This window comes from Pseudophryne corroboree, chromosome 6, assembly GCF_028390025.1.
Source record: "Pseudophryne corroboree isolate aPseCor3 chromosome 6, aPseCor3.hap2, whole genome shotgun sequence".
NCBI classification, from domain to species: domain Eukaryota; kingdom Metazoa; phylum Chordata; class Amphibia; order Anura; family Myobatrachidae; genus Pseudophryne; species Pseudophryne corroboree.
The window spans coordinates 83,979,762-84,051,850 of NC_086449.1; the positions used below are offsets into that span (position 1 = coordinate 83,979,762).

General features: G+C 46.3%; 1 protein-coding gene across 1 annotated transcript; it reads right to left on the minus strand.

Moving 5' to 3' along the window:
- Positions 1–1,885: 1,885 nt before the first annotated feature.
- On the minus strand, positions 1,886–31,731 carry LOC134936371 (sphingosine 1-phosphate receptor 1-like). The gene is made up of 3 exons (XM_063931390.1): positions 31,595–31,731; positions 26,547–26,655; positions 1,886–6,724 (listed from the first exon to the last, which is right to left on the minus strand). Exon 3 carries the CDS (start codon positions 6,363–6,365, stop codon positions 5,214–5,216), a length of 1,152 nt encoding a protein of 383 aa, XP_063787460.1. The 5' UTR covers positions 6,366–6,724; positions 26,547–26,655; positions 31,595–31,731; the 3' UTR covers positions 1,886–5,213.
- Between the last annotated feature and the right edge of the window lie 40,358 nt (positions 31,732–72,089).

Genomic DNA, 72,089 nt, shown 5'->3' on the forward strand with positions numbered 1-72,089 from the left:
AACAACTGACTGGTGGCATATTTAATGGAGCATAACAAGTGACGGGGCATATCTAATGGGGCATAACAACTGACTGGGGGCATATCTACTGGGGGTATAACAACTAACAACTGACTGGGGGTATATCTACTGGGGGCATAACAACTGACTGGCGGTATAACTACTGACTGGGGGCATATCTACTGGGGGGCTGGCTCATTTTTAAGTTGATAATTTTTGTATGGCCCCCGAAGGATTTTATAAATATCCAAATGGCCCTTGGTAGAAACAAGGTTCCCCACCCCTGGTTTAGATCCTGTTTGCAGCCAGCATATGAGTGGTCAATATTGGGCATTGTTTTATCACATTGTAGAACATGCCTGACATGTTCTGTTTGTAGGTTGGTTAATGGCCATCAGTCACTTGAATGTTATACATGCAGCCAGCGGTGCAAGTATGCGGGTACGGGTGGGTACGGCGTACCCTTGAGAATTTCGCCGTGGGTACGCCGTACCCACACCGACGGGCCGCCGCTCTCTACCGCTGATGTGAGGGGAGGAGAGCACAGCCTGCGCCTCTCCTGTCCCTCAGTGTCTTCTTTCAAATCAGCGCTGCCCATGAGCCAATCAGAGCTCGCGGAGCTTTGATTGGCTTACGGATCAGCGCTGAATTGAACTCACCCGCCGGATACTGAGGGGAAGGAGAGGTGCAGGCTGCGCTCTCCTCCCCTCACACAAGTCAGCAGCAGCGGGGAAGGGGAGGGAGGGGGGTGGATTCTGCTGCTTCATAAATACCTGGCACTGTGGGGGGCAATGTATACCTGGCACTGTGGGGGGCAATGTATACCTGGCACTGTGGGGGCCAATGTATATCTGGCACTGTGGGGGGCAATGTATACCTGGCACTGTGGGGGGCAATGTATATCTGGCACTGTGGGGGGCAATGTATACCTGGCACTGTGGGGGGCCAATGTATACCTGGCACTGTGGGGGGCAATGTATATCTGGCACTGTGGGGGGCAATGTATACCTGGCACTGTGGGGGGCAATGTATATCTGGCACCGTTGTGGGCAATGTATATCTGGCACTGTGGGGGGCAATGTATATCTGGCACTGTGGGGGGGCAATGTATATCTGGCACTGTGGGGGGCAATGTATATCTGGCATTGTGGGGGCAATGTATATCTGGCACTGTAGGGCATTCGTGTATCTGGCACTGTGGGGCAACGTGTATCTGGCACTGTGGGGCAACGTGTATCTGGCACTGTGGGGCATTCGTGTATCTGGCACTGTGGGGCAATGTATATCTGGCACTGTGGGGCTCATATGTGTATCTGCCCCTCCCCCATATGTGTATCACGCCCACATTTTCATTGGCCACGCCCTATATGGCATTTGGCCACACCCATCGCGCACACAGTACCTGTAAGACATTTTTTCTACTTGCACCAGTGCATGCAGTTATATCAGGCCCAATAGATCCTACGATATTACACCCTATGTGCACACAGCACAGGACACTAATAGGGCCCGGCCCCATTATGCTAATGTGTTGACTTCAAACCTTTCAGCTATTCATATGGTACACACATGAAGCGGTATATTTAGTAAGGTGGGAGTTTTTTTTTACAACTGGTGATATTGCTTATGGCAACCAATTAGATTCTACTTAACATTTATCTAGCTGTTTCTAAAAGATAATAGACAGAATCTTATTGGTTGCTATGAGCAACATCACCAGTTCTAAAAAAGAAATCCCACCTTAGTAAATTTACCCCGAAGTCTCATCTTTTATGGTGTTGCACAAACCTACCGAGGAAACGTGAATACATGCGTAATTCATGTCAAATATTTTATAAAACAAAAGAAAAGGAAAAGAGAGTAATCAGACGTAGAAAAAATGGCGTGATTGTTGAATTGACCATTTTAATGCTTCGAGCAGAGAAATGGTTAATGTGGACACGTACATGTTTATATATTTACAACAAAATACAAATGCATCAATTTTGCAGTTCTTTCAGTTCATTTCATAAGTCTTAATATTGATAAATTGCCTTAATTTACAGATAATACTTGGCCCTTTCCTATAAATTAATGTTAAATGTCTAAAGTAAGGTTGCTGTACTTAGAAATGGCCTTAACCCTAAATCTCTGACTTCCGTGTTCATCTCTTGACCTGTGTGTGCATGGTGCTGTTACCGGCACCCTCCTCTTCTTCTGTTAGAGAGACAATAATTAATGCGTTTATTTATCATATGCTAGAATATTGATATTTTTTTGTATTGTAAGAATTTATTACAGTAGGGCTTTAGCACCAAATCCTGTGACCCATTGCACTGATCAATACTCATTTTATTGCTGATCATAGTAGAACGATTTGGGTGTAACGTTGTAATGCTGATTCCGAATATGACATCGGTTTTGCTAGGTTGGCTCTAAAGCTTGAGAATTAATAAAAACACAATAAACAACGCAAAACTGCTCAACTGTCAACAGACATTGGCCGATCACTTATATACGGAAGGGGAATATTCTAGAATGAACACAGAGTGGACACCTAGAATATTTGATGTCTCACCTTCCACATTTTGCTAAGCCTGTCCTATTTTGAGTCTGACACAACTTGGCCGGAACCTTCTTTCCATGAAATGGGGCATGTATACGATTGCGTGGAACCACCCTGACTTGTATGCGTGTAAGTAAAGGTGCATACACACGGTGAGATATTGGCTATCTTCGATTTTGACTTTGCGAATTCCGCTGAACTCCCCCAGATCCCAGAAGCACCGATTTTGACTATCTGTACCTTCAATTTTGACTAAGAGCGATTTGGACTTAAGTGCCAATTTTGACTAGACTTTGTACTAGATATAGATAGTACACTAGATAGTCAAGATTTACTTGCCTGCACAGTCCATCTAGTCTTGCGATACTGACCCCGCGGGAGTGCGCCTCGGTATCGCAAGCTGCCTAACACAGTGCGATTTACACTATATAGTCAAAATCGCAAGGATAAATCTCACTGTGTGTACACATCTTTACTCTGTGTGATTTGTGCGTATAGGGAAAGGGTTCCGGTATGAATGGTCGACCATGTTATGGTCGACAGTCATTAGGTCGACCACTATTGGTCGACACTGACATGGTCGACATGGACACTTGGTCGACACATGAAAGGTCGACACATGAAAAGGTTGACATGATTTTTTAAACTTTTTTGGGTGTCGTTTTTTGCGTAAAGTGACTGGGAACCCCAATTAGTGCACCGCGTCCCCTCGCATGGCTCGCTTCGCTCGCCATGCTTCGGGCATGGTGCCTTCGCTCCGCTACCGCTTCGCTCGGCACAGATTACCGCTCCAATCGTAGTCCACGTGGATCGTAAAGTATAGAAAAGTTCACCAAAAGAAAAAAAGTAAAAAAAACTCATGTCGACCTTTTCATGTGGCGACCTGTCATGTGTCGACCATTTTCATGTGTCGACCATGTGTCCATGTCGACCTATAGTGGTCGACCTAATGACTCGACCATAACATGGTCGACCATCTGAACGGATACCTAGGGAAAGGAAGTCTGTTTCTAGCAGATCTACTGCACTTAGCCTCAGGCTGGTGCAAATACTGCTACTAACGGTGACATCTGCTGCGGCGCAGGTTTCTGCCTGCCCACGCACAATCTTCTGTATTAGTTGAACAGATAGTCACATTAGTATGTATTAGTAAAACAGCCTTCCGCTATAGACACTTTGCTTGTGACCCAGAACCAGCCAGACAAGTGCCACCTTCTTACCCATTGCCGCAACCACACAGGATAATATTGGCTGACCCCCTTGGCCATCTATCTGTGGTCATCATATAAAGTGATGTCATCCTCACGCATACATATGTGGTTGTTGTGTTAGGCATTGGTGATAAATGCAGTTTGAATCAATCCATTATTCATTGTAGACATTTTCTATTTACACATAAAGACAAATCTCTGTACAATTTACCCACCAGTCACACTGCGTGAGCTGTACCATTTTCGGTTAGTTTGGAACCGGTAATATGTAGGTCCACAGAAGCTGTGATGGACTATTCTGCATAAGCCATCTATGCCTGATAGACAGATGTTGGTGTGGTGTAGCTATAGTAATACTGGTATGTTTGCATCCATATATAGCTAATGTGGTGTTTCATTCAGTCCCCAGTTGCTTCTGTACTACAATACATGCTAGCTAATCCATCGACCATTTGCCCTTACTTGAGGTCTGTTTGGGGGTAGACCCCTCTCTGTATTAAGATAGGAATAATACACATCTGCCTTTTCTGTTTAGTTGTTCCTAAATGAAAATGTAAATATCCATTTACTGCTGACGTTGCCTGTACAGTGATTGACTGAGGGGCCCAGGGCTGGACTGCCCATATGGCACTTTTGGCAAATACCAGATTAGCTGACGATCTGATGGGCCAATTCAGCCACGCAGAGGGACCAGGGGCTGGTTGAGCAGTTCTGCCTCCCTGTGGTCTATTCGGTGGGCATACAAAAACACGTGCCACAAGGACAGGTCCCCCCGTGACTGGTGGCATACCCCCTTGTGCCGGGATCATGCCTCCTTTTCATGTGCGCGCGCAGTACACTGCGAAGGCCATCCCTGAAGGACACTAATAGGACCTCATGTTGATCTACTGTAGTTGGCTATCTTGGTCCATTTAACCACCCATGACTGTGGATGAATTAGACATAGTTCTGGACATTAAACCGAACTACACGCATTTGTCAACATCTGGTAATACCTCATATAAATTAGCATCTAGTAGCCAACACTTTTTCCTGGCTTTAATAAAATGTAGCTTGCTTTTATAAACTTTTTATAAAAATATGTAGTCAACCTCATGCTAAAGAAAAATAATAACCTAATCTTGTTATTTACGAACATAATTTTTAAATTAGGTTTACATTGTAAGATCTCTCATGAGCAGAGTCCTGCCTATGCTTTGTCTTCGTTCTATGTTATATATGTAGGCTATAGTTTTCCTACTGACCAGCAACATGGAGCACCGTACAATTCAACAACAAAAATATTCTAATTTCCACAGTTGTTCTGAAACACCTTCTATTATTGCTGTTTTGACCGTCACCTTACTTTAAGATCAAGTCCAATTATAGCTTGAGTAGTGGCGCAGCTTCTTTTTATCTTCACAAACACATACACGTGTTTTGTGGTATAGTGATCCATTCGTCCACAATAACAATGATCAGTACTTTTTGGTGGACACGAGAGACTTCACCGGCGTTGGAGTGCCATTTCCTGAAGACGCTGTGGTCTCCAAGCCCTCATGTTTGTGGGATGACTTCTCAGATCTGCTGGTGCTTCTTTCAATGACAGGGAAAAATCCAAACCTACCTTTGGTCTCTCCATCTTCATTTACAAAACAGAAGAAGCAGACCAGCTTCAGAATGGCTCTTCTGATGTCTCTGCTGGTCAGCGTGTAGATAATTGGGTTTAGGAGAGAGTTTATCATAGCCAGGCCGAGGAAATAATCAGCCTTTAAAAGAATGGGGCAAGCATTGATCTCACATGAGACATCAAATAAGAGGAGTACAAAGAGGGGGAGCCAGCACCCAATAAAGGCTCCCACAACAATAGTAACCGTTTTCAACAGTGCCATATACTTTTGGGACTTTCTAAGTGCTCCCTTACGAAGAGTGCCCAGTCTCTGACTATTGATCTTGACAATCCTATATATGCGCAGATAGAGGACTACAATGGAGATAAGGATGGCTAGAAAGATGGTGATACAAAACAATATGTAACCTTTGGAGTACAAGGGTAGGATGGTGGAACAGTACGGGAGGTTTCGGATGCAATTCCATCCCAGTATTGGCAGGACACCCAGTAGAATGGACACCAGCCAACTTGCGCCGATCAGCAAGGCCATGCGGCCCTTTTTGTCTCCGCTGTAGAGCTTCATGCGAACCATTGTGATGTGACGCTCTATAGCAATTGCAAGAAGACTGAATATTGATGCAGTCAATGTGACAAAGACCCCTCCTTCCCTAACAAACCACATGGCAGGGGTGAGGCGGAGAGTGTTTGCACCTGACAACACAATGTTCACCATGTAGGCTATGCCAGCCAGGAGGTCACACAAAGTCAGGTTGCCGAGCAGGTAGAACATTGGCGAATGGAATTTCTTGTTGCGCCATAGGGCCAGAAGTACTACCAGGTTCTCCAGAACAATGAGGACACATACCACCAAAAAGACCAAGGCCTCGGCTTTCAGTCCTCCCTTGTACCTACTAGTGCTGAGTTTCCCCGTGTAGTTGTAATGTAATGCAATAATACTATTGTTCTGGTATTCCCTGTAAAAACGACCAAGGTGATGTTGATGTGTTACTCCATCCATGTTACACAGCTCCTCTTCTTCAAGCTCTCAACTTTAGAACCTGTGCTGGACCTCAAGCATGGACAAAATCATATTCAAGCACAAGTAGAGTTATGGCCGTCGACAGGTGTTTCCAAATAGTGATAAAACACAGATTGCTTCTTTCCAAATCTATGGGTACCCAGACCTAGATGACTGGTCACAAAACTTATTTCTCTGTCAGGTAATGTTGGCTATTTTTTCTTTTGCGGTCTTTCAGCCAATCTCAATGATTACTTTATCCAGCAGGACCTATCCATTGTATGATGCTGCATTTCCACTCTTTCACCAGAAGGTGTCAGCATTTCTTCATCTATCCACCACTCATAGCACTTTGTAACCTGGAAAAATAAAACAAAACATTTTATTTATTTATTTATTTTTCAATGTATAAACTTATTTTACAACCATTATCAATGGTATTCTTAACGAGGGGAACCAGCATAATTTATTTTCCCGGTTTAGGGGTATATTCAATTGATGTCGGATCCTTTCTGACGGAAAGGATCCGACATCTGAGTATTCAATGAACGGTTGGATTTGGCCGTTCACGACAATTCCAATCAGCCTTTTGTTAAAGTTAGATTGACATTGTCGGAACCGAGGCCACGGATTTGGCCGCGTTTCCAACAAAACACGTGGATCGGCGGCTTAATCAGAGGCGGCATTGAATAGGTCGGAACCCCTTCCGACCTAAACAAGTCGGAAACTGCTGTCTTTCCAACAAGACGGCAGTTTCCGACAATAATTGAATACAACCCTTAGTAAAGCTTATAAAACAGACAGGAGGATTTTTTGCCCATAGAAACCAATTAGTTCTGTCTATCACTAGAATGCAGTAGAGAAATGACAGCAGCGGGTATATTTACTAAAGAGCAGGTTTTTAGAATTGCCCATTGCAACTAATCAGATTTTCATACCCTCCAACATTTTACACATAAAACCGGTACAAATTAGGAAAGGGGCGTGGCCACAGGTAAAGGGGGCGTGGCCATGCCCCCTTTCCTATACTTTTATTGTAAATTTTAAGAGTCAAAAATCGGTACAGCCCTTTTTATCAGGTACAGACCATAAAAAGAAGGTACAGTTGGAGGGTATGGATTCTACTTATTATTTATCTAGCACCTTCTGGAAGATAACAGAGCTAGAACCTGACTGGTTGCTATGGGCAACATCTCCACTTCTAAAAACCCACACTTTAGTAAATATACCTCCTACAATCTGATTGGTTGCTATGGGCAACACCACTTTTCTTTTTAAAACCACTCCCAGAAAATGGGGACTGACACGCCCCCCGTTTTCTGGAAATAGAGGCAGCGCTGCCCCTGCCCCGCTCCCAAACAGTATGTCAATCAGCTGGAGGGATCTCGCAGAAGGAAACTGCTCAGTGCGTCACCTGCGCAGATCTCTAAACATTGGAGATACATGTAATGTAAACCATCGGGTTTATGTACATCTCCGAATCAGACCCTTTTTTCTTAAATGGCTAAATAAAATACAACCAATTTCAGGAATAAAAAATGTACAGTTTAATTCTCGTAAAATAATATATTTTTGAGTGTTTTCATTGCTGTGCAGTAAACGCCTCTCCTGCCACAGACCGGACTGCAGCGAACACCACGGAGAGACACAGCGTAGCTCTCATTGCATTAACGCGGAGTAGGCGGATCAAAGCTAATTGCTGGCTTGTATTTTTCCCTTCATGAATGGTTGCACCTTGTAAGTAAATAATCCTCTGACTTCAAAAGTCCAGTGTATGACATTGTATTTATTCTATTTCTATATTGTTAGGAATAGTAAACACAGAAACATAGACTGTGACGGCAGATAAGAACCACTTGGCCCATCTAGTCGGCCCTATACCCTCTGCCCTATACACATGTACATGCAGTCTTGGTGAAAGAATGAAGCCAGATATATCCGATGGAAGAATACACTGTGTAATCTCCATTTTGGTGATGTAGGAATAAATGGTTTGTCTTCAAATATGAAATATGGCAGCCAGAAGACATATTTGGGGAAAGGAACCGTTCCTTCTTCCGGCCTATATGTAGTCATTATGTCAACATTCAGAATATCAAAATGCTGACACTATCTACATGGTCATTATGATGACATTGTTAATACATACTTGTCTACTCTCCCAGAACACCCGGGAGACTCGCAAAAGTTGGGTGGCGCTCCTGGCCACCCAGAAGAGTCTCCTGGATTCAGCCACAACATGCCACCCAGCTACCCACTTAGCGAGCAAAGTGGGCAGTCCAGGCGGCTTATGATGTAATTTGCGCTGAATCGCATCATATTCGCCACACCACCAGTTGTACAATGCCTGCAGTCTCTGCACTGTATAGAGGGGGTCATGGCCACGATGATGCAACTGTGACTGCCACGCCCCCTGTGCAGCCTCATATGTTAAGCCATGCCCACACTGCACCCTATGTCGCATCATGTCAGCCCGAACTGCCACCTGCTGCGCTGAGGTGGCTGCTCTCTCCCAGTGGGGGCAGCCAGAATGTCAGCAACTCTATGCTAATGTCGATTCACAATGTTGACAGTACACGTCAGGGTTAAGACCCCCAGATATCTGAGTTGGATTGTCACAATTTCCTGATCCCCCGACACCTGAGTCGGAGAATTGAGAATATTCAACAAGTTGAAAAATATAAATTTGGGGATTTTTAACATGAAGAACACGATTCCACAACAGATCACCAATCATCGATGGCCGCAGATCGGCGCTTTCTGGTTGCATCAGTGAAACGGTAGGCAGAGCTATGGGTGCGTTTAGGCTGCGGTTATGTGTAGGGTTAGGCTGCGGTTAGGCTGTCGGGATCCTCCCAGTAGGAAAGTTTTAGATTTACGAGAAATACCCATTTTAATTCATCTACCCAGAGGCGGAACTATTGCCAGTGCAACCAGTGCGTTGCACTGGGGCCCGCCTCTGTCCAGGGGCCCAAAGCATGTAATGAGTCAAACTGACTCATTACATGCCGCTTCGTGCTGCGGGCAACCGCTGCCCGCAGCACACAGCCGCCCGGCCAGAGAGGAGAGGAGCAGCGGTACGACTACGGGGGAGAAGGTGGAGGAGGGAGGTGGAGGAGGGAGCCGCAGCAGCGCTTTACTACTGGTTGAAGCGCTGCTGCTGGCCCTCTGCTTCACTATAGGCTGTCTTCCGAGAACAGCCTATAGTGAAGCAGAGGGCCAGCAGCAGCAGCGCCTCAACCAGTAGTAAAGCGCTGCTGCGGCTCCCTCCTCCACCTCCCTCCTCCTTCTCTCCTGCCCGGGAATCGTGACCAGAAGCTGCACCGAGGAGCCTGAGCCAGCGGAGAGGGTAAGTAGAATTCTTTCTTTCTTTTTTTTCTTTTCTTTCTTATCTTTTCTATCTTTCTACATAAAGACTGTCTGCCACAATGTGTAAAAAGGGGGAATTTGCCTGCCGCAATGTGTTAAAAAAAGGGGGAATCTGCCGCAATGTGTAAAAAGGGGGAATCTGCCTGACGCAATTTGTAAAAAGGGGGAATCTGCCTGACGTAATGTGTAAAAAGGGGGAATCTGCCTGCCGCAATGTGTTAAAAAAAGGGGGAATCTGCTTGCCGCAATGTGTAAAAAGGGGGAATCTGCCTGCCGTAATGTGTAAAAAGTGCACGCTGTCTGCCGCTATGTGTAACAAGGGCACGCTGTCTGCCGTTATGTGTAAAAAGGGGGACGCTGTCTGCCGTAATGTGTAAAAAGGGGACGCTGTCTGCCGTTATGTGTAAAAAGTGCACGCTGTCTGCCGCTATGTGTAAAAAGGGCACGCTGTCTGCCGTTATGTGTAAAAAGGGGGACGCTGTCTGCCGTAATGTGTAAAAAGGGGACGCTGTCTGCTGTAATGTGTAAAAAGAGGAATCTGTCCGCCGTAAGGTGTAAAAGGGTCTCTACCTGGTGTAGTGGTGCTACTGTGCGGCGTAATTTGAATAATGGAGAGTACTGTGCACCGTTTTATGAATTGGTATTATTTTGTGGCCACACCCCTTCCCCACAAAGCCACGCCACTATGTATTTTTGCACGCGCCTACGGCGCGCACTGCCCCTGTTTTGGATGCAGGGGTGGGGCTCCGATGCCGTTTCTTGCACACAGTGCTAAAATGTCTAGTTACGGCACTGTTGCTAGGTATCCATTTCTCTGGCCCTGAGCAGGTCCCCCTCACCAGATCCTCTCCAGGGGTGAGGGGGTGGACTTGGATGGGATGGGGGGCCCAAAGCATTATGTCGCACCTGGGCCCACCGCTCACTAGTTCCGCCACTGCATCTACCCCTTATATTAATGACGTACGAGGTTGTATGTTCTCTGTTGGGAGAAAAATGGTATCTGTAAAATGAAAATTCAAATAAATGGATAAAGAATGTAGTGAAAAAAGTATTATAACTTATATATTACACAATTTCCAACATTATTATATCTTTGTAACTCAAGGAAGAAGGGATGGGAGATCTTGAGCACTAGTAGGAAGAGGAAATTTATTCAGGTAGATAATATACGCTGTTGAGTCGTGTGCACAGATATCACTCTCTGCTGTCGTGAGTAAAAGGGGCGATTTATCCGAGTTGCAAAAAGGGAGGATTATCGGCTTTCTAGCCAAGGGTGGCAGTATTTCTGAAACAGCGCAGTCTGTGAACTGTTCGCGTGCTGCTGTGGTGAAGGTGTATTGTGACTGGACAAATGGCAGGATTGCAAATAACCAACGTGGAAACTGCAGAACACCATGTGCCACGTGCCACCATCTGGGGGCAGGGGCGTAACTAAAACTTTGAGGCCCCCATAGCAAAATTTTGAAAGGGCCCCCCACCACCATAGTCACTACAATGCTCCTTAGGGAAGCAGGAGAGCGAGAGAGAGTGAGGGGAGTGAGAGAGAGACAAAGAGGGTGTCAGAGGGCGAGAGAGAGAGAAACAGAGATAATGAGAGGAGAAAGAGAGAGGATGTCAGAAAGAAAGAGAAAGAAAAAGAGGTGAGAGGGGGAGAAAAAGGGTGCCAGGGAGAGAGTGTCAGGGAGAGAGGGAGAGAGTGAGAGTGTCAGGGAGAGAGAGAAAGAGAGAGAGAGAGAGAGAGAGGGCGTCAGGGAGAGAGAGAGACACATACTATCAGGAAGGGAGAGATATTGCCAGGGAGAGAGACAGTGTCAGTGGGAGGGAGAGACAGTGTCAGAGAGAGAGTCAGGACGGGAGTGAGGGAGAGAGAGACAGTTCCAGGGAGAGAGACAGTATTAGGGAGAGAGAGAGGGAAGTAGAAAGACAGTGCCAGGGAGAGAGAGAGAGACAGTGTCAGGGAGAGAGAGAGGGGTAGACGGACAGTATCACAGGTAGAGAAGGAGAGAGGGTGCCAGAGAGAGAGGGAGAGAGTCAGGGAAAGAGACAGTGCCATGAAGAGAGACAGTGTCAGTGCATATGAGAGAGAGGGACAGTGCCAGAGAGAGAGAGAGGGAGAGAAAGACACTGTCATGGAGAGAGGTAGTGTCAGAGAGAGTGAGAGAGTGACAGTGTCAGGGAGAAAGAGGGAGAGACGGTGTCAGAGAGAGAGAGAGTGTCATGAAGGGAGTGATGGAGAGAGTCAGAAAGAGAGAGAGAGTAGCAAGAGAGGAAGTGTCAGGGAGAGAGCGAGCTTAGAGAGAGAGAAGGGGATCGAGTAGGAGATTACCTGCTACAGCAGAGGTCTCTGATGGGGGTGGGTACTTCAAGGCATTAGGCTCTGCCCCATAAATTCCCATGAATCACGGCACCGCCCTGCTGCTGGTGCTCGGATCCTGCCACTTGTCATGTCCTCCACGCGGCTACAGGAATGCTATCGGCGGCAGCCATTCATCCCGTGGATGGGGGTGAAGGGGGATCGGTGGTCCTCGGAGGCAGCCCGTGACTGGGTGCAGGGGGAGCAGCGGTACGTGGAAGCAGCCCAGGCCCCATAGCAGCTGAACCCCCTGCACCCACGGTAGTTACGCCACTGCCTGGGTCTAACAGATGTGTGTCTAAAATGCAGTTCAGCTCGTCTAGCTGCTGTCCGTGCTGCATATGGCGGTTACTCTTGCTATTAGCTGGTGGTCATAATAATGTGACTCAACCGTGTACATACGTATGATAAATCCAACAACAGTACAGTCCCTTATAAATGAGGTAAAAGTATCACAAGTGACGGAGCACCCCTGAGAGTCGATGAATGAAGCCACAGAACGGGGGAGAAAAGAACCTTTGTGGGGGCACTCTCGTAGATAACAGAAAACTTTACTTTTATTCTTTATACTTTAAAATCACTAGAAAGATTTATTGATGAGCAACATAAACAACTGAGTATAGAAATAAACCACCAATGACGGCAAGCAAAAATATATATTACTAATATCATAAAGGTGAAGGTCACCAAATCCAGGTGGGAATCTCACCCCTCACCCTTAGTGCCGAGCAGCAAAAATGAGAGTGAAATAGTTCTATCATGTATGGCAACTGAATTCAGCTAAAAAATAATCATCTAATATGTACTGTACCAGCCCCCAAAAATGTGAACACAATAAATATACTGTATACGTCAACACAAGTAACTTTTGTTTGTATTCGTATATTTGTTGACACCACAATTAAAATAATGTAGGGCCTTTCAAGTGTCAGCATATATGGTATGGAAAAGTACCAGCATATATGGCATGAGGAAGTGAACAACAAGTAATTATTTAGCTTAGTCATACATAGTCATCATATTATGACATAGACACCATAATTGTATAGTTTCTCTCTGCGAGCAGTCACCAGAAAAGCTACTAATCTTCCTCAAAAGGTACCTCTACAAGCTACATATGCATTCACAATGTGATGTATTGGTTTAATAAGTTTGGTCTGTAGTCTGCGTCGCCGCGGTATCATTCAGTATACAAAAAGTCAGTAATTTCCATCTAACATCTCAGCACTAGCTCCCAGCACAGCACTGTGAATAGTAACAGTTTGTACTAAAGGTAATATTAATACAAGTAGCAGTTATAGGATAACAGAGCAGCTATTCCCTTATCACGTGTGTATTCTGTACGGCTACTGCATGCTGTGTGACATAGCATTATACAGCATGTGAGTGTGCCTGGAAACACTCAGGAAACTGAACAAGTCAGTCTAATGGGTATCTGCTTTTGTAATCTGATCCTGATAGACCCTGATATTACAGCACAGGGACCACCATGGATCACCATGTAATGAGAGTGCCCAGAATGGGAGAAATAGTATTAATAGACAAGAATGAAAGTATCACAACTTTTAATACAATGGGGTATGCTGCTGCAGCGTTGGGGTTGAAATGCCGGTGGTCGGATGCTGTCCGTGGCATCCCAATCTCCCCGCAGCCTAACCCTCCCCTGTGATACCTAAACCTAACCCCCCTTCCTGCAGCCTAAACCTAGCCTCCCCCCATCCCCCTGAGGCTTACCACTCCGGCAGCCCGGAAGTAACTCGTTGGGGATCAAAGCTGTCGGGATGCTTGCGCCGTGATTGCGAACTCATTCAGGTTGCCTGCACGGAACATTCCGAGGTCAGGTCGGGAACCTGATCGGATCCCCTGCTGCATAGCACATACTAATAGGGGATGCGTTTAATTTGCTGGCTGTCGGGATCCTGGCATTCAGGATACCGACGCCGGAATCCCGACAGCCGACAATGCCGCCAACCGGAATCCCGTTGCACCATCCCGTCGCTAGGCATCGATGCCCGATGCTGTTGTGCAATGCGTCTTCGTATTGCAGTGCATACGCATGCACAGTTCAGAAACGCACCGCAGCGATCAGGTCTCAATTACCCCCACAGCTACAAACTCAGTGTAACTTCCAGGGGCGTTTAGCTGCTCAGTCATTTTAAAATTCCCAAACAAAGACGTGGATTTTTTTTTTTTTTGCCGAATTTATTCATGTTTAATGTAAGATTTACAGGGAGAAAACCGTCCTCGTACGAATCGATAAAACCTGTGCCAGTCGCTGGAAATGAGGTAGATTGTTTCAGTATACAGAAGTGATCTAGGGGGCAAAGTACCATTAGTGGGTCGTTGGCAGGGCTGGCAACAGAAATCTTGGGGCCCGGTACAGTGATATCTCTGGGGCCCCCTCAGATTTTATATATATATATATATATATATATATATATAAACTTGCTCTGGTGCCCTCAGTATCACACTAAACAGAGGCAGTGTTACTTACATACATCCACACTTCTGCGGCACTCAGGAGAAAAGGGCAGTAAGGCAGGTCTCCTGGTCAACGTTTCAATGATCAGCTCATTTTCGTAAGGACAAAGAACAAACAATAACTCACCATATTTAAAGTGTTCTCCCTCACCATTTTAGCGCCTCCTGATGACATCACCAAGGTGCACCCATCACCATAGTTACATTGTGCAGCTTCAATATGCAACAATAAAGTATATATATATATATATTAAAGTGCAACAGAGTTTGCTGCGCTATATAAGAAACTGTTTTTTTCTATATAAATATATTTCACATATATAAATATGTATACCTCTCCTTCCTCCCTCACAGTCTGTGTCTCCCAGCTCCCTCACCCCATTCCAAAGCCCTCACCAATACACTCTTACCCTGGGGTGAGACTCACTCACACCCCACCAGAAGAGGCTGGCACAGGGAACAGGAATCCTGGCCAGCGGTGCTGCTGCCATGTCCTGTAACTGCCTGTAACAGTGGGGCCCCTCTGATCCTTGGGGTCCTGTACAGGTGTCCCCTTTGACCCCCCCTGTCGCCGGCCCTGGTCGTTGGGTGAGTACCATATCACTGCACATTACAGCAATACAGGACGCATGTCCCTTATTTATCAATCTCAAGATGGCATTAGCTATTGGGGGAGGGCGGCCAAGCTTGCTATTAGGGCTGTAGTAACCTGTGCTTGTTAACTGAACACAAGGGATACCTCTGATATATCCTGCTCCCAGATTTTATTAAATAGCTGTGATCATAAAATCACGCAGAGCTGATTTTCAAGGGTTATAGGCTTAATAAGTAGTCTGTACAGTGGAATACATACGATATACTCACAGCGGCATCCTGCCTGTTAGGGAGCGATGCATAGTTACAGTATACGGAAATAATATGGTTAGGAAGCTAAATACTGTTACGCATATAGAAGTGATATTAATAGGGACCTATACATGGGTCCGTGGCTGGTCTGTAATGCACTCTTTGTTGATCCCACCCCCAGGTATGACTCCAAAATGAAAGGCGGAGTCTCTAGACCATGGAGCTTGCCACCAGTCCTACTAAGCGCCCAGAATGTCCTCATGACGAACCAAGCGGCGGCTTTGTAGACTTCAGGGTGCCGTTCCTAGGACCCTGCATGACAATTACAGATGCCATGGGGCAAGAATGGTGCCGCCTCCTAGTCCCTGGGTAGCAGTACCACTCGCACATCCCTAGTTACGGCCCTGGTTGTACATAGGGCAGAGTGCAGTAAGATGACCCACCCCCTGTATCTAAGCAACAGTGCACTTTTGTTGTCATGTGACCAGGGGAAGCACCCATCATTTCTATCAGGCTGGGATGGAGAAGTGGTAAGTATAGTTTGGGGGGAAGGGGGGGGGGGGTTCACAAGAAACAGTTCTTTCCTTGTCAAAGCAAATTTTCTACATTTCAGATATAATACTGTTATGTCAAGCAAATTTATCCATGTCTAAAAATATATTTCATACATGTTGGTTATTTGTCAATGTATATCATTTAGCTAAAGACAAGCTACAGTAGGCAGTTTTTTTCCCAAAGTGGTGGCTGTGGGGTAAGTTGAGGGTGAAAAAGTGAGTGCAAAATTTCTCAGGAGAATCCAGAGGAGTTCCAGAGGAGAACTGCCAAACACTACCACTTCTGCATTTAAGGGAAATAATGCGGCATTTTGGCCACAAAGGGAGTTATTTGTCAAAGATTGGAGAGAGATAAAGTACAAACCAACCAGCTCCTAGCTGACATTTTTCAAACAGCCTGTAATATGTCAGTTAGGAGGTGATTGGATGATACTTTATCTCTCTCTACTTTATCTCTTCCAAGATTTGATAAATCTCCCCCAACATGATTTGCTGAAGAAGCTACCTCAACCCCAAAAGGCTGGAGGAACGGCAGGGTGGTGCAGTAATGGTTAGTATTGCTAGATGTCATGGGTTTGATACCCACCACGCCCCTAACGGTGTGGAGTTTGTATATTCTCCTCGTGCTTGCGTGGGTTTCCTCGGGTTACTCCGATTTCCTCCCACAATCCAAAAATATACTGGTAGCTTAACTGGCCCCCAACTAGATGGGCCAAGTGGTTCTTATCTGCCATCAAACTTCTATGTTTCTATGTCACACTTCATATTTCTCTGCAACAGCGACGGGTAATATGTAGAATAGTCACTGAAATGCAGAACTGATGATGTATGAATATTGTTTCATTGTTGAATGAGAAACTTTATTTGGTTATTTTTATATTGTTTAAAGTTACCTTTAAGAAAAGAAAAGGAAAGTCACTAGTAAATATTGTTTTGTAATTATGCTCATGTTTAAAACTTGAAAAAGTTATTTGGTACATTTACCACCAGATGGCTCCTTTTAACCATTGACTCAGATCAACATAACCTGGAGCAAGTTGAGCCACAAGAGCGTTTTTTGTGTGTGTTTTTTTTAATAAGTCATATTTTCTCAGCCCTTTGTCATAGATGAATTCTTATCAATTTGATTGACAGGAGACATTGTGACATAAAGGCAGATGTTTCAGCTTTACTTCTGTCTCACTTTTCTTTGCCTAGGGGACAACATCAGTAAAAACAGTCTCATATTACATTCTACCCTACAGTAGTGACATAGAAGTGATATGGTTAGGGAACTACAGTAGGTACTGTTACAGTATGTATACTGTTCTATGGTTAAGGTGAGGACTCCAGTCGCCAGTCCTTTAGGACGCTACAGTGCCTAGTATAAGAAGTGGCTATTATAAAGTGGCAGGCTAAAATCAATAATGGCGGTATACCTGCGTTAAACCAAAGGTAAACAGAAGACAAACCAACATTACTACAGAAGGACTGCGTTACAACCACAGAGCTCAGTCATTATGTGGCCTCTTCACACCTCTGCAATGAGAACTCCAGGACCAGGTTTACCACCCCTCCGGCTGAGAACATCAGGTCTGCCCCCAGGTCTAACCCTCAACATATGCAGGGAGCTATGGGGGGAGAGCACCAGTAGCAGGCTCAGCAGCGACATTTCCATCAAACTTGAGTGTGCTCCCCACATTCTCATACCCACTCATTCTGCTCCCACGAGACCAGGACATTTATAGTTTTATCAGAATAATGTCCTAATTTTCCCCCTTCAATTGGTTGCCTGCAAATGTTTTTTTTTTACCATGTGTTTTTTTTCTCTTCCACCCCACTGTGTGCTGTTCCTGTACTATGGATCTCTACTGTTTACACACCCTGCCAGCGTGACCTACACAGTGCACCCTAGATGGTGGCCTCCGATGGTTCCTCTGAGGGCAGGATGTTCTTCATGTGGATCTTTCCAAACAGGGTTTATCATACTACTACTACTACTACTACTACTACTACTACTACTACTACTACACAAGTGTTAGTTTTCCATGTATGCATTGGGCCTGTGTATGGCTCACCTCCTACAGTGTAACCTTTGTAGTGTGCCCAACATGGCTGCCTCATCTGGTACGCTTGTGGATGGAATGAAAAATACATGGACGTGACTGTTTCATTGGGTCCCTACTCTTAGCATTAGAACGCTGAAATCAACCTATTTTGTGTAATCTCTTCTAGGGAAGACTATTCCACCCAGGGTATTCCTATGCAGTGCACCCAAGATGGCTGCCGCACCTGGTACCTGTGAGGGTGGAATACACAACCCTTGGAAGTTGTTACCCAAAATGCCTACACCAATCCTACTTTATGCTTACTGTGTGCTCAAGGTTTTCTTTTATGTCTGTGTGGCTTGTCAATTGCTGTATTACTTAAATCTTCTGTATTATGAGGTCATTCCGAGTTGATCGCTAGCTGCTGTAGTTCGCTGCGTAGCGATCAGTGAAAAAAAAAAGCTAATCTGCGCATGCACCGCAATGCGCACGCGCGAGGTACGGGTATAAAGAGCATTGTGGTTTTGCACAGGTTCTAACGAAGCTTTCAGTCGCACAGCCGATCGCAAGGAGATTGACAGGAAGAGGGCGTTTCTAGGTGTCAACAGACCGTTTTCTGGGAGTGTTTGGAAAAACACAGGCGTGGCCGGGCGTTTGCTGGGTGGGTATCTGACGTCATTACCGTGTCACTCGTCGCAGCAATCATCGCACAGGATAAGTAACTACAGGGCTGGTCTTGTTTTGCACAAAATGTGTTTGCAGGCGCACTGCTGCACAGGCGTTCGCATTCCTGCAAAGCGAAAATACACTCCCTCGTGGGCGGCGACTATGCGTTTGCACGGCTGCTAAAAACTGCTAGCGAGCGATCAACTCAGAATGACCCCCTATGTGCATTTTTTTTTGATGTCTGTAAAGCGCCTTGAGCCCTCTTGGAGAAAGAGCGCTATATAAATAAAATTATTATTATTATTATTAATGGCAGACAGGAAGGTTGTGTGCCGGTAATGTGTGAGTGTCCCAGAGGGCACTAAAAGGTGTGTACACGCGGTGAGATCCGTGCTATGCCCGATTTTGACTATGCGATTTCCCTTGATCTCCCCCAGAGCCCAGATAGCACAGATTTTGACTATATGAGATTTTGACTAAGTGCCAATTTTGACTATACTTTGTACTAGATCGTACACTAGATAGTCAAGATTGCCTTGCCTGCACAGTCTATCTAGCCTTACGATACCGACCCCATGGAAGCGCGCATCGTGATCGAATCTGCCTAAAGGTGCATACACACGGTGAGATTCGGGCTAAGCCCGATTCTCACTATGCGACAGGGGCTAGGTCGGCATCACAAGTACATAATGACTGTGCCTGCGATACCGACCATGTGCGATTTTGGCTAAGTGTCAGTTTTGACTATCTCTTCTATAGAGATAGTCAAAATTGACTTGCCTGCACAGTCTATCTAGGCTTGCGATTGGCATCGAATGGAGATCGCAAGGTGACTTTCACCTTGCGATGTGCACTAACTTTTCTTACGATTTTGACTATATAGTCAAAATTTTACTGATTTATCTCACCGTGTGTACACACCTTTATGAAGGGTAACATATACCCCTTTTCCACTAGCTCCTTAAAACACGGGTAAATGCGCGGTGGTAAATGCTAGTGGAAAAGGGTCCCCTGCAAATTCCCAGATCAAGTGATCCGAGAATCCTACCCGGGTAGCTTGCCAGGTTGAACACGTGTGTCGATGTGACACGGCTCCCGTTCACAGTGTATGTGAGGGAGGTGCTGGGAGATCATATGCCGCGTCACTAGCAGCGTCACCAACCCGGCAATATGCCGGGTTGGTGAGCACTGAGGGAAAGGCGGCTGTAGCACGGGTCGTAGCCGTATCAGGCGTCACGGCTGCGACCCGTGCTACAGTGGAAAAGGGGTATCAGAGGGGGTATCCGTTCACATGGTCGACCATGTTATGGTCGACAGTCATTAGGTCGACCCCTATTGGTCGACATTGACATGGTTGACATGGACACATGGTCGACACATGGAAATGGTCGACACATGGAAATGGTCAACACATGAAAAGGTCGACATGAGTTTTTTAACTTTTTTTTCTTTTGGGGAACTTTTCCATACTTTACGATCCACGTGGACTATGATCTGTGCCGAGCAAAGCGGTAGCGGAGCGAAGGCACCATGCCCGAAGCATGGCGAGCGAAGCGAGCCATGCGAGGGGACGCGGTGCACTAATTGGGGTTCCCAGTCACTTTACGCAAAAAACGACACCAAAAAAAGTTAAAAAAACTAATGTCGACCTTTTCATGTGTCGACCTTTCATGTGTCGACCATTTTCATGTGCCGACCATGTGTCCATGTCGACCATGTCAATGTTGACCAATAGTGGTCGACCTAATGACTGTCGACCATAACATGGTCGACCATTCATACCGGAACCATCAGAGGGAGATTGCAAATAGATTGTCCTGGCAGAGTTACATTGTGAGCTTTGCATTTGCAACAAGTGTATCTGAGGACGATTAAAGCTAAAATACACATTGGCCTATGTAACAGCTATATATTTCCTAAAAACTTCAGACTTCCTGTCTCGTATTCATCTTTGAATATTATCTTTAACTTAGTTATCTTATTTATCTTAGTTATCTGTTTAATACCTAGCAGCCCTTCAGAGACACAGGGGTAGGATAAGTTTTGATGATTTGTTTATGTACTCTGTAATTGGGCGCTGCAGAACCCTTGTGACGCCATATAAATAAAGGATAATAATAATAATAAGTATCATTTTCTAGAAGATGCTAAATATATGTTAGCTAGGAACTTATTAGTTGCTAGGAGTAACAGCTCTGCTTAGGATCTAATGGTTGCTAGGTATAACGGCTCTGCTTTTATTTTTAGTAAAGGCGCCCCGCCAGCAGGGACTGATAACAGCAACGCTGGGACTGTCAGGCTGGCGGGTGAACCGGGTGCCTATACAGGAGGGAAGTGTGCTGGTCATATGTCCCTTTGTTCTCAAGGGCACCCAGACGGCAATTTTAGGCTCCTGAGCTTCATATAGACACATAAGGGGCTGCCACGTCTTCCAATGTGTCCCACCCACTTCACAAGCTGGCTGGTGGGATACAGGAGAATTGCCCACTTTCCTGGTTGAATGGGCAAGTGTTCTTTTGTAACGCTCAATATAATGCTCTATTACTCACTAGAATGGTGTGTGTGTGTGTGTGTGTGTGTGTGTGTATGTGTGTGTGTGTGTATGGCGGTCACTAAAGCTCTATGCATTATATGGAGCTGACTCCTAGAAACCCTACATTCAATGGAATTTTTGCACCACATATGCTTCTGATTGTCGACGCCTCTGATTTCCTACTTTATTGTATCTTTAGTTGGAGGTTTTTAGTTTCTTCCTTTTGGAACCAGCAGCTCTGTGTTTCAGGTGAATGAGTTTTACTTATTAATAGACAAAATACTATTTGAGCACCTGACAATATGTTGGTAGGTTTGCTAGGTGTATACGCTTATGGTCTGATGAATATAGTAGTGTGGACACTGGACAGGCATATTACCAGTTCTAGGATACTCGGACTGCCAGACGAGACTCTGGTGAACTCCCAGAATGGAAGGCATAAACCTACACAGAGGGGCAGAGATTTCCAGGCAGCACAGTGTCATGGAACAGTGCAGCCCCTCAAAAGTGCCTTGCCGGCACACAGCCCGCCTGTCCTCCATTCATGTCACACATAGGTATAAATGGGCTACTAGATGGTTTTGAGCCATTCATGATTCTTACTAACCAGATTTTGGACGTACTTGGAGCATAGTTGCCTACCCTCCCTCATTCTGCAGGAGACTCCCTAAAATAGCAGCGATCTCCCTCACTCCCTGAATAGTCCAGCAATCTCCCTCATTGCACCTTATCCCCATTATACAGCTATTACATTCTTGGGGGAAAAATAAATCAGAGATACATACATTCAAATGGGATCATCAGTGCCATTTCCCTGCATTGGTTATAAGGCACAATGATCCCTATGGCCACTTACAGTATATAGAACCTCTTGTAAAACACAATACACAAACAAATCCTGCAAAATATCAGTGTCTTTTCTTCAACAAATAGATTTTACTAACTTTGGGGCTCAGTTACATTTGGATGTAAGTTATTTTCATGACACGCCTCTCCGATGTAGCAGTACGCGCCCACGCTGATAGGTGTTACTTTCACAATCTCCCTGAAATGCTTTTTCAAAAGTAGACAAGTATGGAAGTTGCCTGACAGATATAAGACCAGCAACTTCTGGAACAGATTCAATACTGTAACTAAATGTAAGTTATTGTTGCAGGAACATTTGGGGCATCTGTAACCCACGGGCGACTGGGCAAGGGATCTGCAGCTAACCATACAGAGAATCTTTAACAGTTCTCTGGTCAGAGCTTGAAATACCGAGGTTGAACAGGGCACATAGGGTCACTTTACACAAAGAGGTTGAACGGGGCACATAGGGTCACTTGCACAAAACATTGCTGGCATTAATGGGTGTTGTGGGATGCGGTCAATTTACCTACAATCAAAATTCCGACGGTCAAAATACCGACAACCACTGACCGATGGTCAAAATCCCAACAAGGTCAAAATCCCGACATGGTCAAAATATCTACATTTAAAATACCAACAAGGTCATAATACCGACATTTAAAATGTCGACAGGTCAAAAAGTTGACATGAGTTTTTCATAATTTTTTCATTGAAACCGATTTCTTCATACTTTACCATCCCAGTGGATCTGGAGGGGGAATATAATGGAGCCCGAAGCATGGCGAGAGCAGCGAGCCATGCGAGGGGATGCGGTAAACTTATACAGTGTCCATGTCGGCCTATGTCGACATACACACCAAAAAACAATTAAAAACTCTTGTCGACTTTTTGACCTGTCAACATTTTAAATGTCTGTATTTTGACCTTGTCGGTATTTTAAATGTCGGTATTTTGACCTTGTCGGGATTTTGACCATCGGTCAATTGTTGTCGGGATTTTAACCGTCTGGATTTTGATTGTAGGTATTTCATACAGATCTCGGTGTTGTATGTAGAAACCACTGTCACTCTGACGCAGGGGAACCACTTTGCCCCTTGCTAAAGTAGCTAGACTAGGAAGAGGCTACCACCCCGTATCAGCTTCCCATCTCGTGTAACAGTCAGGCTGGGTGGAAGGCAGCCATGTCTCAAATATATTACATTTAGCAGCCTTGGTATAGTTTCAGCCACCCTCACAAATATGTGGCCAATATACCCAGGGTACATTTTCCTGCCTATGGTGAACGTGCCTTGGGATCCAGTCCTAGTGGGAAGAGATGATTCCACCAACGCTGAAGCATAACATGGAAGCGCACGATGTACCTGTATAGAGTGTGTCATGAAGATCGCTCAGCCTCACCTTACTGGCCCTTCTCCATACCAAGAAGCAGCCTAAACCAGCAATACCATAATCTCACTGTGCTAAATGACATCTTGTTCCTGCGCTGCTCTGCAGCATGACACACAGAGGTGCGCCCGTACTGTAATGCCTCCTCTGCGCAAGCCACTGCTCCTCCGCAGGGAATAATTAGCTCTTCGTAAGTGACCTATAGGTGACTGGTGCACTTTAACATTAAAGTCTGTCAACAAAACTTTTTTGTTCCATTTCCTCACAGGCTACAACAATGTTCCTCTATCAGGTGAGTCTGTTTCAGAGACATCTTACAAGGATTGGGTAAAAACTGGACCAGATCCCTGCAGCAATTTCAGCTACTTTGGAGATAGTAGTGCGCATCCCCGTCCAGGGGTGTCTTGTCACAAGGGGTGTATGTGACAGAAGTCACCAGGGGGGACAGGGAGGGAGATTAAAGCATTTCTGTACGATCCAGGGATGTGGTGAAAAAAAAACATGGAACGGTCTGGACCATATGGAGAGGCTGTAATTTCTCTCTCCCCGTCCCCCCGGTGACTGCTGCTGACACCCCCCCCCCCAATAGATGGGACACCCCCTGGACCGGGACGGACGGGGACACACAATCCTACCACCATAATAGCTGATCTAGTTGCAGGGATCCGATCCGGCCCAGCGTTCCGGGGTCTGGACCATTCTGGTTGTTACCAAATCCCCATATTACAGCCATGCAGAAAATACCTGGAATAGAGTTAATGTATAGCGGGGGTTATTCAGAGATGTATGCAGATTTTGCTTCCCCCAGCCAGATCTGCATCGATCTCCTCACATGCTGGGGGCTGCCCAGCTATGTGTGGCGCCGCCTCATGATGCATCCGCAATTTAATTGATGCATCAATTAGAGTGTGACCTCTGCTAACACAACCTGGCTGTGCTGGCAGGTAGTCCGCTGCCATTTTTTCTATTGGAGTGGCTGCGTGTGATGTCACGCAGCCGCCCCAAAAACGCTTGCAACGTGCACCCATTTCAGCCAAAATGCCACCCCCCGGAAGCCAGCCGCTGTCAGTCACCTTGCGGCCACATCCTTCCAGGATGCGACTGTACGGTGTATGGTCGCGCACACGCACCGGCTGTAGACCCTCTGAATGCAGCCGCTAAGTACAGACACGCTGCTGCATTCAGCTCTGAAAATCCCCCTGTGTATGGGACAGCATGTGTCTTACTATAGCATGTGTCTTACTATATACACGGTATTAATAGTGCACTAAATTGTAGTGAAATGGACATCTATCTGCACTTCCCTTTTCTGTCACTCAGCTCTGTAAGCATTAATCAACAGGAAAAGGAAATTCACGGCTGTCCTTCTGACCCCTAAAGATCCCTGTTGTGGATCCCTTTAGAATAGAAAGACATTTACTCTCAGCATCGTTATACAGTGCAGTGTAGTACTTTTATGTTTATAAATTCTTTGGATCATTATATAATGCAGTGTAATTACTATCAGTGTATAATCAGTATTATTATACAGCGCAGTGCGACGCCGATAGTAATCACTATATGGATACTCAGTATCATTATACAGCGCAGTGTGATCATTATCAGTGTATAGCTACTCAGTATCATTATACAGTGCAGTGTGATCATTATCAGTGTATAGATACTCAGTCTCATTATACAGTGCAGTGTGATCATTATCAGTGTATAGGTACTCAGTATCATTATACAGCGCTGTGTGATCATTATCAATGTATCGGTCCCCATAGCAACATTTTGAAGTGGCTCCAATAATTCTAGAAAGGCAGCTCTCCCCACAGCAGGGCCACACAGTACCTGCAGTAGGAATGGCCATCGGTGTGGTTGCAATCGATGGTTACTTTCGATGCCAAAATGACAAGTAACAACTGATGGCTGCCAACTATGCAGTGGATGACCATCAATGATTTCCACAACCAATGGTCATCCCTTTTCTTTCACTGACTGGCTCGTGGGCCAATCAGAACAAGGGGGTGGGGCTTTGTGGGTGTTGGGGGCAGAGCTATGTCCCAGCACCTCGTTAAAAAGAAATAAAAAAAATGAGTTATGCCATTCCATCGATGGAAGGAAACCATTTGGGCCTCCCCTCGATGGCAAAAGTATTCTACATCAGCCATAAACCATTAAAGATTTTGAATCATCGATGATCGCTGTCCATCCCTAGCCTACAGTTCACATTGGCATACCACCCAACACAGGGAGATAGGAAGGAGGGACTCCCTGGTGCCCGGGAAGAAAAGAGGTGTGGTGTATACAAAAGGGTGTGGTATATAAGAAAGGTGCGTGACTTCACACACAAATAGGGACTGTCCCACGAAAATCGGGATGGTTGGGAGGTATGCATTGGCATCTCCTGCTTACTGCCCACAATACCTTGTCCCCTGTTCTTACTGCACTGTTCAGCACTGATGCCAATGTGAGCTGGGTACGGAGGAGATGAGTCTCTAAGCATTTGTGCCCCATATCAATGGCACTCCCTGCTCCCACTATAGTTTCGTCTCTGGGAATCACCTTATGTAACAATGATTGTTGGGGTTATTTTTTCATTTCTTTTTGCACAAGTCTGTTGAATATAACTAAACAAATTAGGTCACACATCAGCCAGTCCTACTGACCAGCAAGTACCAAGCAGGGCATAACTAGGGGTATGTGAGCACTACAGTGCAAGGTCCTGGTGGATCGCTGCCCCAAGGCACCTGTATTTGGTGTGCAGTGGGCCTGAAATGGCACCTTGCAGCCAGTAGTACAGCTGTAGAGCTGCCCAGAGCCTCCAAGGGGCTCTCTGGACCCTTACCCTGTATCCTGCAGGGCCGCCCGGATGTCCTAAGGATGCTGCAGGCCGTGCTCTACTTCCTGATGTTGGTGGCCCCGCCTCCCTTCGCGTAATATATCATGATGTCACTTTTTGGAGGCAGGGCCAATTTTGGGCGGCACTGAGCCATGCTCCAACACTGTTGCTTAGTGACAAGAAATGCGGCCAAATAAGTCACACACACATCGGTGGCCCGAATCACTCCCAATATCGCATTTTAGCAATATGACCGTTAGACGTTTCAGATAACATGACCTGTAGATACTCACTATAATTATACAGAGTGCTTGGAAGTGTTGTTCTATGCAGTAAGATCATGTTTTCAGCAGGTTAACTCATAGGCAACTTGTTTTCTCGGAGTGGAAGCTTGACCGTTTCCTGAAACATGAGGAAAATCTATTATTTACCATGAAACAGGAAAGTTTATCTCCTGCTATTTATATGGTGGTCATCTCTTCACATCCTTTTATAAAAGTAAAATAAACAACAACATATTTGTCCCTTCTAGATAGACAGTAGACAGCGGAGTTTGTGAGACGGGAAGAAGTCTGACCATCCCAGAATAACCCAAAAGTACTGTGCAGTCAACTAGAACCGAGTTATGAAACATACAGTATTTAAAAAATCTATCACTGTTGTAGATATTAAGGGGGGTATCCTATTAGCCACGATAACGTGATTGCGGCTAATGTTATTTCACCTATCTCCCGAAAAATCAGGTTTTTGCACCCTGCACGCTCCTGTTTATCGCACCTCTAAAACGGCGATAACGGGATTTGCGCAATAATTTTAACCGGTGATAAGTATAGGAGAAAATGGGGAAATCTGCCTATGACCCACAAAAAGCAAAACTAATAGAGGAAAACATTATAGAAGTCTATTATTGGTTATAATAAAACTATTTGGTGTACTTAAATTAGGTAAAATGGCTGTTATATCCAGCATGTTTTTTTTAAAGCATTAAAAGATGATAGAAAGCAATTTTTTCAGCAGAATAAGTGCTCTCATTAAATTTGGGGTACATAAAAATGGATATAAGTATATATGTGAGTCATTTTAGGAGACTTTTAAAAAAAGTGAAGACAGACTGTTTACTCCCACCTGCAAGCCGAAAAACACTTGTCCCACTCATAACGCACCCCAATATACTTGTTCCATACTCTGTACCCCAGTTTCCATCACTTTGAAATTTTTTGACCCCAGAACTGACGTCATTATTAGTTAACTAAAAATAATTAAAAACGTCTAAAGTGCCTAAATTCATTCAGGGGGGTGTCCAAGGGGTTCTGAACTGAACCCTGAAATTTTTAGCTCAAAATTGGGATTTTGCACTACTTATCACCAGATCTGAGCTGGTGAAGAGAAATCCACGATAAGTCCTATGGAAACTTATCACCGATAACTTATCGCACTAATAGGATACCGAATTATCGTATTTGCAATAAGTTATCATGAAACCGCGATATTGCGGCTAATAGGATACCCCCTAACACTGGTTAAAATAAGGTAACTGTCACCCTTGTGTGATACATCATTAAAATGTTATCAACTTTTTCTACTTTTCATCCTGAAGGTGTCACTGGCCCTCATTCCGAGTTGTTCGCTCGTTATTTTTCTTCGCATCGGTGCAATTAGTCGCATACTGCGCATGCGCAACGTTCGCAGTGCGCCTGCGCCAAGTAAATTTGCTAAAAAGTTAGGTATTTTACTCACGGCTTAACGAAGAAATTTCTTCGTTCTGGTGATCGGAGTGTGATTGACAGGAAGTGGGTGTTTCTGGGCGGAAACTGACAGTTTTATGGGTGTGTGTGAAAAAACGCAGCCGCTTCTGGGAAAAACGCGGGAGTGGCTGGAGAAACGGGGAAGTGTCTGGGCGAACGCTGGGTGTGTTTGTGACGTCAAACCAGGAACGAAACTGACTGAACTGATTGCAGTGGCAGAGTAAGTCTCGAGCTACTCAGAAACTGCAAAGAAATTTCTAATCGCAATTCTGCTAAACTTTCGTTCGCTATTCTGCTAAGCTAAGATTCACTCCCAGAGGGCGGCGGCTTAGCGTGTGTAATGCTGCTAAAAGCAGCTAACGAGCGAACAACTCGGAATGAGAGCCCCTGTTTCTACAACTGTTAGGGGGAGATGTATTAAATCTTAGCGAGAGGTAAAGTGGAGAGAAATAAAGGGGTCTATTCACAGAGCAGAGGCAAGCCCTGTTTAGCAGTAAGTAGGGCTTTTCTCCTATTTGGGTTATTCATAGAGCGGGTTACCGTGGAGAAGTTTCTGACCTGCTCAATGCTTCCCTGCTCTCTACCTGGCACTAGCTCCGCCCCCTTGATATCCCAGCAGCCCATGCAGCCTGCCCTGAGCTCGGCCGCTGGTGCATGCGCAGAACAGGACTTGGCTGCAGACTCTACTCTTCGCAGATGATCGCAGCTGAAGAGAGAGGACCGTCGGAACACTGAATACCGCATCACTTCGCCAGAAAGGTAAGTATGCATGAAATGTTACTTAACAAAGCGATATATCGTAATGCACTGATGCAATATATAGTGATAAGTAACAATTCTCTTTTCACATTCCTTATGAATAGGCCCCTAAGTACCAACCAATCAGCTTCTGTCATTGCACAGGCTGTGCTAGAAAAAGGAGAGAGGCTGATTGGATGATACTTTATCACTCTCAAAGATTTGATAAATCTCCTCCTTAATTGGTGAAATCTTGCTGTCGTCCAAACGCTCTTTATAAACAGCAATTACAACAGTGACATCTACAGGCTAAAAGCAGGTCCTGCACCTAATAAAAAATAAAACATTGTGTTTAGGAGCAGCAAAATACTAAATGTAATATAAAAGAAAATTCCTAATGAAATCTAAAAATAAAAAGTTTGCTTATAGTAAATTATAAAAACACAATTCAATCACAATGCAGCTGTTTCAAGCAGGTGGAGGAGTGCGCAGACAGAGAAATACTGCCAAGAACGATATAAAAATAAATCACTTACATCTGCTTGATGTTTCCCTTTTATGGAGTCTGCATAATAATAATGGGGCAGATGTATTAAGCCTGGAGAAGTGATAAAGCAGTGATAAGTACAAGGTGATAACACACCAGCCAATCAGCTCCTAACTGTCGATTTACATATTGGAGCTGATTGGCTGGTGCGTTATCACCTTGCACTTATCACTGCTTTATCACTTCTCCAGGCTTAATACATCTGCCAATAGGTGTTGGACCCACAACCAGATGATTGCTCATATAACCACTATTAAAAGGTGTGCAGAATATTATAGAAACGATAACCACAAATTGTACTTTTGTGTTTAAAAAGCATGCAAACTAATTACAAATCGGGAGGAGCTATACACGGTATCTCTGATAAATAATAGCCTATGAGGGAGGTTGCAAATGGCCCATCCTGCCTGTAACTAGGCTGGATCAAATATAACATACACAGAATCCCAATAATACACTTGATAAAGAGCAACATTACATACAGATATGGAATTCTTTACTTAGCAAATTCTATATGCTCCATGTGCCTGGACGGCATTATCATAAGGTGAACCTGAGTGGGCCACTGGAAGGGGCACGGAAAACACTGAATGAATGACATTGATAAAATATGAGGCCATTATGTGCATTGGTTGTAACGCCTCAGGTCTTCACAATAACACAAAGCTACTCTTCAGAATAATGTACATGCACATGCTAATTGAATATGAATTGCCCATTGACCACAATCCTTTACCCTTAAACCATTACCCTGAATGTAAACAGGTCCCATTGAAGTTTCAAACCTACAAAAAAACAGCAATTAAGATGACCACAGGGTTATTGCAAATGAGTGTTCACCTTACATCATTGCAGCATGTTACATCTGCGTAAGGTGTGTTGTTATTATTATTACCACACATCCTGGCAGATGTCTACACACACGCTCATATAAAATACATCGTACATGATAAACACCAGAATTATACACAAGACAATTATTTATGAATATAGGTGCAAACCTGCAGAGCGCCATCACCCACGCCAAGTAACCAGCAATTAAGAGATTGATAAATGCACTATTATATGCTATTTTATTTTATTTACTACTTTACACATTTGCCACTGTGCTGATAGGTTTTGGTATAATGATCATTTATTTCTATAGTCCCAGAATATTACATAGCTTTGTGCAAGCAGAGATTAGGGCAAAAAAGAAAAAAGTAAAAAGAAATCACCTTTGAGAATGCAAATGTAATAGATTTTGGAACTACTTGCAGCCTTTGGGGCCCAGTAAAGGTAACACTATTACAGTATATCACCATTCACTACAACAAACTCTCCTCCAGCTGCCTATATTAGTCAATGGATAGCTGCAACAAATCAAAATTCTGCAGATCTCTAAACAGGTTAATAAACTGGTGAGAACTGGGCATTCTTGTGGAGTACTCAGGGGTAGGCAGAACCGTCATCTTTTTATGGTCTCATATTTAACTGTCATGACTCAGAAACATGAACAAACCAGTGAAATTATTTCAGAAATGAATAAAATAAGTATCCGATCACTTATGCAGAGTATGGAAGGAGCTATACACCCTTAGGTGAGTACGGCACCGTCTAACATAGGAAGAAATAAGTCATCATTTTAGAGCATGGATGGTTTATGTTGTAGATCAATAAATATTGCACTCATAATAATAAATCATTTATCTCTGCTTAAATCTCATTATACAATCACCTTGAATTCTTTTGGAGAAACGCGCTATAGAAATTAATTTTTAAATAAGTGATTATTATTGTTATTCTATTCGTTTGAGCAAACAAGGGCAATTTTATTTTCTGTATTGTTTATAAATCTTAAGAAAGGTAAACACCTTTTTTCAGCCTGTCCCTAGACAAATACATTTAAAATATAATAAAAAAATAACTAATAAATTCCCGCAAGCAATTTACAGACCTTTCCCTGCAGAGCAAATGGGTTTTTACTCCCACTAATCTCTCCATTGTGCTGAACTCTATGGACCAGCCATCAACGGCTGCGTCCTGTCAAAAGGTTGCAAGTGACTATTGCAATATACTGTATATTTGCATTCGGTATCGCCTGCAGAGCTTACACTCTTATAGGTGAGAAACTCTTTACAGTGTGCTCTCTGCACATCTGGATTGTATATCTCACTAGAGGTATTGCACAGGACAGACAGACAAGCAGAATATTTTACATGCATACCTCTCCCTGCAGGCTTTCAGGGAAACATGATGAAAGAAAGAGAAGTTTAAAACATAGTTTTCTAAGCAGTGGAAAGAGGAGAAGTTGTAAAACAAAGAAACTTACGTTGAACAGCAAAGTTCTTTCTTTCCAAAATTCCTAAGTTCTAAGAGGAGAAGTATACAGATCCAACCCTGTGCCTGCTACAGACAAATGATAAGACAGGGCCCTCCTCCACTGTGATCCCAGGCTGTACGCTGCCCTGCCCAGCCACTACTGCACTTACATATGAATAGCCTCCCCAGCTGCCTGCCCTACTAACTAACTATCCTCCCTCAGCCTCTCTCTACAGGCACAAGTCTGTATAGGCTCAATTCCCACCCTCCCCTCTCTTACACATACACTCCGTGCTGTCCTTTCTGCTCTCTCCCCGTCCTCTTTTTCCCTTAGGGCCATCCATGCAAATAAATTTTTATTCATTTATGTTATACTCTCACTAATCCTCTACAGGATAGGGTTTCAAAAACAACTTTAAAGTCACAGGTCGCATAAATGTTAGTCATAAGTTATTATATATATGGTTATTTTACAATAGCTCAGCTCCATAGGGCATATAAATGAGCCTATACTGTAAATCCACAATATAGTATTTATAGAAGACTAGAACAATGCTAGCCGTACCGGAAGGATTTGCAAAAGTGAATATGACAATATTTCAGCACAACTATGATGTTGCAAGAGTATATTACCAGCAATTTCTTGAATGCTAATAAAACTGTTAAAGGGACACAATTGTGCAACTTAGATATACAGTTTGAGTATCCGGGATGAAGTTATGTGACCACTGGTCACAATACCAACGGCTACATCCCGCCCCCTCTAAATCCCAAAAGGGACTATTCCCACTCGTGGATGTCCGCAACACCCATAGAGTGGGAAAAGAACCTGTGGCAAGCCCGCAAGGGGATTCGTTGCGATTCAACCCCCGCCGCTGGCATTCTACTCCCCAGGATCCCGGCGTCGGTATTGTGACTGGCGGGATCCCAAGCGCCGGTCACCCATACCCAACCCGTCATTATTTCGGTAGGGGACCCAAAAATGTGTTATTTAGAATTTTGGATAAGGGATACTCAACCTGTAATTGATACCAGTTGATACCAATTGATACCAAGTAAGCAGAACCATCACTTACAGACAGGGGGCAGTCATGCTGTAGGGTTGACCATCACTGCTAAGTAGTTTTACCATTAATGGGAGCCCTGATGGCAAGGCCAGCCGCGGTCTGCGCATGCATGAATTTAAACCTTCCATGGCTCAATCATCAATGGGTTTCTAAACAATCGGCCACTGATGACAGCAGAACTATCGATGGACAACCCTACCATATTGGGCTAGAGCTATATTCAGCCTCAGTGATGTCACTATATACTAGTGGAGTGATCAGCTATTATATTTTATTTATAAGGTGCCACAAGTGTTTTGTAGCGCCATATGTATGACACATTAGAACAATGCAGGGTAGACAGAACTTAACATTACAGAAAAACTATACAGAGCACAGGTAACAATTAGCACCACAATTCTCAGTACACACTACAGCTGAGATGTAAGGAAGCAAAGGAGTAATCGGCGTACTACTGGGGGCATCCAGCCATTGGAAGAGATAATCGGTAATGAGCGAGAGGAGATGCGGGTATAGATGGTCGCTAAGTAGGAGAGAGCTGTAATTGAAGTGCGAGAGATAAAGGTAATTCAGGTGTGTACTTCTTATTATTTGGTGTGTTTGTTTGTTTGCCATGCCCATTTCCAGGTGTTCATCTACTTCCCTGACCATGGAACGAACACCCTAGAGAATCAATCTTTACGGGTCCACTCCCTGGACCCTGAAACTAACCACCTTGAATATAAATCTGTCTTTGTTTATGAACCCACTGGAAAATGCTCATGTCACTTCAATGTCTAACCTACTTATATATACTTACACTTTCCTCAGATACACTTTAAAAAAATACTTGAATACTGTTCAGTTTAACTTCATACTTGTCTTCTTACACCATGAGAGTGAGTAGACAGGGGGACCTTCAGTATCACATGTGGCACACTTGTGTGTTGGAAACTGTTTATTATAATTGTTGTAGTGCATCTAGAAATGCGCACTGACGTAAAAAACATTCATTTCAAACTGCAATCCATTAACAATATACCCAGGTCTAAAGTCACTATGCAATACTTCTCTGCATATGAGATAGATGGAGATAAGGAGTATGAGATACATACTAGATATGTAAATATTAGATACCTATGGAGATAGACAGACAGACAGACAGACAGACAGACAGACAGACAGACAGACAGATAGATAGATAGATAGATAGATAGACACTACACAATGGGGAATTGCCGACGATGGACGACTATATTGTTGAACAATATAGCGATCAACAATATAGTGCGTACACACTGAACGTCACTGCCAGCATTCCCGAACAAGCAGCTCAGCCCGACATTGACGGGTTGAGCTGCAAATCAGCTCAATATTGGTGATCGCTGAACGCCGTGCGGGAGCGCGCATCGTTCATCAGTCACCAATAATACCCTCATACACACTGGACGATATAAGCCTAAACATAAACGATAACGACATTTATGTCGTTATTGTTTATTTTTTAGGCTAAAGGGGGTCATTCCGAGTTGATCGTAGCTGTGCTAAATTTAGCACAGCTATGATCATTTACACTGACATGCGGGGGGACGCCCTGCACAGGGCTAGCCCGCCCCGCAATCCAGTGCCAGCCCCCCCCCCTCCCGCAGAAGTGCAAAGGCATCGCACAGCGGCGATGCCTTTGCACTTCAAGAGTAGCTCCCGACCAGCGCAGCTTTTGCGTGCTGGCCAGGAGCTACTCCTCGGTCCCCGGCCCGCAGCGGCTGCGTGTGACGTCACGCAGCCACTGCGGCCCGCCCCCCCCATTTGGTCCGGCCACGCCTACGTTGGCCGGACCGCGCCTACAAAATGGCGCCCAAATGCCGCCGTTTCGCCCCCTCCCGCCCAGCGACCACCTCTGCCTGTCAATCAGGCAGAGGCAATCGCAGCTCTGCCTCGGCCTTCGGCAGTCTGGCATGCGCAGGCACATGCGCAGTAGAGACCCGTTCGCTCGGCTGCGAAAAACAGCAGCGAGTGAACGGGTCAGAATGACCCCCAAAATCGCCTAGTGTGGTGGTTCTCAAACCGTGCGCCGTGGCACCCTGGGGTGCTCGGGGCACTTTCGGGGAAGTCTTGGATTTGTGGTCCAGGACCAATTCAAATTATCAGTATAATAGGCAAAACCAGTGCTGCTGGCTGCCAATCACAGAATATGTGGACAAACCAAAGCAAATCTTGTCCCTCACCACCTAACTGAACCTAAAATGACATATAAGCACAATTTACATAATTTCATATTTCTTTACAAATTTCTCAACAAGAAACTTTTGGCCATGGGGTGCCGTGATTTTTTTTATACTCCGGGGTGCCGTGATTCAGAAAAGGCCTAGTGTGTAAATCTTTAGATGATAGATAGATAGATACATAGAAACATAGAAACATAGAATTTGACGGCAGATAAGAACCACTTGGCCCATCTAGTCTGCCCCTTTTTTTTATCCTTTAGGTGATCTCAACCCTTTTTGAACCTTAATTCTTTGTAAAGATATTCATATGCCTATCCCAAGCATGTTTAAATTGCTTTACAGTCGTAGCCTCTACCACCTCTGATGGGAGGCTATTCCCCTTATCCACTACCCTTTCTGTGAAGTAATTTTCCCTTAAATTTCCCCTGAACCTGCCTCCCTCCAGTTTCAGTGCATGTCCTCGAGTTCTAATACTTCTCTTCTTTTGAAGAATGTTTCCCTCCTGAACTTTGTTAAAACCTTTGGTATATTTGAAATTTTCTATCATGTCCCCCCTTTCCCTTCTCTCCTCCATACTATACATGTTAAGATCTTGTGGGTTCACAGCAACAGATTCAAATACATATGATACACTTGAAATAAACTCCAGACCTTTTGTCTGCTTTATTGATGAAGACATAACAAAGGAATAACCCAGACCTGTCCATGAAACAGCTTTTTAATAGAATGTCCAATTACTCCTGGTTCCTTGAAAAAGAGGGAGCTACATATTAAACAGCAGTATTTCCCTAAACCCTTCCTCCAATTTGGATGTAAGGGGGTAATTCTGAGTTGATCGCAGCAGGACTCCCGTCAGCAGCCTGGCAAAACCACGTGCACTGCAGGGGGGGCAGATACAACATGTGCAGAGAGAGTTAGATTTGGGTGGGTTATTTTGTTTCTGTGCAGGGTAAATACTGGCTGCTTTATTTTACACTGCAATTTAGATTGCAGATTGAACACACCACACCCAAATCTAACTCTCTCCGCACGCCACATCTGTCCCCCCTGCAGTGCACACGGTCCCGCCCAACCGCCAACAAAGATCCCGCTGCGATCAACTCAGAATTACCCCCTAAATAAATACCCTGTTTTGGTAAACAGCTAAAATGCAAAAATTGTGTCAGTGTCCAAATATACAGTATATGGACCTAACTGTATATTAATATATCTGATATACTGTTTGCCTTCCAGTACAGCAAACTTAGGGCCTCCTTAACTCCATCCTAACCACACACATTGCAGAACTGGCACTTTGTCTCAATGGTTAAAGGGTCAAAAACCTTTTCCCAGATACAACATATTTAAAGCCCTTGTCAGTGAATGAATAGTAGGCAGGTGTTTGTGCACCAAGGGTTGGTGTTGTTTACGAGTGCTGCAGCGAAGAACGGCTACGTCTGGAGCTGACACGGATTCAATATAGTACAATACAATGGATCGTTGCACTCTGTCTCGGTGCCAGGTCTGTTAGTAATGATCGTGAACCCTGTCAGTGAATGAACTTCAGGTACCAAAACTACTTACCATCCAGGTTTCCCCATTCCCATAGATAGATAGATAGGGCCTAATTCAGACTGGATCGCTGCAGCTTGCTGGAGTGCGCACGTGCAGTGGCCGCACTGCGCGTGCGCACCCCAGTAGTCCAGTGAGATGCTATCAGCATCTCAGGGCTGCGATCGCCTCTGCCTGATTGACAGGCAGAAGCGGTCGCGGGGCAGGAGGGGGCGTGCCAACGGCGTTTGAACGCCATCGGCGGGTGCGGTCCGGACAGCAGAGGCGTGTCCGGACCGATTGGGGGGCCGCGGCTGCTGCATGATGTCACACGCAGCCGCTGCGAACCTGGAATCGGCAAGTAGAGGCCTGCCAGCACGCAGGAGCTGCACTGGCAGGGAGCTACTCGCCCGATACAAAATCATTGCCACTGTGTGATGCTTTTGTACCTGTGCAGAGGGGGGAGGGGATAGGGGGGTGGATAGGGCCTGCAATGCGTCCCCACACATGTCAGAGAAAATTATCGTAGATGTGCTAAATTTAGCACATCTATGATCAGATCTGAATGACCCCCTTAGATAGATAGATAAATAGATAGATAGATAGATAGATATCACAGGATTTTATCCCTTAGCAGAGGCTGAGAGTGTACAGGTAAGTGTATAACAGCCATGCACCTATCCTGGCTTCCAGCTGGAGCACATATATCCCTGTGGCTAGGTGTGGGTTAGTGTGTCTTAATTCCTATACTTAAGACATAAACACGTACACGCCCAGCACAATAATGTAGCTCTTTACATCACAAAGACCCATTAAACAAAAGCTGTTTGAATTTAAAGAGACTTAATTATGTTGCTGATGCTCAGCACCCGAGGGGATGAACAAATGAGAATGTTGTTTAAAAGGAAATGATCAAAAATGATAATGTTCAATAAAATAGGGCGAAGCATGGCCACACAATGGGAGGCTTCCAGAGTTATGCTCCACTGATCCTTGCTCGGGGAGAGGGGTGTTCTATTAACTCTTTACTTAACCAGTGCATGTGTGCACCCTATGACTAAGGGGCCTATTCATGGAACAGTGAAAAGGGTGGAGAAATGAACCAATGGAGAAGTTGTCCATGGCAACCAATCAGCATTGAAGTAACATTTATAAATTGTATATTATACAATTGTACGGAGCAGCTGATTGGTTGCCATGGGCAACTTCTCCACTTTTTCACTTCTCCGCTTTTTCCACTGCTTCATGAATAGACCCCTATATGACATATACAGTACATACATATTAAAGCTCTAGGATGCTGACAGGACCATTAGCTGGCAATCACTTACAGATGGGATAATCAGCTCCCTATGGTACATGTTATGGATATTAGGGGTCTTATAGGAGTTCTGGGACCATATAACTATACAAACCTTGTATCTAGATGTGGTTTGCAGCGCTCACATAAAACACACGCATGTTTCCTGGCATCATTGCCATTGTTCAGATATGTGCTGCATTTTTTTTACACAGCAACACCAGAATTAAAGATCTTCAAATTTGTAACATACACTGTGTTCACTGTCGCCATCATAAACTACTCATGCCTTCCCACTGTTCCCTATTGTGAGTAAAAACTGTTAAATAGTAAGGGGTTATCCACCTGTGGTTGATCAGGCCTAGAGAATGAGATTGACCGAGCAGTCTGAAATTTCCCTCTCCTCTTATGAGGTACTTGGTGTAAGGCTGCATGAACCTCATCCGTGACCAGACCGCCACCATTTAGTGGTCTGAAAAGCAAAGACGTAAGATGGACATACACTATATAATTATCTGGCAGATTGTCTGCTAGATCTGGCTGGTTGGAATGATGTATGCCTAGCCTTACTAGTGGAACATGGAGAGACCAGCTGCACCGATTAACTCCTTCAGTGGTGACCTTATTATTACTATGTAACACCACCCAGGGTGGGTTTTTAAATAAATTACCTGTGCGTTGCCAGGGGTTTCATGCGCGTTGCCAGGGGTTTCACACATTGGGTATCATGCTTGTTGTCAGGGGTTTCATGTTCTGGAATCCATGCTCGTTGCAAGGGTAAAGCTCGTTGCCAAGGGGAATGCTCATTGCCAGTCGCCAGCACTGAAATAATCTCCCCCTCCTCCCTCATACTCCACTGGGGGGGGGGGGGGGGGGGTGTAGTTTTGTGGAATAACGCGGTTGCATCGTGATGTCCCATGAACTGTAGCAAATAGCTCTATCAGTAAGACAGACACCTTACTCCTGCATAGCAAGCCTGCAGATTCTATATGAAGCTAGAAATGTCAGTTCAAAACCATGTAGTGTGGTCAGTCACTCACAATGCTGATTATTTCTCTGACAAATATTTTTACAAGTGTCATACCCAGGATTAGAACCCATGATCTTTAACACTGGACACCTTACTGATAGAGCTACTTGCTTCTGTATAGGAAGCTTGAGAATTCTAACTATATGAAGTTACTTGTAATTTTCAGAGAAGTAACTTCATAAAGTTAGAAATCTCCATCAGTAAGGTGTCTGCTTCCAGTGTAATAGGTCGTGGTTATGGTCGTAGGTATGTGTATCTATTAGAGATGAGCGAACATCCCCACCCGAGCCCGGATCTGAGTCAGGCTAGTGGTACAGCTTCACATGACGATGGAAGCCCTCATCCTCCCGCTAGAAAATGATAAGAGTTAAGCTGGAAAAAGCACAGAAAAGAACTGTGCATTCTGAGATGGTATCACAAATCCCCAAGGAGAGTCCAAGTATGTCGGCGGTTGCGATGCCTGACCTTCCTAACACTGGAAGGGAAGAAGTGGCTCCTTCCACCATTTGCACGCCCCCTGCAAGTGCTGGAAGGAGCACCCACAGTCCAGTTTCTGATATTCAAATTGAAGATGTCACTGTTGAAGTACGCTAGGGTGAGGATATGGGTGTTGCTGACGCTGAGGAGGAAGTTGACGATAAGGATTCTGATGGTGATGTGGTTTGTTTAAATCAAGCACCGGGGGAGACACCTGTTGTCCGTGGGATGAAGAAGCCCATTGTGATGCCTAGGCAAAACACCAAAAAAGCCACCTCTTTGGTGCGGAATTATTTCTCCACAAATCCGGACAACAGGTGTCAAGCCGTGTGTTGCCTCTGTCAATCTGTAATAAGTAGGGGTAAGGATGTTAACCACCTAGGAACATCCTCCCTTATACGTCACCTGCTGCGCATACATCAGAAGTCAGTGTCAAGTTGTGAAACTTTGGGTAAGAGCGTAAACAGTCCACTGACACCTAAATCACTTCTTCCGCTTGTACCCAAGCTCCTGCAAGCCACACCACCAGCTCCCTCAACGTCAACTTCCTCCTCAGTCAGGAACGTCAGTGGTCCTGCAGGCCATGTCACTGGCAAGACTGACGAGTCCTCTCCTAACTGGGATTCCTCTGAGGATCCTTGAGTGGTATGCCTGCTGTTGCTGCCACTGCTGTTGTTGCTGCTGGGAGTCGATCGTCATCCCAGAGGGGAAGTCGGAAGACCACTTGTACTACTTCAACTAAGCAACTGACTGTCCAACAGTCCTTTGTGAGGAAGATGAAATATAACAGCAGTCATCCTTTTGCAAAGCGGATAACTGAGGCCTTGACAGCTATGTTGGTGTTAGACGTGCGTCCGGTATCCGCCATTAGTTCAGTGGGACTTAGAGAATTGTTTGAGGTACTTTGTCCCCAGTATCAAATCCCATCTAGGTTCCACTTCACTAGGCAGGCGATACCCAGAATGTACAGAGACGTCAGAAAAAGTGTCCTCAGTGTCCTAACATTTGCAGTTGTACCCACTGTCCACTTAACCACGGGCATTTGGATAAATGGAACAGGGCAGACTAAGGACTATATGACTGTGACAGCCCACTGGGTAGATGTATAGAATCCCGCAGCAACAACAGCAGCGGCACCAGTAGCAGCAAACGCCAACTCGTTCCTAGGCAGGCTACACTATGTGTCACCGCTTTCCATAAGAGGCACACCGCTGACAACCTCTTACGGAAACTGAGGAACATCATTGCACAATGGTTTACCCCAATTAGACTCTCCGGGGAATATGTGAAATCGGACAACGCCACCAATATTGTGCGTGCATTACATCTGGGCAAATTCCAGCACGTCCCATATTTTGCACATACAATTCATTTGATGGTGCAGATTTTTTTTTTTAAATGACAGGGGCATCCAGTAGATGTTGTCGGTGGCCCGAAAAATTGCGGCCCACTTTCAGTATTCAGCTACCATGTGCCGAAGATTGGAGCGCCATCAAACACACCTGAACCTGCCCTGTCATCACCTGAAGCAAGAGGTGGTAACGAGGTAGAATTCAATACTCTATATGCTTCAGAGGATGGAGGAGCAGCAAAAGGCTATTCAAGCCTATACAGCCACCTACGATATAGGCAAAGGAGGTGGAGAATGATTTCCGTCTTGGGCAAGGTTCCCCAACCCTTCAAACTTGCCACACGTTCAGACACTGCCAGCTTGAGTCAGGTCATTCCCCTCATCAGGCTTTTGCAGAAGCAGCTGGAGAAATTGAAGGAGGCGCTAAGACGGAGCGATTCCGTAAAGTATGTGGGACTTGTGGATGGAGCCCTTCATTCGCTTTGCCAGGATTCAAGGGTGGTCAATCTGTTGAAATCAGAGCACTACATTTTGGCCACCGTGCTCGATCCTAGGTTTAAAGCCTACGTTGTATCTCTCTTTCCGGCAGACACAAGTCTGCAGAGGTTCAAAGACCTGCTGGTGAGAAAATTGTTAACTCAAGCGGAACGTGACCCGTCAACAGCTCCTCCAATCATTTTCTCCCGCAACTGGGGCTGCTAGGAAAAGGATAAGATTTCCTAGCCCAACCACTGGTGGTGATGCAGGGCAGTCAGGAGCAAGTGCTGACATCTGGTCCGGACTGAAGGACCTGCCAATGATTACTGACATGCCTATTGTCACTGCATATGATTCTGTCACCATTGAAAGAATGGAGGACGATTATATGAGTGACAGCATCCAAGTAGGCATGTCAGACAGTCTGTACATATACTGGCAGGAAAAAGAGGCAATTTGGATGCCCTTGCACAAACTGGCTTTATTTTACCTAAGTTGCCCCCCCCCCTCCAGTGTGTACTCAGAAAGAGTGTTTAGTGCAACCGGTAACCTTGTCAGCGATCGGCGTAGGAGGTTACTTCCACAAAATGTGGAGAAGATGATGTTCATCAAAATGAATTATAAATTCCTTTGGGAAGATCTTGACCAGCAATTGCCTCCAGAAAGTACACAGGGACCTGTGATGGTGGATTCCAGTGGGGACGAATTAATACTCTGTGAGGAGGAGGATGTACACAGTGAAAGGGGTGAGGAATTGGAGGATCAGGATGAGGTCGACATCTTGCCTCTGTAGAGCCCGTTTGTGCAAGGAGAGATTGATTGCTTCTTTTTTGGTAGGGTCTCAAACAAACCAGTCATTTCAGCCACAGTCGTATGGCAGACCCTCTCGCTGAAATGATTGGTTTGTTAAAGTGTGCATGTTCTGTTTATACAACATAAGGGTGGGTGGGAGGACCCAAGGACAATTCCATCTTGCACCTCTTTTACTTCTTTGCAGCATGTGCTGTTTGGGGCCTAGTTTTTTTAAATGCCATCCTGTCTGCAACTGCAGTGCCACTCCTAGATGGGCCAGGTGTTTGTGCCGCACACTTGTGTCGCTTAGCTTAGTCATACAGCTACCTCATTGCACCTCTTTTTCTTCTTTGCACGATGTTCTGTTTGGGGCCTATTTTTTAAATCTGCCATCCTGTCTGCCACTGCAGTGCCACTCCTAGATGGGCCAGATGTTTGTGCCGCACACTTGTGTCGTTTAGCTTAGTCATACAGCTTACCTCGGTGCAACCTTTTGGCCTAAAAACAATATTGAGAGGTGTTCAGAATAGACTGGAAATTAGTTGAAATTAATGTTATTGAGGTTAATAATACCGTAGGAGCAAAATTACCCCCAAATTCTGTGATTTTAACTGTTTTTATGTTTTTTAAAAAAATCATCCAGATCCAAAACCAAAACACAAAAGGGTGGTTTTGGCAAAACCAATCCAAAACCAAAACACGAGCGGGGAATTAGAACCAAAACCAAAACACAAAAACGAATATTGCCTGCCGCACATCTCTAGTATCCATAATAAAGAGGGTGTGACTTGTAAGGTGCAGGGAGAAAGAGACAGCGGCGGGTATCAATGAACTTAATTGAATAATTGAATGGTGTCACTGGACACACAGAACGGGATAAGTGCCCCCCTATAGAGCAGGAGCCCAGCGTTGCTTCCCACAGTTACGCCTAAGGGCGTTCTATGAAAGAGGTGGGCCTGGGTGCAAGAGTAATGCTTGGACCCCAACCACCAAACACAAAAGAAACCATGAAAGTTGTGGGAGCGTCAGAACACTGGTGGCGCTGTGGTTCTCCTACCTGTGCTCATCAGTGGGAGAAGGCAGGACAGGGGGTGACCACCACTCCTTAGTGATAGCTGCACTCGCTAGGTACGCTTGTGTAATATAAGGAGTCACTCGCTCCTTTATACATTATTGTGCATTTCCAGAATCATGTTGTACTTCTAGTACTAGTTTAATTATGGGCACATTACTACAGAATGACTTGCAATATCCTACTACGTTTTACTATGATGAAGTACACTGTCCAAATACAACTACTGTACTGCACTCTCACTGATTTCTAGCTTCCTCATTTGTGTGCATAGTAGAACGTAAGTTCTGCAGTACAGTATTCCAATCTGATATCTCCCATTAGTGAAGATGTACTAAGCCTTGGAGAGAGATAAAGTACCAGCCAATAAGCTCCTGAATGCCATGTTACAGGCTGTGTTTGAAAAATGACAGTTAGGAGCTGATTGGCTAGTACTTTATCTCTCTCCCCTTTATCTCTCTACCAGAATTAGTACATCTCCCCCCCCCCCCCCCACTGAATCCCTGTGGTGTGTATAATGTATCTCACACAATAGATAGGATGACGTTTCCCTGTGGTGCTTTCTAGGTGCTCTTTATAAATGGTGCCTGGAGATAGGATTTAGTATCAGATTCCAGTTAAACCACATTTATCTGTCACACACCCTTACGCATCTGGTTTCCTCTCTCTCCTTCTCTTCCCCTCTGCCCCTCTCTCCCTATCTCTCCCTGTCTCTGTCTTGTTCTCTCTTCCTTTCTCTCTCTCTCTCTCTTATTTCTCTTGCTCTCTCTCTCTCTTTTTTCCTCTCTCTCCTTCTCTCCCTCCATCCTTCTCTTTTTTTGTACCCTTCTCTCTCTTTATTGCTCTCTCGTTCAATCCCTATCTCTCTTTATCTGTACCCTTCTCTCCCTCTTTATTGCTCTCTCTCTCTCCTTCTCTCCCTCCCTTTCAGTTTATCTCTACCATTCTGTTTCTTTATTACTCTCTCTTTTACTGTCCCTCCATCTTTCGCTCTCTTTGTTTTTTCTCTCATTTTTTGTCATCTCTCTCAATTTTTATCTTTGTCTGTCTTTCCATTTTTCTTAACCTTTCTCTCACTGTCTTTATACCTCTCTTTATTTATCTGTCCTCTCTCTTTATTTCCCTATGTCTCTCCTAGTCTCTCTCTCTCACTTTTTTCTTATCTCTCTATGGGGTACATTTACTAAGCAGTGATAAGAGTGGAGAAGTGAGCCAGTGGAGAAGTTGCCCATGGCAACCAATCATCACTGAAGTAACATCTATAATTTGCATACTATAAAATTATACAGAGCTGCTGATTGGTTGATGGGGAAAGTTCTCCACTGGCTCACTTCTCCGTTCTTATCACTGCTTAGTAAATATACCCCTATGGATGGGAAGCATGACTCATCACATTTTGAATGTGATGCATCCCACCACTCATTGCAAGCATAACGGCGTTTACCCATAGCCTTCTATAGGGTAACACCATCCCAGTGACGTGCGGTGTGGTCAGTGGCTGGGGAGGCACTGGCAGCTAGCCCCCCCCCCCCCATAGAGAGGGGAAAAAAAGTGTAGTCCACCACACATCACTAAAACCAGCACCAGGCAGAACCAGCCAGGGGGGATAATGCCATAGCAGGAGAGACACTCAGGGGGAAATTCAAATGTTTGAAAAGTCAGTTGGGTGTGTGTTTTTTCCCGTCTATGAGATAGGAAAAAACACACACCCAACTGACTTTTCAAACAATTGAATCTCCCCCTCAGTGTGGGGTCCCCCTGCCATAACATTAAACAGCACGTCCCTGTATGAAAGCGGCACTTCTAATGGGCTCCGGTATGAATGATCGACATTCATTAGGTCGACCACTATTGGTCGACAATGACATGGTCGACATGGACTAATGGTCGACACATGCAAAGGCAAGGTGCCTCACTCCGCTACCGCTGCGCTCGGCACAGGTTATCGTTCCCAATCGTAGTCCACGTGGATCGTAAAGTATGAAAAAGTTCCAAAAAAGAATTAAAAAAAAACCAACTCATGTCAACCTTTTCATGTGTCGACCGTTCACGTGTCGACCATTTTCATGTGTTGACCATTTGTCAATGTTGTCCATGTCAATGTCGACCAATAGTGGTCGACCTAAAGAGTGTCGACCTTAACATTGTCGACCATCTGACCGGATACCCTTCTAATGGTGCAATGTATTTTCAATGGGCTTTTGCTGCCCGTAGCATGGTCCCGCCTCCACCCGCCCCCCGCTCCAGACCCTTTCCCATTGACAACAGGAGGCACCACCCAACCCCATTTACACAGTGATAATGATTAGATTAATATAAAGGAGATACTTATGACACAGAATATGTGTCATAATAAGTACCTTCTTTGTATTATTTTAATCATTAATGACAGGGGAGGCACTGCCTCCCCTGACTGCACTTCCCTGCACGTCCCTGCACCATCTAAAGATGACTTTGCCCACCTCATCCAAGCCCCAGAATGTAGCACATTGCGGAGCTTGGTGCATATGCAGTAAGCGGCCGAACCTACTAAAAACTGCAATTTTGGAGTTTTCATTGCATCCCACCCTCTGGCAGTCACAATAAAAACACCAGCATCCCGACTGCTTGAAATCCCAACAGGGGCACTGGAGGTGAGTAACCCTAATCCTAACCCTCTCTCCACGCAATTTCCTCCCTTCCCATAGCCTAACCCTAACCTCCCCTCCCCACAGCCTATCCCTAACCCTCACTTCCCACAGCCTACCCATAACCCTCCCTCCCCACATCCTAGCCCTTACCTCCCCTTCCCACAGCATAACCCTAACCCTCCCCTCACCGCAGCCTACCCCTAACCCTCCCTCCCTGCAGCCTAACCCTATCCTCTCCGGTATACTTACATTTGGGATTCTGGCTGTCGGGATTCCAGTGTCGCCATTCTGACAGCAAAAGGAAAAGATGGTGTTGCCTGTAGCAACTGTTCTGTTGTGAATTAGTCTATTTTAATGCAGATGAGGAAATGAAACATCTGACTGGTTGCTATGGATACTATATGCATCTTCCTTTGTTCTTGGCATAGTTTCGAAAATATACTGAAGTACCCCAACAAGGAATGTAATATGCAGGTACTGTAGCACGTTGGCGACATGTTCCATTCATTTAAACGGACCCAAATGCCCATTTTGGCAACATGAATGCATATTTGGTATGTATTCTTTGCCGTGCTGTTGATAAAGCCACTTCCAAGACAGTGTTAAAATTTGGTCCTTTTTCCTTCCTGCTGAGACTTGTAGTTCCACAACCAATGGGGAAGCGACTACTTCTGAGTTAATGTTTGCAGTACCCAGATTCTGAAGCTATACATGGCAGATAGTCACTGCCTTTTATGTGGCCGGCTTCCTCTTTCTCTGCGGTTTAATCTAATTATCAGGGTCAATTGCTACAAGTACAGGTCAGACAAGCAGTACCATGGAGGAGTCTGAAGGCCCTGAGGTTATCATCACCTCTGTAAAGTGTCACAGGCCATTTAATGTGTCCACAGGTCTGCACTGCAGGACTCTGTGAAAGGCAGTATGGGGGTCTTTTGTCTGACCACTTAGAGGGGGGAAAGGGGGGGAGGGGGGGTTACTGCTGTTCTAGTGCGACGTGCATATAAATATTCCAAGCATGTGCGCACAGTGCTGTATGCATGACATGTATTCAGTTATAGGGACAGGTTATATTCACTATGCTACTATTAAAAGGCACAGCTGTTCACCTTGTCCCCCACCCACATACTCATGGACAAACAATGTATATATTCTCGTGCGCTATGTATAGCCTGACGTTGGCGTCCCAAGTGTGAAGTGCTGCAGAGTATGCTGGCGCTACAGATATTAACAAATCATTGAGGATGGGATGTACTATCAATGATCGCGGGTCATCGCAATGATGCTAATGGCATATCTATTATTAACATATATAGTATCTCAAAGCGATGCCAGGGGTGTCCTGCGATCAGTGATGGTCGGCCGGAGAGGGTTTGTGGCGGCTTCCGTCACCTCCCAGCCCCGGGAGGTGACGTGCAGGGAGTCCCTGTGCTCCTCCTTCTCCCCCCTGCAGTCAGAAGGAGACAAGGCTGTGCTGTGGGGGAGAAGGAAGATGGAGGACGGGGGGAGGGAGGTCGTGGTGAGCGGCGCAGGTCGTGGACGGGATGCGGCAGCGGTATTGACGGCGACACCCCCGGCAGCGTAAACCCGGCGGTGGGGTCTTAGTACATTTGAAAATGCGGTAAAACCCCCGTTGCACAAAACGCACCCTAGCGATCAGGTCTGAATTAGGCCCTATATGCAGTGCAGGCAGAGACACAGGAGTATCAGGTTTCATGAGCTACTGACAGAGCTTCCCGACCAGAGAAGTTATAGTAGGGGGGAGAGAGCTGTAAGTGACCCAGGGTTCCCAGCTACTGCTACTCCCCACCTGAGTGTCTGGGTCCTGTGTAACTTGTTGTCTAGTGAGATCATTCGGGTCTAGAAAGAGAGACACACACAAAGAATCCTCCTGAGTCCTGACCCAGTGTGTGAGTAGTACAGAGGCTGCTGCTATTCTTGCATGTAACAAGATAAAGTATAGTTTTGATTAGATTCTATGTGTATTTTAACTTCGGTTAAGAGGTCTTTGTTCCACTACAAGAAAACTTTATAAAATAGCTATCTTCCAATTAGGAGGAGCTATAAACAGTACTCAGGCAGTATTAAGATGGGATCCGGTCTGAAGATCGACAGTGTCTAGGTCGACAATGTTTAGGTCGACCACTATAGGTCGACAGTCACTAGGTCGACATGGATCTTTAGACCTGTCGACCTAGCACATGTCGACCTAGAAACCCTGTCGACCTTCCATCCATGTCGACCTAGTGACTGTCGACCTATAGTGGTCGACCTAAACATTGTCGACCTAGACACTGTCGATTTAATGAACCACACCCATTAAGATACAGGTTGAGTATCCCTTATCCAAAACGCTTGGGACCGGAAGAATTTTGGATATCGGATTTTTCTGTATTTTGGAATAATTGCATACCATAATGAGATATCATGGTGATGGGACCTAAGTCTAAGCACAGAATGCATTTATGTTTCATATATACCTTATACACACAGCCTGAAGGTCATTTTAGCCAATATTTTTAATAACTTTGTGCATTAAACAAAGTGTGTGTACATTCACACAATTCATTTATGTTTCATATACACCTTGTGCACACAGCCTGAAGGTCATTTAATACAATATTTTTAATAACTTTGTGTATTAAACAAAGTTTGTGGACATTGAGCTTCAGAAAACAAAGGTTTCACTATCTCACTCTCACGGAAAAAATTCCGTAATTCGGAATATTCCGTATTTCAGAATATTTGGATATGGGATACTCAACCTGTATTAGTTTAAATCTAATATACACCATTGGATTAAATTTAATATACACAATTCATAACTCCCAACATGACCAATTCTAGGAGGGCCAAAATGCTCTCTACTTGGACTTCCTTCTTAATTCATGATTGCCATCACCTGTGATGAAACATCTTTCTTATCAATTAAATAGTTCAACACAGGTGGTGCCAATCATATATTAAGAAGGAAGTCCAGGTAGAGAGCATTTTAGCCCTCCTGGAATGGATCATGGCCCTCATTCCGAGTTGATCGGTCGCAAGGCGAATTTAGCAGAGTTACACACGCTAAGCCGCCGCCTACTGGGAGTGAATCTTAGCTTCTTAAAATTGCGACCGATGTATTCGCAATATTGCGATTACTAACTACTTAGCAGTTTCAGAGTAGCTCCAGACTTACTCTGCCTGTGCGATCATTTCAGTGCTTGTCGTTCCTGGTTGACGTCACAAACACACCCAGCGTTCGCCCAGGCACTCCCACCGTTTCCCCGGCCACTCCTGCGTTTTTTCCGGAAACGGTAGCGTTTTCAGCCACACGCCCCTGAAACGCCGTGTTTCCGCCCAGTAACACCCATTTCCTATCAATCACATTACGATCGCCGGAGCGAAGAAAAAGCCGTGAGTAAAATTACTTTCTTCATAGTAAAGTTACTTGGCGCAGTCGCAGTGCGAACATTGCGCATGCGTACTAAGCGGATTTTCACTGCGATGCGATGAAAAATACCGAGCGAACAACTCGGAATGAGGGCCCATGTTGGGATGGGTATCCGTTCACATGGTCGACCATGTTATGGTCGACAGTCACTAGGTCGACCACTATTGGTCGACATGGACATGGTCGACATGGACACATGGTCGACACATGAAAATGGTCGACACATGAAAGGTCGACATGATTTTTTTAACTTTTTTTTCTTTTGGGGAACTTTTCCATACTTTACGATCCACGTGGACTATGATTGGAACGGTAATCTGTGCCGAGCAAAGCGGTAGCGGAGCGAAGGCACCATGCCCGAAGCATGGCGAGTGAAGCGAGCCATGCGAGGGGACGCGGTGCACTAATTGGGGTTCCCAGTCACTTTATGCAAAAAATGACACCAAAAAAGTAAAAAAACTCATGTCGACCTTTTCATGTGTCGACCTTTCATGTGCCGACCATGTGTCCATGTCGACCATGTCAATGTCGACCAATAGTGGTCGACCTAATGACTGTCGACCATAACATGGTCGACCATTCATACCGGAACCGTTGGGATGTATGCACAATCTAATATATTGTACATACCCCCTTGCCTCAGGCTCCCCTAAGGCTTAATCCAACCCTGCTGTATGTGCAATACACAAGTCCTGTTGGGATGCCGTCAGTATGCTGGCGCTCAAAATCCTGGCGCAGAACCACAACATGTTGCATAATGCTGGCGCCAGAACTCTGAAATCACCTGGAATGCAGGTGCCGGAATCCTGACCACCAACATCCCGAACGTAAGTATGCTGCACAGTGGCGTCACAATGTGGGTGCTGGGCGTGCGGCCAAGGGGTGACACCGAGGTGCTGGCTTTCTGCTCAGTGACAGGAGCCGGGTGCTGCACTGTAACATTACGTGCAGCAATCCGGCTCCTGTCACCATGAGCTGGCACTGCAGACACGCTAGTCTCCGGGGGCAGGTCGCAACTCCTGGATTCCCGGAGTGACGCCCACTTAGCCATGCCCCTCCCGCGTCTGGTGCCGCACCGGGTACAGAAGAGGTGAGTGATGCCTCTGATGCTGCAGAGTCCTAGGTTCTGGCTGCATGGGGGGGGGGGGGGGGGGGGAGGAAAGGTTAGGTTCGAAGAGACACGGCTCCCGTTCACAGTGTATGGGAGGGCGGCGCTGGGAGATCACGTGATCTCCCAGCGCAGCCCCTGCCACGTCACCAACCCGGCAATTGTCTGAAGGGGGCTGTAGCATGGGTCGCACAGTGGTGGAAAAGGGGTATTAGGCTTCAGGAGGAGGGTTAGGCTGCGGGTAAGGGAGGGTTATGGTTAGTCTGCGGGGGAGTGGGGGTTAGAGTTAGGCAATACTGAGGGGAAAGAATACTGAGCTTTGCTTTCCATCTTATGACCGCCAGCATCCTAACCACTGGTATACACAGTATCACACCCGCCCTGCTGGCTAAATGATTAATAATGTTAATTGTGAAGTTTACAGAGCAGTGGTTTATTAGCATGTCGGGATTCTGGAGACGGCTTTCCCGTGTACTGAGCGCTGCCGCCGCCATAGTGACTGTAGACATCCAGACTGCACCCACTAGAAGTGTGCTGTCAGTATTATAGTAACAAGACCGAACAGGTTTCTGGTTTGTGCTTATTAAACTGTTTTAGAGGAGCAGCAAAATCTGGACTCTTCATTCAATTTCTAAATAAATGTTTTCAGTCCAAGCAGTAATGTAAGCAGTGGACACACATGGGAGTAAATGGGAAGTAGTGCAGGGGAAGAGGCAACAGGAAGGTGATGAAATATTAATGATACTACACAAATGATATCACTAGATGTGGGGACACAGCATGAAATGTATGTACTATTTTATGGTTTACACAGAGAGTAAATAGTAGGCACCAGCGGAAAGAGGTGTTGTAGACGCGCTAGCTGGATAGACTTATACAGGAGCTTGTATTTATTGTACTGCGCAGAATAAGGACAGCCATACTCAGGGCAGTATAGAGTCTGGCTGGGCCCAGGTACTTTCAGGGGGCGTGGCCTAGCCACAGGAGGTGTGGCCCTGCACACGTAGAAAAAAAATGAAGAAAAAATTGTATATTAAGCGCCTCCCTGGCCACACTGCAGAGCAGCACACAGCAGCATGTACTGGGCTGAGGAGAAGAACTGCAGCTGCTGCTGCCAGGTAAGGGGGGGGGACCTGGGCCTCACTGAGCCCCTCCATCAGCGCCCGAGTAATTTGTATCCAGGGCCCGAGTAATTTGTACCATTTATCCCCTCTCTTTGCGCCACTGGCCGTTCTCACAGTTATGTGCACAGGCAGTGGAGATAGAGCAGGGCATACATCGGCCGTGACGGTCATGAATGTAGGCAGGATAATGCAGGATTACGCAGACTCCCCCACGGAGCTCAGTACTGCACAGCCATATAGCACTGTGGCACTCAAACACAAATGGCAAGATGGTGCCATACGCATGCAGACTGCAAAATGTTGCCCATCTTTTTAAAGGATCAGAAGCTTCACTTATGGAGCATCATGGAGGAAGGGCATATACCAACAGCAATGTGGGCATAACGTATGACACGTCTTACAGTGTGTCCATGGCTGTATGTGGGTAGCAGAGCAGGATGTAAGCAGTGCCAGCTTTTGTAGCAGTGACAGCTTTGTGGAATTACTGGGTCTAAAGAGAGCTAAGTTCCACCTATCACGCCCGAGGTCTGACCCTGACCAGTGGAGATCTCAGGCGTGGGGGCCAGAGGCGGAACTACCGCCAGTGCAACCAGTGCGTTGCACTGGAGCCCGCCACTGTCCAGGGGCCCAAAGCATGTAATGAGTCAAACTGACTCATTACATGCCGCTGTGTGCTGCGGGCAACTGCTGCCCATAGCACACAGCCGCCCGGAGAGGAGAGGAGCGCAGCGGACACGGGGGGAAGGAGGAAGAGGGAGGTGGAGGAGGGAGCCGCAGCAGCGCTGTTTTATTGGTTGAGGTGCTGCTGCTGCTGTCCCTCTGCTTCACTATAGGCTGTCTTCCGCCGCTGTGAAGTGCATCCCAGCATTCACAGCGGCGGAGGACAGCCTATGGTGAAGGACTGGGACAGCAGCCGCAGCGCCTCCACCAATAACACAGCGCTGCTGCGGCTCCCTCCTCCACCTCCCTCCTCCTCATCCTGCCCGGGAATTGTGATCTCTGGCAGAAGCTGCACCGAGGAGCCCGAGCCAGCGGAGACTTCCTTCCTTCCTTCCTTCCTTGTAAAAAGGGGAATCTGCCTGCCGTAATGTGTAAAAAGGGGGAATCTGCCTGCCGTAATGTGTAACAATGGCACGCTGTCTGCCGCCATGTGTAAAAAGGGCACGCTGTCTGCCGCCATGTGTAAAAAGGGCACACTGTCTGCCGCCATGTGTAACGAGGGCACGCTGTCTGCCGCCAGGTGTAACAAGGGCACGCTGTCTGCCGCCATGTGTAACAAAGGCACACTGTCTGCCGCCATGTATAACAAGGGCACGCTGTCTGCCGCCTTGTGTAAAAAGCGCACGCTGTCTGCCGCCATGTGTAAAAAGGGCACGCTGTCTGCCGCCATGTGTAAAAAGGGGACGCTCTCTGCTGTAATGTGTAAAAAGGGCACGCTGTCTGCCGCCATGTGTAAAAAGGGGACGCTGTCTGCCGTCATGTGTAAAAAGGGGAATCTGTCCGCCGTAAGGTGTAAAAGGGTCTCTACCTGGTGTAGTGGTGCTACTGTGCGGCGTAATTTGAATAATGGAGACTACTGTGCACCGTTTTATGAATTGGTATTATTTTGTGGCCACACCCCTTCCCCATGAAGCCACACCCCTATGTATTTTTGCGCGCGCCTAAGGCGCGCACTGCCCCTGTTTTGCATGCAGGGGTGGGGCTCCGATGCCGTTTCTTGCACACAGTGCTAAAATGTCTAGTTACGGCACTGTTGCTAGGTATCCATTTCTCTGGCCCTGAACAGGTCCCCCTCATCAGATCCTCTCCAGGGGTGAGGGGGTGGACTTGGATGGGATGAGGGGGTGGGGGGGGGGCAAAGCCAGATCCTCTCTAGGGGTGAGGGGGTGGACTTGGATGGGATGAGGGGGGGCCCAAAGCATTTTGTCGCACCTGGGCCCACCGCTCGTTAGTTCCGCCACTGGTGGGGGCTGGCTGGAATGTGAATCTGGGGGCCTTACTAAAGTTCTTATACATTAACCAGGATGTGGTAAACTTGAGCGTAGGCCCGAAGGAGTGACCAGAATGGAGGAGAATATAAAATAAGTATTTTATTCAGCACGCAAGATGGTACAGATAGCAGCAGATGGTAATAGACTCAATCAGTATCACAGATAATGCAGTAACATTGGCACAGGAATAGAGGCAGGAGCATTTCTACAGAGGAGGGGGCCCGTGTGCACCTCCGGGTGGGCCCCCTCCTCTGCACGGCGCTGTAGACTCTGGCATTGTGTCGGAGTCTACTGCGCATGCGCAGGTCTCCGGAAACATGGCACCTGCCATGATCCAGAGACCAATTTTGCAACCGCACATGCGCTGCAGCCATTTTGGCTTCGATTTCCGGCGCGATCACAGCTCCCGGCGCTGGACTCCGGAAAGGTAAGTATTAAAATGGGTGCGGTATGGGCATCCCCTGGATCCAGGGGCCCGTGTGCACCGCACCCATTGCACCCATTATCGAAACGCCAATGAATAGAGATAAGACTGTAGCAGATGTAACATCGATGGCAAGATGTAATATAAGATGCAGTGTGAACTATTGATGAAGTCTCAATATAATGACTCATGAGCACACAAAAGCAGACTCATTTGCAGGGCCGTCTTTTCGTATGGGCTCAATGGGCTCTTGCCCAAGGGCCCCAGGAGTATAAGGGCCCTAGGCTGATAGCTGAGGGTCCCCTCTTTCCAGGGGTACCAGATTTTTGCAAATCGGACCTGGGGAACCGGAGATATCCGACTTGAAAGCAGTGGTCCCCATCCAAGCCTGTTAATTGCTCTTCCCAACCAGATATCCCGGGTTCTGTCTGATTTAGAGTTTTTCTGAAGGTATAATCCTAAAGCTGCGACTCTCCCCTATTGGTGGACACTGGCAGCTTGTCTCTTCTATGCCCAGAACCAGAGATATCAGCCTTCAAGCAGCTACTCACTGCTCCAGCGCCACACGCTTAATATGCAGTTTTAGATTTTCATTGGTAAATTGCTCTGGCTCCTGAACTCTAATCCCCAAGTCCCCAGAACCTTCTGAAAGGTGGGACTCTCTGGTTTTTTAATCCCATTCAAAGCTAAGAAATACATTTTCAGGAACTTGAGATATCTGCAGTCAAGCAAGCTGCCCTCCCACCGGAAATTGATAAATATTAAGCCCACTCCACAATCCACCCCTCCCCTACGTATTAAACACTCCCTACCACCCTGGAAGTCATGTACCAGGGCCCCTTCATTCTGCCCAATGCCCCCTTCTACAGTTTAGCCCCATCTGTGCAGTAAAGGAGTAATTAGCAGAAATTACTGCTCCAGGTCCTACATGCTGAGTGGAAGATAGAACACCCCCTAGCGCCCGCGGGACTTCAAAGCTGCCGCTGATAGCACCTCCCACCCCTACCGCTGGAGGATGGGTAGGGGGCCCAGTGCATTGCTGTGCCCAGGGGCCTACACTGCTGTTAAGACGGCCCTGCTCATTTGCAGTGTAAACCAATGATGAAGTCCCAATATAATGAGCACACATTAGTAGACATAGTTGCAGGGTAAACCACTGATGAAGTCCAAATAAAAATGAGCACACAATGTTACTGACCACTGGAGATGGGAAAGATACTGATGGTACTGGATATTGATGGTAGAGCACCAATGTAGCTAGATATCGATGGCTGAACACAGATGGAGCAGGAGATCGTTGGCAGAACACAGATGGAGCTGAGTATCGATGGCAGAACACCGATGGAGCTAGAGATCGATGGTGGAACACCGATGGAGCTAGAGATCCATGGCGGAACACCGATGGAGCCAGGCAGAGCTGCAAGCAGCATGGAACTCAGGTCTCAGGGCAGAATGGAATCTCCTGGAGCAAGGTAACCTGGAAGCAGCTGAGAGCAAACAACTGTACCGGGTATGACAATCATAGCACTGGCAATTAGGCAGTCCTTATCCAGCATTCTTATAGCAGCCAGTGAGCAGGGATTGGCTAGGACAATCAGCTGGACAGCAGGATGCTCAGGATAGGCTCACTGGAATCAGTTGACCGGGACAAACATGGCTGCACCCATGTTTGGTTTAGGATGGAAACAATATTTGTATCACATGTGGCTGCTGCTTAGCAGCAATGGCGGTGGAATGAAAGAGGCGGATAGCTGAGACTGTGAGTCAGACATGATGGGCTGATGATGCTGTATAGCCAGGGCCGGATTAACAATGGGGCGGATGGAGCTGCAGCTCCAGGCCCCCCATTGAAAATAGGCCCACAGGATCTCCTGCAATGCAGCCAGTGTTAACAGTAAAAAAAAAACCACTGGCTGCATAGCGTTGACCCCGCAGAGGCCTGCACTTACCCCTCCACTGGTCCGGCTGCCGTGATTGGAGCTCAACCCCGATCAGGCAGCGTATGGTAACAGCACCCCGCGCAGCCAGTATCCCTGATGCTGCAGCCTGTGCTGGTGCTCGGCGGCTGGGCTCAGTGGGCTGTGCAGCACTTCCTGATACTGCAAGCCCCGCCCGCTGCATGACATCATGCAGGGGGCGGGGCCAGGACTCGACACTGCTGCCATCCATGTCACACACTACTATACTGAGCTGAGGCAGGAAAAGGTAAGAAGTAACATGGGAGGGAAAGTAAAATGTGGAATGTAAGGAAGGAGTGCAGCTGAGGAACAGTAATGCACCTGAGATAGACAGGTAGGTGATTAAGTTATGTTAGAAAAGTAAAGAAAGGTTTGAAAAGAAGACAAGCATGTGATATGAGAGATTCAGAGATAGGCAGTTTTTGACCCTGTTTTTAAAAATGAGTGGGCCCTGCAGGACGTGCTGTGCAGTCAGTCTCTCACCGCTGGCAGCGATCTTATCCAATCGCTGCCTGAGACCAACGTCCTCCCCTCTCTGCCCACCAACGCACAGCATAACGCTCTACAATTTACATCAGGTGTGACTATGTGTGTGTCGGGGGAGAGCTTGTTGGTGTGACCTGAGCACATATTGCTTCCCTTTATCCCACACAGCATCTGTATCTGACCCACACTGTATCCCACCCACACTGTGTCCCACCCGCACTGTATCCGTCCCACACTGTATCCATCCCATATTGTATCCCACCCGCACTGTATCCCACCCACACTGTATCCCACCCACACTGTGTCCCACCCACACTGTATCCCACCCGCACTGTATCCCACCCACACTGTATCCCACCCACACTGTGTCCTACCCGCACTGTATCCCACCCGCACTGTATCCCACCTGAACTGTATCCCACCCGCACTGTATCCCACCCGCACTGTATCCCACCCGCACTGTATCCGTCCCACACTGTATCCATCCCATATTGTATCCCACCTGCACTGTATCCCACCTGCACTGTATCCCACCCGCACTGTATCCATCCCATATTGTATCCCACCCGCACTGAATCCCACCCGCACTGTATCCGTCCCACACTGTATCCATCCCATATTGTATCCCACCCGCACTGTATCCCTCCCTGTATTAGTGATGTGCGTTTAAGCTCCGCCTCCCGGTTATGTTATCTGTCAGTCACCGGGAGGTCAGAGGTAAGCGGACTATGACAAGGGGGCATGGCCTAGCGGCACATGCTGTCCGTGGCTGCAGCCCATGATGTTGGGACCTATTCAGGTACCCGGCGCCCAAAGGTAAGGATGTTGCTTTTATTTCTGTAGCTGGGATGGGAGGAGGAATGTCCCGAGGTACACTTGGTCTGGAAGTGAGGGGGGGGGGAGGAGGTGCGTGGAATTGCCATGAGAGCACTAGCAGATTAAAGGGGAAAAGTCCTGTAAGTCCAGGGCTCCCCTACAAATTGCCCCTATGTATATACAAGAGGGGGGTCCCCCCACCCATCGCATCACACTGTAAAGAAGTCCCTGTTTGTATACAAGAGGGCAAGTTGTTGGATCCTCTCACAGCAAAATGTCCATGCTGTCAACCCATTTATGAAGATGGGTCCTGGCACAGTCACAAAAAGATGGAATGGGCAGTGGGGTGAGCCGAACCCACTGCCAGGAAACAGATCCCAGAAGTAATCGAGGATGGCAGATGATGCAGGAAGAGCTGCTCAAGAGGCTGTTGTGAATGTGAACGTGAATGCGCAGGTGCAGCAGGTCAGTGTACCCATCCAGTGTCTGCCCCTTCTCCAGCTCAGTGTCCCCACCATTACTGATCCCCATCCCAGTGTCGCCCTGCCTTCCCTCCCCAAACAGCCCACTGCACCCATCCCAGTGCCCTCCCACCTAGAACCCTCAGTCCAGTCCAGTGGCGGGCTGGCCAGGGGGGCAGAGTGCCAGGTGCCCCCTGGGCTTTGCTATCGCCACGGGACGCAGCCTACTCCATTGCAAAAGGGCACAGGTGGTCCAGTGTGCACGGCGGCAGCCATGTGGGCTCTCTTACTGTGTGTCCTGCAGGGCTACGGAAGCCCTGTAGGACACAATTAAAAGGTACGCAATCTGTGATACGGCTGTGCGCTGCTGCGCATAGGCGGCCATATCACACGAGGGGTCTGTTTGCTATGGCTCTGTGTACTGAACAGCAAGTGGCGGGGGGCGGTGGCAGCAGGAGTGAGGTACTGACTGTGCTCAGTATATTAGTGACACAGCCACCGGCCTTGTCACCCTGATCCACCCTTCACAGATTACATAGGTGACCATGCCCCCAATGCTCATTAATACGCCCCCAGCAGGGTTAGGGGTAGTGTGTGTGGGGAGCAGGTGCAGGGTAGGGAGTGGTGTAGTGTGTACGGGGAGCAGGTGCAGGATTAGGGGTAGTGTAGTGTGTGCGGGGAGCGGATTAGGGGTAGTGTATTGTGTGCGGGGAGCGGGTGCAGGGTTAGGGGTAGTATAGTGTGTACGGGGAGCGGGTGCAGGGTTAGTGGTAGTATAGTGTGTGCGGGGAGTGGGTGTAGGATTACGGGTAGTGTAGTGTGTGCGGGGAGCGGGTGCAGGGTTAGGGGTAGTGTAGTGTGTACGGGGAGCAGGTGCAGGGTTAGGGGTAGTATAGTGTGTACGGGGAGCGGGTGCAGGGTTAGGGATAGTATAGTGTGTACGGGGAGCGGGTGCAGGGTTAGGGGTAGTATAGTGTGTGCTGGGAGTGGGTGCAGGGTTAGGGGTAGTATAGTGTGTGCTGGGAGTGGGTGCAGGATTAGGGGTAGTGTAGTGTGTGCGGGGAGCGGATTAAGGGTAGTGTATTGTGTGCGGGGAGCGGGTGCAGGGTTAGGGGTAGTATAGTGTGTACGGGGAGCAGGTGCAGGGTTAGGGGTAGTATAGTGTGTGCTGGGAGTGGGTGCAGGATTAGGGGTAGTGTAGTGTTACGGGGAGCGGGTGTAGGGTTAGGGGTAGTGTAGTGTGTACGGGGAGTGGGTGCAGGGTTAGCGGTAGTATAGTGTGTGCGGGGAGTGGGTACAGGGTTAGGGGTAGTACAGTGTGTACGGGGAGCGGGTGCAGGGTTATGGGTAGTATAGTGTGTACGTGGAGCGGGTGCAGGGTTAGGGGTAATGTAGTGTGTGCGGGGAGCGGGTGTGACTAATGAAGCTAGTTGGAAACTTCAAATTATATTCTGTCTGTTTTTGTTTTGTTTTTTGTATCCTGGTTTTCTCTTACGTCCTAGAGGATGCTGGGGACTCCGTAAGGACCATGGGGATAGACGGGCTCCGCAGGAGACATGGGCACTTTAAGAAGAGACTTTAGGTATGGGTGTGCACTGGCTCCTCCCTCTATGCCCCTCCTCCAGACCTCAGTTTGATACTGTGCCCAGAGGAGACTGGGTGCATTACAGGGAGCTCTCCTGAGTTTCCTGTCAGAAAGTATTTTAGTTAGGTTTTTTATTTTCAGGGAGCCTGCTGGCAACAGACTCCCTGCATCGAGGGACTGAGGAGAGAGAAACAGACCTACTTCTGTGAGTTTCAAGGCTCTGTTTCTTAGGCTACTGGACACCATTAGCTCCAGAGGGATTGGTACGCAGGTCTCACCCTCGCCGTCCGTCCCAGATCCGCGCCACCGTCCTCCTCGCAGAGCCGGAAGATAGAAGCCGGGTGAGTATGAGAAGAAAAGAAGACTTCAGAGGAGGCAGAAGACTTCTTGATCTTCACAGAGGTAACGCACAGCAGTAAAGCTGTGCGCCATTGCTCCCATACACCTCACACACGACAGTCACTGTAAGGGTGCAGGGCGCAGGGGGGGCGCCCTGGGCAGCATATAAACTTCTCCTTTGGCAAAAATACATATATACATGTACAGCTGGGCACTGTACATGTATATAAAGAGCCCCCGCCAGTTTTTTAAGATTTTTGAGCGGGACAGAAGCCTGCCGCCAAGGGGGCGGGGCTTCTCCCTCAGCACTCACCAGCGCCATTTTCTCCACAGCACAGCGCTGAGAGGAAGCTCCCCGGACTCTCCCCTGCATACTCACGGTGACAGAGGGTTTTCAAGAGGGGGGGGGGGGGGCACATAATTGGCGCATATACATATAAAAGGCGCTACTGGGTAAACATTTTGTGTTTCTTCCTGGGTCATATAGCGCTGGGGTGTGTGCTGGCATACTCTCTCTCTGTCTCTCCAAAGGGCCTGGTGGGGAAGCTGTCTTCAGATAAGAGTTTCCCTGTGTGTTGGTGTGTCGGTACGTGTGTGTCGACATGTCTGAGGTAGAAGGCTCGCCTAGGGAGGAGGGGGAGCGTATGTATGTGAGGTCTCCGTCGGCAGCGCCGACACCTGACTGGATGGATATGTGGAATGTTTTAAGTGCTAATGTAAATTTATTGCACAAAAGATTAGACAAGGCTAAAGCTAACAGTCTGGGAGTCAACCCATGTCTGTCCCTATGTCGCCGAGACCTTCCGGGTCTCAAAAGCGCCCACTATCCCAAATAGGAGACACAGATACCGACACAGATTCTGACTCCAGTGTCGACTACGATGATGCAAAGTTACAGCCAAAAGTGGCTAAATGTATTCGTTATATGATTATTGCAATAAAAGATGTTTTGCATATCACAGAGGAACCCCCTGTCCCTGACACGAGGGTACACATGTATAAGGGAAAGAAACCTGAGGTAACTTTTCCCTCCTCACATGAGTTGAACGAATTATGTGAAAAAGCTTGGGAATCTTCAGACAAAAAACTGCAGATTCCCAAAAGGATTCTTATGGCGTATCCTTTCCCGCCAACGGACAGGGGCCCTCATTCCGAGTTTTGCTACGGAGCGATGAGTCGCAAACTGCGCATGCGCAATGTTCGCAGTGCGCCTGCGCCAAGTCAATTAGCACAAAAGTTTGGTATTTTACTCACAGCCTAACGAGGATTTTTCATCGTTCTGGTGATCGTAGTGTGATTGACAGGAAGTGGGTGTTTCTGGGAGTGTGCGATAAAACGCTGACGTTTCTGGGAAAAACGCGGGAGTGTCTGAAGAAACGGGGGAGTGTCTGGGCGAACGCTGGGTGTGTTTGTGACGTCAAACCAGGAGCGAAACTGACTGAACTGATCGCAGTGTAGGAGTAAGTCTCGAGCTACTCAGAAACTGCTAAGAATTTTCTATTCACAATTCTGTTAATCTTTCGTTCGCAATTCTGCTATGCTAAGATACACTCCCAGTAGGCGGTGGCTTAGCGTGTTCAATGCTGCTAAAAGCAGCTAGCGAGCGAACAACTCGGAATGAGGGCCAGGATACGGTGGGAATCCTCTCCTAGGGTAGACAAAGCATTGACACGCTTATCAAAAAAGATAGTGCTGCCATCCCAAGATACAGCTACCCTCAAGGATCCTGCTGACGGCAAGCAGGAGGTTACCTTGAAGTCCATTTACACACATTCTGGTACATTACTCAGACCGGCAATTGCGTCGGCCTGGGTTTGTAGCGCTGTAGCAGCATGGACAGATTCATTATCAGCGGAAATTGAGACCCTAGATAAGGATACCTTTTTGTTGACCCTAGGGCATATAAAAGATGCTGTCTTATATATGAGAGATGCTCAAAGAGACATTAGTCTACTGGGTTCCAGAATAAACGATATGTCTATTTCTGCTAGGTGAGTCTTATGGACCCGGCAGTGGACAGGTGATGCCGACTCAAAGAGGCATATGGAGGTTTGGCCTTACAAGGGTGAAGAATTGTTTGGGGAAGGTCTCTCGGACCTCGTCTCCACAGCTACGGCAGGTAAATCGAATTTTTTGCCTTATGTTCCCTCACAGCCTAAGAAAGCGCCACATTATCAAATGCAGTCCTTTCGTTCAAATAAAAGCAAAAGAGTACGGGGATCGTCCTTTCTTGCCAGAGGTAAGGGCAGAGGAAAAAAGCTGCACAACACAGCTAGTTCCCAGGAACAGAAGTCCTCCCCGGCCTCTGCAAAATCCACCGCATGACGCTGGGGCTCCGCTGAGGGAGTCCGCCCCAGTGGGGACACGTCTTCGACTTTTCAGCCACATCTGGGTTCACTCACAGGTGGATCCCTGGGCAATGGAAATTGTTTCTCAGGGATACAAGCTGGAATTCGAAGAGGTGCCTCCTCGCCGGTTTCTCAAATCGGCTATACCGACATCTCCCCTAGAAAGGGAGATAGTGTTAAATGCTATTCACAAATTGTGTCTTCAACAAGTGGTGGTCGAGGTTCCCCTGCTTCAAAGAGGGAAGGATTACTACTCAACTCTGTTTGTAGTCCCGAAACCGGACGGTTCGGTCAGACCCATTTTGAATTTAAAATCCCTGAACCTATACTTAAAACGGTTCAAGTTCAAGATGGAATCGCTTAGAGCGGTCATCGCCAGCCTGGAAGGGGGGGATTTTATGGTATCTCTGGACATAAAGGATGCATACATTCATGTTCCCATTTATCCACCTCACCAGGCGTACCTGAGATTTGCGGTACAGGATTGTCATTACCAATTTCAGACGTTGCCATTTGGGCTTTCCACGGCACCGAGGATTTTCACCAAGGTAATGGCAGAAATGATGGTCCTCCTGCGGAAGCAAGGTGTCACAATTATCCCGTACTTGGACGATCTCCTCATAAAAGCGAGATCACGAGAGAAGTTATTGAACAGCGTGTCACTTTCACTGAAGGTGTTACAGCAACACGGCTGGATTCTCAATATCCCAAAGTCGCAGCTGGTTCCTACGAATCGTCTGACTTTCTTGGGCATGATTCTGGACACAGACCGGAAAAGGGTTTTTCTTCCGATAGAAGAAGCTCAGGAACTCATGACTCTAGTCAAGAACCTATTGAAGCCAAAACAAGTGTCAGTACATCATTGCACTCAAGTCCTGGGAAAGATGGTGGCAACATACGAAGCCATTCCCTTCGGCAGATTCCATGCAAGGACTTTCCAATGGGACCTATTGGACAAGTGGTCCGGGTCACATCTACAAATTCATCAGCTGATCACCCTGTCCTCCAGAGCCAGGGTATCTCTCCTATGGTGGCTGCAGAGTGCTCACCTTTTAGAAGGCCGCAGGTTCGGCATTCAAGACTGGATCTTGGTGACCACGGACGCGAGCCTCAGAGGGTGGGGAGCAGTCACACAGGGAAGAAACTTCCAAGGACTTTGGACAAGTCAAGAGAGTTGTCTTCACATCAACATCCTGGAACTGAGGGCCATATACAACGCCCTACGTCAAGCGGAGAACTTACTTTGCGACCAACCAGTTCTGATCCAGTCAGACAACATAACCGCAGTGGCTCATGTAAACCGCCAAGGCGGCACAAGGAGCAGAGTGGCAATGGCGGAAGCCACCAGGATTCTTCGCTGGGCGGAAAATCATGTAAGCGCACTGTCTGCAGTGTTCATTCCTGGAGTGGACAACTGGGAAGCAGACTTCCTCAGCAGACACGACCTGCATCCAGGAGAGTGGGGACTTCATCAGGAAGGCTTCGCGCAGATTGCAAGTCAGTGGGGACTGCCCCAGATAGACATGATGGTGTCCCGCCTCAACAAAAAGCTACAGCGGTATTGCGCCAGATCAAAAGACCCTCAGGCGGTAGCTGTAGACGCCCTAGTGACACCGTGGGTGTTCCAGTCGGTCTATGTGTTTCCTCCTCTTCCTCTCATACCCAAGGTTTTGAGAATAATAAGAAAAAGAGGAGTGAGAACAATTCTCATTGTTCCAGATTGGCCACGAAGGACCTGGTATCCCGATCTGCTGGAAATGCTCTCAGAAGATCCGTGGCCTCTTCCTCTATGACAGGACCTGTTGCAACAGGGGCCCTGTCTGTTCCAAGACTTACCGCGGCTGCGTTTGACGGCATGGCGGTTGAACGCAGGATCCTAGCGGAAAAAGGCATTCCGGATGAGGTCATTCCTACGCTGATAAAGGCAAGGAAGGACGTGACAGCTAAACATTATCACCGTATATGGCGAAAATATGTTTCTTGGTGTGAGGCCAGGAATGCTCCACGGAAGAATTCCATCTGGGCCGTTTCCTTCACTTCCTACAGACTGGAGTGAATTTGGGCCTAAAATTAGGCTCTATTAAGGTTCAGATTTCGACCTTATCCATTTTCTTTCAAAAAGAGCTGGCTTCTCTCCCAGAAGTACAGACTTTTGTGAAGGGAGTGCTACATATTCATCCTCCTTTTATACCTCCGGTGGCACCTTGGGACCTTAACGTGGTGTTGAGTTTCCTTAAGTCGCACTGGTTTGAACCACTTCAAACGGTGGAGTTGAAATATCTCACTTGGAAGGTGGTCATATTATTAGCCTTGGCTTCGGCTAGGCGAGTGTCGGAATTGGCGGCTTTGTCTCATAAAAGCCCCTATCTGGTTTTCCATATGGATAGGGTGGAATTGCGGACCCGTCCTCAGTTCTTGCCTAAGGTGGTGTCATCTTTTCATATGAACCAACCTATTGTGGTGCCTGTGGCTACGCGTGACTTGGAGGATTCCGAGTCCCTTGATGTAGTCAGGGCTTTGAAAATTTACGTGGCCAGAACGGCTAGAGTCAGGAAAACAGAAGCACTGTTTGTCCTATATGCAGCCAACAAGGTTGGCCCCTGCTTCAAAGCAGACTATTGCTCGCTGGATCTGTAACACGATTCAGCAGGCGCATTCTACGGCTGGATTGCCGTTACCAAAATCGGTCAAGGCCCATTCCACTAGGAAGGTGGGCTCGTCTTGGGCGGCTGCCCGAGGGGGTCTCGGCACTACAACTGTGCAGAGCTGCTACTTGGTCGGGTTCAAACACCTTTGCAAAGTTCTATAAGTTTGATACCCTAGCTGAGGAGGACCTAATGTTTGCTCATTCGGTGCTGCAGAGTCATCCGCACTCTCCCGCCCGTTTGGGAGTTTGGTATAATCCCCATGGTCCTTACGGAGTCCCCAGCATACTCTAGGACGTAAGAGAAAATAAGATTTTAAACCTACTGGTAAATCTTTTTCTCGTAGTCCGTAGAGGTTGCTGGGCGCCCGTCCCTAGTGCGGACCACTTCTGAGAGACTTGTATATAGTTTTGCTTACATAAGGGTTATGTTATAGTTTCATCAGTTTTGGACTGATGCTACGTTGTTTTTCATACTGTTAACTGTTTAATAAATACACAAGTTATACGGTGTGATTGGTGTGGCTGGTATGAATCTTGCCCTTGGATTAACAAAAATCCTTTCCTCGTACTGTCCGTCTCCTCTGGGCACAGTTTCTCTAACTAAGGTCTGGAGGAGGGGCATAGAGGGAGGAGCCAGTGCACACCCATACCTAAAGTCTTTCTTAAAGTGCCCATGTCTCCTGCGGAGCCCGTCTATCCCCATGGTCCTTACGGAGTCCCCAGCATCCTCTACGGACTAGGAGAAAACGATTTACCGGTAGGTTTAAAATCTTATTTTTACCATATTCTTTAATGCATATTTTTTTTTTTTACATGGTAGTGGCATGTGAAAAGAAACTGAAAATGCGTATTAAAAAAAACCCATAGCAGTACATGCTTATTAATGAGTTTAGTCATAGGATAGCATTTTGTAAATGTTCTGGGGGGAAAATTTCCATGTGGATTGGACTGCCACTACTAACAGGTCTACGGATGGTGTGATGGTTAGCTTTACTGCCTTACAGCACTAAGGTCATGAGTTGGATTCCCACCATGTCCCTAACTGCGTGGAGTTTGTATATTCTCCCCATACTGGCGTGGGTTTCCTCCCACAATCCAAATACCGTATATACAGGTACGTTAGCTTGCAGCACAAAAATAAACCATAGTTAGGTAGGTGGGTAGCTATGCCCTCAATGGTGCTAGCCACACCACACCCCCATATCGGTAGTCACACCCCCACCATGCTGGGCACACAATAGGCCCTTCATAAATTACAGCTCCAGGCCTATGAGGACCTTAATCTGGCACTGTGTATAGCCATGGGACAGCGGCACCGGGTGACCTCAGGAATGGATGTAGGTCTGCCATACTGCGCAGTGGACGCAGACAGCATTGAGAAGGACCAGACCTGGAGCGCAGTGACATCTTGGACAGGCACTTGAGAGGTAAGAATTTCTGTTTTGTTACCCGAACCATGACAGCACCCCCCCATCCTTTAGGGGTGGCCCCAGGACCAGTGGTGCCGAGAGAGGGGGGGAGAGGGTACAAATTACCCGGGTCCAGGTCTGATGGAGGGGCCCCATGTGGGGGCCAGTAGGGCCCCAGGCCCCCTCCCCCTTACCTAGCTGCAGCTTTTTTCTTCAGCCTAACACACGCTGCTGTGTACTGGGCTGCCGTGTGACCATGGAGGTGCTTAAAATACTATTTTTTTCAGTATTTTTTTCTAAGGGTACATGACCACACCTCCTGTGAGTAGGCCACACCCCTTGAAAAGTACCTGGGTCCATCCCAGCTCTCGACTGCCCTGCCCAGGACACCTTTTAGGCTTGCGTGGAAACCTGGCATGGAAAGCTTGGACAAATTTCGGAGCATGGATCTTCTGGACCATATCCTTTCCAATCAATTAGGTATTGGAGATGACCGTACGGGATACAAGAGTCCAGGATCTTAGCCACTTCGTACTCCACTCCTCACTGAGTTTGCACCTTAGGCGCCTTGGGAAGCTTGGAATTGAACCTATTCAGGACCAGAGGTTTCAGCAACGAAATGTGAAAGGTGCTGGGGGCTTTCAGGAATGGAGGAAGATTCAGCTTGTAGTCCACTGGATTGACAACTTGCTCGACTGCAAACGGACCAATATAGCAAGGAGCAAACTTCATGGAGGCACTCAACCTCAAATATTTTGTAGACAGCCACACTTGATCTCCCAGTTGGAGAGCAGGAACTGCTTTCTGATTCCTATCAGCAAATTTCTTATATCTGTCAGATGCCTTGAGCATGAGGTTCCAATTCTTAGCGAATTGTTGGAGTGTAAGATCCACTGCTGATAGGAAGCTGGAAGCTGACAGAATTCAGGAACTCTGGGATGGAACCCATAGTTTGCAAGGAATGGTGTGGATCAGGATGAAGAGTGGTACTGACTGTTGTGGCAGAACTCTGCCCAAGGAAGCAAGTGGGCCCAGTCGTCTTGAAAGGAGGATGCATAAATTCAAAGAAAGGACTCCAAATCTGAGGCCGTGGAGAACTTTAATTTTACTTGGAGCGTGATGCAGAGACTTTGCCAGAACTTGGCGACAAACTGGACTCTGTAAGAAATAATTTCAATAGGCAGTCCATGGAGCTTGAAGATCTCTTGCACAAATAATTGAGCCAGTTTGGAAGCTGAAGACAGACCGGTGAGCAGAATAAAATGGGCCATCTTGGTGAACCGGTCAACTACCACCCAGATGGTATTGTATATATTGGACTCAGGGAGGTCGGTAATAAAGTCCATCGAAAGATGAGTCCACAGACGATGAGAGCATTAGTAGGCCAGCAGGAGACTGACGGTTGATCTTGTGCTGCGCAAACTTAGAGCAAGAAGCAATAAAGTCCTGTTTGTCCCGTGTGAGGGTTGGCCACCAGTAGTACCTGGTGATGAATTCATAGGTCTTATGAATGCTCGCATGACCAGCGAAGTGAGAAGCATGTGTCCACTGTAGGAGCTTTTTCCGAAGTGCTGGCTTGACAAAGCTTTTCCCTGGAGGAGGCATAGAGTCCACTCCCACTGCAGAGAATGCTACTGGATCAATAATTGGATACTTTTCAGCAGAACTTGAGTCACTCTCTTGCTCCCAGGAGCGGCAAAGGGCATCAGCCTTACGATTTTGCAACCCAGGACAGAACAACAGCTTGAAACAAAATCTGGAAAGGAAAAGAGCCCATCTGGATTGACGGGGGTTAAGACATTGAGCAGACTTGAGGTACAGCAGATTTTTGTGGTCAATTAGAATGGTGATTTCGTGGGAAGCACCTTCATGTAAATATCTCCACTCTTCTAATGCCAACTTGATGGTGACCATTCTTGGTCGACAATAACATAGTTGCGCTCTGCGGGTGAGATTTCCTTGAGAAGAACTCACAGGGGTGAAGATGACCATCGGGAGCCCTTTGGGAAAGAACTGCTCCCACACCGACGGATGAGGCATCCACTTCTAGAATGAAGGGTAATGAAGTGTCTGGTTGTTTTAAGACTGGAGCTGAAATAAACTTCTGTTTTAGAAGATGGAAAGCTTGGGTAGCGTCTTCAGACCACTTAGCCGGATTGGCCCCTTTCTGGATTAGAGCAGAGATAAGGGCAACGATAGTAGAGATATTGCGGATGAATTTCCTGTAGTAATTGGTGAAGCCCAGAAAGCGTTTAACACCTGTCAATGAAGAAGGGATTGGCCAATTTTAATTTGCTTGAAGCTTTTCTTAATCCATTCTAAGACTAGTGCCCGAAATAATGTATACAAGGAAGGAATGGACTTTACCTCGAACATACACTTTTCAAGTTTGCAGAATAAATGGTGAGCACGTAGACGGGACAGAACCTCTTTCACCCAATACTGGTGCTCCTCCATGTTGTTTGCAAAGATCAGAATGTCGTCAAGATATACGACAACATGTCAGTAGAGAAGGTCTCGGAAAATTTCATTTACAAAATGCTGGAAGACTGCTGGGGCATTACTGATTCCAAAAGGCATGACAAGGTACTCAAAATGACTGTCCCTGGTGTTAAAGGCTGTCTTCCACTCGTCACCCTCTCAGATTCGAATTAGATTGTATGCACCTCTTAAATCTAGCTTTGCAAAAATGGTGGCTCCACTGATGCGATCAAAGAACTCGGTGATGAGAGGTGATGAGAGGTAACGGGTACCAGTTCTTTACTGCAATGTCATTAAGACCTCAATAGTCTATACATGGACGCAGTCCGCCATCTTTTTATTCACAAATGTTTGGTTTAGAAGGGAAATAAGCCCTTTTCCTAAATTTTTCCTGAACCTACCTCCCTCCAGTTTCAGTGCATGTCCTTGTATTCTAATACTTCCCTTCATTTGAAGAATGTTTCCCTCCTGGACTTTGTTAAAACCCTTGATATATTTGAAATGTTCCCCCTGTTCCCTTCTCTGTTCCAAACTATTCATATTGAGATTTTTTAGGCTTTCTGGGTATGTTTTGTGATGTAAGCCATGCACCATTTTAGTTGCCCTTCTTTGTACAGTCTCTAATGTATTTATATCCTTCTGAAGATATGGGCTCTAGAATTGTATGGCCTCTAGTTGAGGCCATACCTATGACCTGTACAGTCGCATTATTACTTAATTCTTTCTGTTGTTGATACCGCTCCCTATACAACCAAGCATCTGACTTGCCTTCCTCATTGCTTTATTACATTGCTTACCTGCCTTTAAGTCCCCTGAAATAGTGACTCCTAGATCGCTTTCCTCCTCAGTAGTTTCCATTATAGTGCCATTAATACTATATTTAGCCTTTGGATTTTGGAGACCCAAGTGCATGATTTTGCATTTTTTGGTATTAAACTGTAATTGCCACGTTCCCGACCATTGCTCTAGTCTACCTAGATCATCAATAATTTGTTTTACCCCTCCTTGTATTTCTACCCTGTTGCATACCTGTCATCTGCAAAGAGGTATACTTTCCCTTTAATGCCATTTGCAATATCACCAATAAAGGCCCTCATTCCGAGTTGTTCGCTCGCAAGCGGATTTTAGCAGATTTGCTCATGCTAAGCCGCCGCCTACTGGGAGTGAATCTTAGCATCTTAAAATTGCGAACCATGGCCCTCATTCCGAGTTGTTCGCTCGGTATTTTTCATCGCATCGCAGTGAAAATCCGCTTAGTACGCATGCGCAATGTTCGCACTGCGACTGCGCCAAGTAACTTTACTATGAAGAAAGTATTTTTACTCACGGCTTTTTCTTCGCTCCGGCGATCGTAATGTGATTGACAGGAAATGGGTGTTACTGGGCGGAAACACAGCGTTTCAGGGGCGTGTGGCTGAAAACGCTACCGTTTCCGGAAAAAACGCAGGAGTGGCCGGAGAAACGGTGGGAGTGCCTGGGCGAACGCTGGGTGTGTTTGTGACGTCAACCAGGAACGACAAGCACTGAACTGCTCGCACAGGCAGAGTAAGTCTGGAGCTACTCAGAAACTGCTAAGTAGTTAGTAATCGCAATATTGCGAATACATCGGTCGCAATTTTAAGAAGCTAAGATTCACTCCCAGTAGGCGGCGGCTTAGCGTGTGTAACTCTGCTAAATTCGCCTTGCGACCGATCAACTCGGAATGAGGGCCCATGTATTCGCAATATTGCGATTACACACCTCGTAGCAGTTTCTGAGTAGCTTCAGACTTACTCGGTATCTGCGATCAGTTCAGTGCTTGTCGTTCCTGGTTTGACGTCACAAACACACCCAGCGTTCGCCCAGACACTCCCCCGTTTCTCCAGCCACTCCTGCGTTTTTTCCGGAAACGGTAGCGTTTTTTCCCACACGCCCATAAAACGGCCTGTTTCCGCCCAGTAACACCCATTTCCTGTCAATCACATTACGATCGCCAGAACGATGAAAAAGCCGTGAGTAAAATTCCTAACTGCATAGCAAATTTACTTGGCGCAGTCGCAGTGCGGACATTGCGCATGCGCATTAAGCGGAAAATCGCTGCGATGCGAAGATTTTTACCGAGCGAACAACTCGGAATGACCCCCAAAGATATTAAAAAGCACTGGTCCAATTACAGATCCCTGGGGTATGCCACTGGTAACATTTCCCTCCTGTGAATGCACTCCGTTTACTACAACTGTCTGTTTTCTGTCCTGCAACCAAGATCTTATCCATTCAACCCAGAGCCGTAACTATGTGTGTGCACAGTGTGCTCCGCACATAGCGATACGGGGTTGGCAGCACTTGTCAATTATGAATTATAGAATTATTTTCACTTGCAGCTTCCCCCCTTTGTGAAGCCCACAATCTCCTGACCACCCCTGTTTCCTACCCCCACCCCTTTTGTCACTAATACCTATACAGCATTCATGGACTTGACTTGATAACAATTGATGACTTGTTGGGATGCTGATGTGCCTGGGATTTGAACCCATTGCCTATGACATTGCAGTTGGACACTCTAGTTATTGAGCTATCTGCCCTTGCATAAAAAGCTAGAGAATTCCAAGCTGAAGAATTTAACTATTTGAAGCTTACCTTGTACTTTGTGAAAGGTTGATCAGTGTTGCAGCTGGGCAGATCTATGTGGTGTTTGGCTGCAAGGGATTAGATACGTGGCTGCACACTGCATAAATCTGCTCGATTATGGCTCTGGTTATTTTTTTTATGGGGTTCAGGTAACCTCATATAGTTAGAAATCTCATAGTTTTTATACAGGATCAAGTGGCTTGTTGAGTGGGGTGTTTGGCTGGGATGCAGCAGGTTGTGTGTTTGAGTCCTGGCTGGGCCAGTATATTGAAATGTGTTATTTAATGATTTAATGAGGGGTATTGTAGCTGAATGGCGGCGAGCACTCGGGTTGAGAACATGAATGTGGTATAAAGAGATTTCTGTCCAAATCCATTTTCTTGCATTGTTCTATGAATGTGTGTGTATACATATATGTATATATATATATATATATATATATATATGTTTAGAATGAAAAAAATTGCGCCACTTGTGAGGATAATATCACATATGTGTTTATCTGGCAATTAAAAATAATAAATAGTTCAATATATATATATATATATTATATAAAATAACACTCCACAAATCTATGGGCGTCAGCTGTTCCCCAGGAGTACAGGGGTGGTAAATCCCTGAAGATAGTTTAAAATAGAAAAATGTTGAGGGGTTCTAAGCGACCAACGGTGTTTATACAGCTATTTAAAAGAATAGTACCCAGTGTATAAAGAATATATATACAATTTATTATAATCACAGGAGCCAATAATAAAGAAAAAAATGTTTCTAAAAATATTCACATCTGACATATACCAAAAAGCGTTTCGTCTATGATAGACTTCATCTACACCTTGATGAAGTCTATCATAGACGAAACGCGTTGGGCTAACCCTTGATGACCTCTATCCAAGATAAGATATACACATATCTTTTATCTATATCTATGTGCTTTTATTCTAATACTTTTTATATCTTGAATTTATTTATTTATTTTTTGTTTTTGTGTTCCTATGAAACCAATTATTTTGGTATATGTCAGATGTGAATATTTTTAGAAACATTTTTTTCTCTTTTATTGGCTCCTGTGATTATAATAAATTGTATATATATTCTTTATACACTGGGTACTATTCTTTTAAATAGCTGTATAAACACCGTTGGTCGCTTAGAACCCCTCAACATTTTTCTATATATATATATATATATATATATATATATATATATGTGTGTGTGTGGGGGAAGGAGCATCATAGCATGGGTCATCTCTGGGTTTCAGTTTGTCATGCCCCTTCCCCATGAGGCATGCGCTTTATGTCCCTAATTCACTTAATGGCACAGGGCACCAAAAAGTCTAGTTACGGCTCTGATTCAACCAT

Excerpts from the sequence above, each read along its gene's own strand:
- LOC134936371 (XM_063931390.1), bottom strand. The coding sequence starts at position 6,365 with ATGGATGGAGTAACACATCAACATCACCTTGGTCGTTTTTACAGGGAA.